General features: G+C 39.7%; 1 protein-coding gene across 1 annotated transcript; it reads left to right on the top strand.

The window, feature by feature from the left end:
* The first annotated feature begins 46043 nt into the window (after positions 1-46043).
* Positions 46044-47621, top strand: atoh1a (atonal bHLH transcription factor 1a). The gene has a single exon (XM_039752769.1). It carries the CDS (start codon positions 46111-46113, stop codon positions 47002-47004), a length of 894 nt encoding a protein of 297 aa, XP_039608703.1. The 5' UTR covers positions 46044-46110; the 3' UTR covers positions 47005-47621.
* Positions 47622-72089: the final 24468 nt, after the last annotated feature.

The following is a 72089-nucleotide window of genomic DNA, read 5'->3' as shown; positions in this document are numbered from 1 at the left end:
ACCAATACCATGACGCGATCCCCGGTTGGAACTCCGGAGAGTCGTGCCACGGTCATACAGGCGGGCCTGTGCTGATTGTGCCTCCTCGATATGACTTTTTAGTATAGGTCTTATTACATCAAATCTATCGCGCAATGGGCGATATACTCCAAAATGTTAGTGGAGGGCTGTGCCTCCCCTTCCCAGCCCTCTTTTAAAATATCTAATAAGCCCGGGGCTGTCTTCCGTATAGTAATTCAAAGGAGAGAACCCGTAGAGGCTTGAGGACTTCCGTAGGCAAAGAGGACAAGGGGAGGAGTTGGTCCCAATTCCTCCCATCCTTGCTGACTACCTTACGTAGCATTTGCTTGAGAGTTTGATTGAATCTCTCCACTAGCCCATCGGTTTGAGGATGATACACGAGGTTTTAAATGCTTTATTTTCAGTAACTTGGCAGTCTCCTTGAGCGTTTCCGAGGTGAAAGGCGTTCCTTGGTCCGTCAGGACTTCTCTAGGAATGCCCACGCGTGAAAAGACTCCTACTAGTTCCGTGCAATATTTTTAGTGGTAGCCGCGCAATGGAGCGGCTTCAGGGAATCGGGTTGCATAATCCACGAGGGCGAGTATATATTTATATCCTCGGGCTGAGGGCTCCAGGGTCCTACTATATCCACCCCAATCCTGTCAAAGGGAGCGTCAATAAGGGGAAGGGGAATCAGAGGAGCACGGTCCTTCCTAGGAATTTGCCGCAGTTGACACTCCGGGCAGGAAATGCAAAAGCGGCGAACCTCCTCATTAATCCCGGCCAAAAAAAACGGAGCTTAATGCGCTCTAATGTTTTATCGGGCGAGATGGCCTCCAAGAAGGTGAGAGTGGGCTAACTTCGCAAACCTGCGCCGGTAGGTCAGCGGGACTAGCAACAACTTCGGACCTTCCCCTCATGTTCAGCAACCCGATACAATAATTCATTATCCATGACAAAGTGAGGTCCCTGTGGCATGGGCAAATGCGTCGTTGGCGTTAACGAGAACCACTGCATTCTTTATGTGCTTCAGAGAGTCGTCATTCCACTGTTCTCTCTTGAAAGAAGCGGTCGCTCTAAACTGAAAGTGCAACTCAGAGAGCGGGTCGGTCTGACCTCAAAGGCGGAGAATCCTCCTCGCTGCGGGCGCTAGTGGATGGCGTAGTAGCCCGCGACGGTCCGGGAGTATCTTCGTCACTCTCTTGGCCTACCGCCCCACTCCCTGTCGGCTGATTACACGGTGTGGAAGCAGCTTGAGATGAGTCTTTATCATCTATAACGAGGCCAAAAGCTTTTGGGAATGCTTTCTAAACTACGCGTTACTGTCAGACCAGTCCGCCCGAGGATTACGGAAGCGGAGGATCCGGGTGTACCGCTTCGGTAAGCGCGAAGGGTTCCTCCGAGACATACGTAACACCGGGCGGTATTGTATCGGCGGATATCTCCGTGTATACATTTTAGACTGGTCTTTTTTTAATCCACTGTTGCGGTAGAATAAAGCGGCGAGCAACGACAGACACGTTACTGCGGAATCAAACAGCGCTGTTATTTATGTCCATTAATAAGAAGCTCCCCGTATGTTTATCCGCCAGGGGATTGCTAAGGGCACACAAACAACCCGCCATTGTCCCCTACGGTCCGCCTTGTTCCCGACAGGTCGCAAGCCAGGCGGCCCGGCGACTTGGAACAGGCTCTGGATTGCGTGGAAGGGACTGCTTTAGTAGGACATAGCTCCGGGTAGTCCACAGAGCGGCTGTTCTGCCTCCCAGGTTTCACAGCCGGCCTCTGGGTTTGCAAGGTAGCAGCTCGTCCATAGAATGGAATTAGCCCCAGGCCGGCTGGGCAAATTCCTGGGGTAGCTTTTAGCAGCAAAAACAGGCCACTTGCTGCACTATTTGTAGGGGTCAAATCAAATGGCGTAGCCACTCACCCACCTGTTGCCAGAGAGCCATAGCCTGCTCTGACAGCCCTTTGTTGGGTTAAACTCCCAGTTTATTATTTCTTTCACCTGCCGCCTGGGGACAACCCATCGTTAACAGGGACCTTGGTCCCGATGGGCAGCTCGGCTTTCCTGCCAAGGAGCATACTGAGCCACTCGTGTGTGTTCCCCAGAAGCCAGCCCACGCCTGTGGGTCCCCTCTACCTTCTCCACGAGATGGGTGGTAGCCCGGGTTATGCTCATGGAGCAGAGCCTGCACCGCGTCCTTCCTGACCCTCCGGCACTCCCTGCCCTGAAACTTCGGCCCGGTACTCACCCACCTGGTTCCCTGAAGTTCGTGTCCCGGTTCATCGGGGACACCATCCTGCCGACTACGCCACTGTAAGAAGAGGAGACCAGAGGCGTGAAAGGTTTGGGGCAGCCACCCGTTTAATCGGTTTCCGGCTGCAAAAGTCTTGAGGCATATTTAAACAGTTGTTACACAACAGAGTCCAAAACAGAACTGCCTGCCTAAGCAAAGGCAGTGAGCTTTATAGCTCAGAGGGCGGAAATGATGTCGTCCTCTGGGCGGAACTGGAAGTGACATCACCCTTGGGGCGGAACCGAAGTGACCTCATTCTTGGGGCGGAACCGGAGGTGGTGTGTCCTTCCTGGAAATGGCGGCTCCTGGTGGGATTTCCGGGTAAGACCTGTAGAGAACTCAGAAAGAGCGTCAGCGTACCCTGCCCCCCCCTGGGCAGATGTATAAACAGTATTGCCTAAGCCCTTCAGCTGCTTCCCATGCACACGCGTGTGTGACAAGACTCCCCTCAGCCCAGACCCGTCGGGTGGCGACCTGCACCGAGAGGTCGTGGGCCGAGAGAGGGCATCGGCGTTGGCATGAAGGGACCCCTGTCGATGAGCGAGCGTATATTTGTACTGCTGCAGGTCAAGAAACCCACCTCGTGACCCGCGGATTCGACTCCCTGTGAAGGGCCATCCACTTTAAAGGCGCATGATCCGTCACCAGAGTGAACACGCGACCCAAGAGGTAGTACGCAGCTGCGTCACCGCCCATTTGATCGCCAAAGCCTCCTTCTCCACCGCCGCGTACCTGGTCTCCCGGTCCAACAGTTTCCGCTCAGGTACATAACTGGAGTGGTTTCAAGTAAGCTACATTTTAAAGACGGTATAACATAACAGGTAAGTATTACTAACAGCAGCTAAAATGTATATGGATCATCTCCTGGTAGTTGATCCCTTTTGAAAGGCACTACATGACGGCTGTGGTACAGAAATTACATTTTCTATGTGAACCTCCAAATTTCTGCCTGTGGTAATGTGCCTTACCGGCATTACCAGTAATTAAAGAAAATTAGTTTTGTGTCCTCTGCAGTGTTAATAGAGAAAGGCTTTGGTTTGGGATAAAAGGAAAAAAGGTGTAAAGAAAGAAAACTTGCCTTTTTCTTTTATATAGTGTAGAGAGACGTCTTTGCTGACGATATGAGCATCGCGGTGGGTCTCGTGAAGACTGGAGAGATGGCCCTGCCATTAACTGGCCGGGATGGCACTGTCGGTCCTCCACTCTTGTGCATGTCTTCATAATCCGACCTGATGACCTCATAATCGTATACGTGCAAAAGAAAGTGTGAAGCACCTTAATATTAGTTTGCTGTGGTCTAGAAATAGGATCCCTTGTTTGTAGTTGTCTGGGCTATAGCTCATGGGAAGGAGGAAAAAAATTAAGGCAGAAGCGCGGTCAGCGTCTTAAAGGCCAGCACAGCTACCTGCCCGACTTTTATAGTATTTTTGCAGTGCAAGAAACGCCACTTTTTGCAGACATGTTGACGTGATCAAAACGTCTCCGCGCTCTTTAGAGGTCTTGCTTGTTATCTGCTTACTGCGTTCATAGTCAGTTCACGTGAGCCGCTCGGAGTACATGCATTGAAGCTTCTGCGCTGTGCCTGTGCTATCTCGTGCAACCTCGCGATGTCCACAGCTTTATTTAATGTTAGCTAAGACCCGGCACTTAAAAGTTTCTCTCGCAGTTTCGCTGAGTTTGTGTCAAACAACACCCTGACCATCTCATCTTCGTCTGAATATTTAGTGGCAGAGTGTTTCTATTGGATTGCTGCTGAGGGATGGCCTTATATGGGCAGGCACTCAATTACGTGGGAGGCGTGATGATGCGAGACGCAAGATGCATGTCCGCTTCCCACGGCCATCGCGTTGCAGTCTATTGCATTATATGGACGAAAAAATAGGTTCCAGTAATGACCATTACGTGTAGAATTTCCAAATGAAACCTGCCTAACTTTTGTAAGTAAGCTGTAAGGAATGAGCCTGCCAAATTTCAGCCTTCTACCTACATGGGAAGTTGGAGAATTAGTGATGAGTCAGTGAGTGAGTGAGTCAGTGAGTGAGTGAGTCAGTGAGGGCTTTGCCTTTTATTAGTATAGATTTAGACTGAGCAGTCACACCTTATATTTACTTGCACACTTTTTAAAAGAGTGTAATCTCATTACAGGAACGTGTGTTTAAACAAGTCCTGAAAAGGTTACAGAATATCTGCACACCTCAGAAACGACAGGACTGTATGCCTCAAATAAATAAAGAGATGTCTCGGCATTACCACTGACAAGCCTGATGCTGCTGAAGTCGAGAATTCAGGCAAGGCCGATTCCACTGCATCTTCGGGGAATTATATTGCTTCAGCGATGCTTGTTAATGTGTCACCTTCTAGTCGTACCCAAGAAGTTACAGCAGAGAAAGAATGTGAACCATCTGGTCAGTGCACAATAGAGATGGTCATATCCCATCTTAGTTCAGACTGTTTAGAAAACACAACTTACTGGATTATTCATTTATATGACACAATAGTTGACAGCCACTAAATACAGGCCAGGGCACTACAAAACACTACAACACCTTTACAAGAAACCAAAGCCAAATAAATTTGCAGTTACCCAGCTCCTTGATCATGAATTTAATGCACTGGGGTCATTTTTAGATTACCCATGGGCTGAAATATTTTTGAAAATGGTTTCTTAAAACAAAATGTGTGCTGACTTAGAGTGTGTTTATTTTATAGGTAATGGATCAAATGCATTGTATTCTTATTTGGAATAATCTTAACCACGTCAAAGAAGTTAAGAACAGATGGACCAGTTTTTATGGAAAAGCACAGCTGTATGGTGTGGAATGGAAAAATACAGCTTGTCCCTGTGACATGTAGCAGTTACAAAATGTGTATGTGACATTTCTATGTATACCCTTGTATGAGGTACAGAGTGTACTGGGTGAGCAGGTCAAAGGAATCTGCCCAGCAACAAGTCTGTTATTATAGTTCCTGTTTGTCTCAGAATCTGCCCTGCAACCAGTTTTTTATTATAGTTCCTGTTTTTGAAGCTCCAAATAAGTTAACTTCTTCTTTTTATTTTTTCAGCAGTAAGAAATATGTACCGCCGCCTCTATTTTTGGTAATAATGATGTCATTTTGCTCGACTCTGTAAGCTATAAAAGAGCAAAGAATTTCCTATACGAGAGCTTCTCTAGTCTAGGTGCAATAAAGTGTGTTTTACTGATTAATTTTATCTGGTGTGAGACTCCTACTCTGTTCGGCAATAACTCAAGAGAGAAAACATCGTCCACAGTTTTTGGCTAGCGGGCGGGACGATCGGCTGACTCCTTGATCGGTACCGCCTTACGGATCTGTCTTCTTTGAAGCAGACTGCCTGTGAGCTCCGGCAGCAGTGAAAAGCAGTTCCGGCAAAAGTTAGGACTGCCCTGTCCTAGGACGGCTTCTGAGTGAGAAGTCCCCGGTCTCCTCCTGATTCCGAGTGGAGTACTCTGCATTGCGCACCAGATTAAATACCTAGACTAGGTAAGTACCGTCGGGGGTTTCCTTGGTGGTGGGTATGATAAGAGTGATAAGTAACTGACAGAAAACTGACACTAGCGGCCCAGAATAGTAATTACCTACTCGTGATTTATTAATTAACTGTTGGGAAGGGATGTAGGAGTCCGAACTGGGATAACAGTGGGATAGGCATTGGGACGGTTAAAAGGTGCGTGGCACACCTAAGGTAAAGAGCCCATTGCCCGTCAAAGGTCAGTCACGGACAACGACGGTTAACAGTTAGGTAATTTAAGAGAAAAGGAAATCGAGTAGGAAAACAACAGTGTACACTGAATATAGTTTCAGGAAAAGAAACTAGAAAATAACAGATATAGTTTCAGGGAAAGAAGAAACTAGGACAATAAAAGAAAATGGGTTCCGCTAGTAGTAAACAAGTTAAACAGGGGTCTGATGGGTCCAACTTTATACTGGAAGGACTGTTTTCGGAGGATCAACAGGCGTCGCGGAAAAATGGGTCACCTAGGAAACTAATTGAGAAAAAGACAGGCTTAGATTTTAAAAAGGCATGTAAGAAGTGGAATAAACAGAGTGGTGGGCGTTGGCCAGTACGGCACCGTGATCTGAGTGAGATACAGGAAATAAGGAAAATATTGTGTAGAAATACCCAAGGTTGTTGCAAGGGAGGTCCGTATCGCATGGATATGTTTGATAGATGGGAATTGGTTATAAAAGATCGAAATTTAGAGCGATCACTAGACAGAATGAGGTTCTGAGAGCCAATGAAGGTAAGGTCAAAAAAGAGAAAGATGACTTGCTTTTAGCTTTACAAACAGCCCAACCACCTGACAACCATTCTAAAAAGAAAAAGAAACGTCTATACCCTATATTATATGGTTCTGGGACTCATGTTCCCGAACCCCTACCCTATGACTTTCGGGAGGGTCCAAGAGGAGGAGGAGGTAGAGGAGGACCCACCAGAACAAAAACCCGAGCTCCCTATCGTACACCGAGGAGGAGTTACAACACGAAGAAGGGCCCAAATAGAAGCACCTTTCAATCCCCTACACGTTAAATCCTCTGTTTCAGTTTCCCCCACTGCCCCTGACCCTGATTTCCTTCCCTCTACTGCTTTCCCATTAATACAGATTCCTAATCCCCGGCATAATCCCAATCAACCTACTGGTGACCAGAATCCCTTGACAATTTCCATTTCCCATATTTGGGACTTAAGTGAATTAAAAGAGGTGGTCAACTTCTTAGTTGACCCTAAAAAGGAAGGGGGACTGAAATTTATTGAACAATTAGAACAGCATGTATGAACCAAACGCTGCCGAATGGACACAAGTCCTTCGTCGGAAATTGGGCCCAACTTGGGCTTCTGTTAATCATGGCACTGATAATAATGGACAGCCGTGGACTTGGCGTGAGATTTTACATCGAGGAGATGGTCAGTACGGAGAGGCAGATTTTCAAACTCAGTGGAGTCTATTGAAAGCGAACTTAGAGGAGAAGTACAAAAAGGGCACTGACTGGGCTTTGATTTCTGCTGCAAAACAGAAAAAAGATGAGACTGTGGATGAATGGGGACTTAGGATTCGAGATTTGATGGCTACCCATTCGGGCATAGAGCGGGCTGAGGACCAACGTCGTGCAGCCGTGCCTCCTTTTGTCTCCGGTCTCCGTTCAGACATCCAATCTAAAGTCCGTATCTCATGCATTGGCTGGGAATCGGCTACCTTTGAAGAGGTTAAGCGACATGCTGAACATGCTGAAAGGCAGACATTGCACAAGCAAGAACAGACCCAAGCTAAGTTGGTGGCTGCGCAACTAAATTACTACACTGATGGACGGGGAGGCGTCACCGGTCCACGCGGTGCCCGGGGAGGCTTCCGAGGGAGAGGGCGGCGGGGTCGAGGTGGTTTTACCTCTTTCCAAGATCCTTCTCAACAACAACAACAGCTCCCTACTCCTTACTATTGCTATAATTGTGGTCAGCCTGGCCATTATAAAAGAGACTGTCCAAATCGTCAGAATAAGCCTCTTTTGACTACCCCCGGAGATGAATTTACACCCGGTTTCCCCGGAAACCAAGGCTGGCCCTAGGAATTTTTAGGGACCTCTAGCCACTCCATGTTTCCTCTCTTGACTGCGGATCCTGAGGATGATCCTCTTTTATCTCTGCATGTTAATGGACAAGAGACTATTTTTCTAGTTGACACTGGCTCACGCTCTACTCTTTCTCTGGCTAAGGTCCCTGCCTCGAACGACACAATTACTGTTTTGACAGCCTCTGGACAACCCCATTGCCTTAAAGTCTCACTCCCACTTCCTGTCCAAAGTTCCCCTTCTGGTCCATCCATATTACACCGTTTCCTCCTTAATTCCCTTTGCCCAGTTAACCTCTTGGGACGTGACCTCATGACTAAACTTTCCCTATCGATTACTATGACCCCCAAAGGCTTTAACTGCTCCACCCCTATGATTCTTTTCAATCATCTCACCCAACACCTTCCTTTGCAGCTTGGACTCTTTCCATTTCCCCACACACCATTTTATTAAAGGCCCTTAGTACATTCCCTTCCTGTTTGTTCCCCCATCTTCAAGTCCCTGACACCCTTCACTGTACTGCTCAATACTTCCCCGCTGAAGTTGATGCCCCTTGGTTGGAATCTTTTCTTTCTTCGGCTCCCACACCAGAAACTGTACTTGTTCCTTGTCTATTCCTGTCCTCCACCAAAGCTGCTGCATCTGTTCATCTCACCCTTTCTCAGCAGATTTACTATTTGGGTGGCTCTGTCCCTCATATTTCTCTTGCCAAATCGCATGACACGCAGTGGGTGCAAATTGGACCTTGGGTTCAACACTGTCTTGACCGGACAGATTGGCATATATGTTGCCCCTGGTGTCTTGACACCTCTGACCATTTAGTTACAAAGGTTGTTCTCCAAACTAATTTTTTAGTCAATCGTAGTCTCTGCACCCCTTCCCGTCATGTTCTGTTTTTCCCTTACAGGTTTCTCTCCCTTCATTTCCTTGGCTCGCAGATATCCCATCCTGCCTATGGTCTCAGGATAAAAACGATTTTGGCAGAATAGCCCATTGTGAACCTCTGGTGATCTACCCAAAATCCTCCTTCCGTCCACATCGAGCTCAATATCCTCTGTCTCCTGAGGCAGAGGCCGGCATTCTGCCGTTCATTCTGATTTAGTGAAGCGAGGAGCTATAATTCCAATTACATACTCTCCGGTAAATTCTCCTATTTTGCCGGTAAGAAAAGCTGATGGTTCCTGGCGGTTTGTTCAGGACCTTCGCCAAGTCAATGCTGCTATTTTCCCAAGGGCCCCTATTGTTCCTAACCCTTCCACTATTCTCTCCGCGATTCCACCTTCCGCCCGATATTTTTCTGTAATTGACTTGGCGAACGCTTTCTTCTCTGTCCCTGTTCACCCAGACTCTCAGTTCTGGTTTGCTTTTACGTTTCAAAACCGCCGTTGGACTTGGACTGTTATGCCTCAGGGCTACACTGAGTCTCCTTGTGTGTATGGACAAGCGCTTGCTCAAAATCTTGAGGGTTTCTGGCCAGACCGTGGTTCCACATTAATTCAATATGTTGATGATATCATGCTTTGCAGTGATTCGCAGGAATCATGCGAAAAGGACACAAAGAAATTACTTATTTTCTTGGCTGAAAATGGCCATAAAGTGTCCAAAGCTAAATTACAATTGGTACAAACAACTGTCAAATATTTAGGTCATGACATTACCAATGGCACAAGAGCTCTCTCTACTAGTCGCATTACAACCATTCAGAATCTTCCTAGACCGGTCACTAAACAACAGGTTATGTCTGTCCTAGGCATTCTTGGATATTGTCGACAATGGATCCTTAACTTTTCGGCACGTGCTCAGCCTCTGCAAGATCTGGCCAACACTCCCGGCCTTCCCTTATCTGGCCACGTTCCTGGACTCCTGAAGCTGAGACTGCATTTTCTGACCTAAAGACTGCCCTCCTTTCTGCCCCCGCTCTCGGTTTACCTGATTACTCTCGTCCATTCACTTTGTTTGTGGACGAAAAGGGGGGATATATGAATGCCGTGTTGACTCAAAAACATGGAGACAAACAAAGGCCAGTTGCATATTTTTCGAAAAAATTAGACCCCGTTGCAGCTGCTCTTTCTCCTTGTCTAAGAGCAGTTGCTGCTGCCACAGAAGCAGTCTTAGCTAGCACCGATATAGTACTCATGAGTCCACTGACAGTTAAAGTTCCACATGCAGTTCATTCCATTTTAGTACAAGCAAAACTTCTCATCTAACTACAGCAAGAGCCATCCATTATCAGAACGTTCTTTGCACTCTCTCAAATGTCACAATTGAAAGGTGTTCTACCCTCAATCCAGCTACTCTACTCCCGGCAAATGAGGAGGGAGAACCGCATGATTGTCAGGAAGTGATTGCTCGAGAAGTTAAGCCGAGAATTGATTTGCAGGAAACTCCATTAGAAACAGGTGAAAGCGTATTTGTAGATGGCTGTTCGTTAAGATTAGAAAATGGAGCTCCGTCGACCAGTTATGCTGTGGTCCAAGGGGACCACCTACTGGAAGCTAACCGAATTACCTCTAGCCTCAGTGCACAAGCAGCTGAACTAATAGCGCTAACTCGAGCATGTCAGCTGTCAGAAGGAAAAGAAATTACTATATATACAGATTCTCGCTATGCTTTTGGAGTCTGTCATGATCATGGGGCATTATGGAAATTAAGGGGTTTTAAGACCAGTACTGGCAAGCCCATTCAACATCAGAAGTTAATTGAATCTTTGTTGGATGCCATAACTAAACCATCTAAATTGGCTATTGTGAAGTGCCAGGCACACACTGGCAAACAGGATCCTATTAGTAAAGGAAATGAATTGGCTGATTACTTTGCTAAACGAGCTGCTCGTAATAATGTTCCAGTTTCTCTTTTCCAACAGAGTTCGGAGTCGGTTCAAGATAACCAGATGATTTCTTTACAGAGCTCGGCAACGGATCTTGAGAAGAAGAAATGGTCCAAGGAAGGCTCCTTGATTGAAGGTGTTTGGACCCACCGTCAGACTAATAAGCCTTTTCTTCCGAAAGCTTCCTTTCCAGGAATGGCGAAAATAGCTCATGGACTGGACCATGCTGGAAGAGATGCTATGATTCAGGATGTTGAGAAGCATTGGGAAGCAGTAGGGTTTTCTAGTTATGCAGATCAATTCTGTAAGAGATGTGCGCTGTGCCAAAGGTTTAATGTGGGAAAAGGCAAGCAGGTAAGTCCCGCCGTTACCCCGAATCCGATGGGACCATTTGAGCATCTCCAAATGGATTTCATCGAATTAACGCCGTCAAGGGGATATCGGTACTGTTTAGTAATTGTCGATGTGTTCTCCCGATGGGTAGAAGCATTCCCTTCTAAGCATAATGATGCCAAAACTGTGGCTAAAGCGTTAATAAAAGAAATTATCCCACGATGGGGAATACCCCAGAAACTGCAGACTGATAATGGGACTCATTTTGTGAACTCAGTCATAAATGAACTAACCACATGGCTCCAAATTAATGTACACCACTACTGTAAGTATCACCCACAGAGTGGAGGTATAGTTGAAAGATGCAATGGCACTTTGAAGTCAAAATTAGCAAAAATTTGTGAGCAGACAAATCTTTCCTGGCCTGATGCCCTTCCACTGGCCCTGATGGGGCTACGAGGGCGGACACACCGACAATTGGGGCTATCGCCGTTTGAGATTCTTACCGGTAGACCCATGCCAGTTGGCATGGTCATAGGGAATGTGAACCTACATACTGTGGACAATGACCTTCTCTCTAGTCTTTCAGGTCTCCGAGCCTCTCTGAAGGAGATCCATGAACAAGTGAAACAAGCCTGGAGATCCACCCCTCCCTCTGAGGATTCGCCTATCCCATTAGGAACCTGGATCTTGGTTCGTGACACCCGCAGGAAACACTGGCACCAACCCAGGTGGCGAGGACCGTTTCAAGTTCTTCTGTCAACCCCTCACGCTGTGAAAGTTGAAGGATTACCTGCCTGGATCCACGCATCTCATTGTAAAAGATGGCACCATTCTTCTGTCTTTTGATCCGTTTCCTTTTCGTTCTATCTATCCCTGTTCGCACCAGAGAACCACAAGGATTCCGAGTTCCTCAGGGTACTACTCATTCTTTTACCCTGGACTTTTGTTCTGTTGCTTCCTGTACTGGTTCTCCACGTGATTGGACTTCCTCACAAAAATACGTTTGTGTCCCAGAATGTAGCTCATGGAGCGATGTGTTCGCTAACACCGGAAACCAGGACTGGGGGTATAACCCTACACAAGCTACGCAACATGGGTTAAAGACTCGTTTTTCAATTATAAAAGGACACCCGAATGCTGAAACCTGTACAGGCAATAATCCTATTTTATGCAATCTTTTAGTGGTTACTATTAAGAATGCTTCTTTACATGATTCCGGCATCTACATTCTTGGTGCCTATGTCTCTGGTACAGATCTGTTGGGAAAGTTCAAGATTGAGGTGTATTCCACTTCCCCTAACTCTTCCTCTTCATCTTCTTCTTTTTACGCTTCTTCTTCTTCCAATACTACTTCTCCATTCTCCTCTCTGTCCGTTCTTTCAATAGAATCCACCTTCGAGGTTGAAACTGGGTACGGTGATCGGAACCGTTGGCTGCAATGGGTCCTGTATTCAGCTCGTCAGCTCAATCAATCCGACTGCTATGTATGTGCCACTGCTCGTCCCCATCTCGCAACCACCCCCTTCCCTTTGTCCCATAACTCCTCCAACTCTCTTCCTTGCTTACTTTCCCTTTTTAATACTCCTTCCATTTCCCCGAATTCTTCCTGCTCCCCTCTCTTCTCTCTTTTCCCTCCTTCTCCAAGAATGACCCCTCCTGCTTTTGAATACATTCCTGGAAATTACACTTGCTTCTCCCAAAACAGTTCCCGTCACGTTGGTCATCTCCTTTCCTCCTCTTGCTCTGACATCTACAATTCCACTTCCTTCCTCAATTTCTCTGTGTTCCTTAACAATCACACCACTCCTCGTTCTGATATTTGGTGGATGTGTAAGCCCACCCAACTCCGCGATACCCTTCCTGTTAATTGGTCAGGTACTTGTGCCCCGGTCCAACTTATTATGCCATTCCGTATTCTTCCTTCTCCCGCTCCCTTCTCTTCCCCCTCTTTAACTTCTTCTATCTTTCTTCGTCGCCGTCCCCGCTCCAGCCCTCAATCTGAGGACTCCTACACTGGCCCTCACTCTGAGGACTCTTACACTCTTCATGGCCCTGGTGTTTACATAGATTCCATAGGAGTCCCCAGAGGGGTTCCAAATCAATACAAAGCTCGTGATCAGGTTGCCGCTGGTTTTGAATCCATTATTTTCTGGTGGTCAACAGTTAATAAAAATGTTGACTGGATTAATTATTTATACTACAATCAGCAGCGATTCTTAAATTTTACTAAAGATGCCATTAGAGGTATCCACGAACAATTGGATAAAACTTCTTTGATAACATGGCAAAATAGATTAGCTCTTGATATGCTCCTGGCTGAGAAAGGGGGTGTCTGTGCAATGTTCGGTGACACTTGCTGCACTTACATTCCTAACAATAGGAATGATGGTTCCATTACTCGTGCTTTAGCTGGCCTCACCTCTCTCTCTAATGAGTTAACCACAAACTCTGGTCTAGACTCTCCTTGGGATTCTTGGTTCACCTCTATGTTCGGCTCCTGGGGGCAATGGTTCAAATCTATTTTTGTCTCCCTTGCTGTTGGAGTTCTTCTGCTCCTTCTTGCCTCTTGCTGCTTACTTCCTCTTGTCCGCTGTCTCATTGCTCGTGTGTTCCGTTCTGCTCTATCTAAAGCTTACCTCCTACGTCAAGAACAAGTTTTTCTTCTGGCCCCTGAAAGTGATTCCGAAGTGTGACCTGCCAGATTCCTTTTTCTGCTCAAAGGGGTCGAGTGTGGAATGGAAAAATACAGCTTGTCCCTGTGACATGTAGCAGTTACAAAATGTGTATGTGACATTTCTATGTATACCCTTGTATGAGGTAAGGAGTGTACTGGGTGTGCAGGTCAAAGGAATCTGCCCAGCAACAAGTCTGTTATTATAGTTCCTGTTTGTCTCAGAATCTGCCCTGCAACCAGTTTTTTATTATAGTTCCTGTTTTTGAAGCTCCAAATAAGTTAACTTCTTCTTTTTATTTTTTCAGCAGTAAGAAATATGTACCGCCGCCTCTATTTTTGGTAATAATGATATCATTTTGCTCGACTCTGTAAGCTATAAAAGAGCAAAGAATTTCCTATACGAGAGCTTCTCTAGTCTAGGTGCAATAAAGTGTGTTTTACTGATTAATTTTATCTGGTGTGAGACTCCTACTCTGTTCGGCAATAACTCAAGAGAGAAAACATCGTCCACAATGGAGTAATGAAGATCCTGAAGCCTCCACATACTGTATGCACGATGATGGTTACATTTGTCATGCATATTTTATTCAATTCATTTTACAGTTAGTTACTGTAGATTCCGGAATATAAACTGAGAATTTCATCCTAGATTTTTGGCTTGGAGTTTGGGGGTCGGCTTATACAACAAGTATCATTTCAGATTCAAGATTTCCAGCGCGGGCGGCACGGTGGCGCAGTGGCAGCGCTGCTGCCTCGCAGTTAGGAGACCCGGGTTCACTTCCCGGGTCCTCCCTGCGTGGAGTTTGCATGTTCTCCCCGTGTCTGCGTGGGTTTCCTCCAGGCGCTCCGGTTTCCTCCCACAATCCAAAGACATGTGGATTGGTGATTCTAAATTGGCCCTAGTGTGTGCTTGGTGTGTGGGTGTGTTTGTGTGTGTCCTGCGGTGGGTTGGCACCCTGCCCAGGATTGGTTCCTGCCTTGTGTCCTGTGTTGGCTGGGATTGGCTCCAGCAGACCCCCGTGACCCTGTATTCGGATTCAGCGGGTTAGAAAATGGATGGATGGATGGATGGATTTCCAGCGCAATGCCGGTTTTGCCGATGAATACGGAAGTAATTAATGATGAAACCACTTTGCATGCCGGTACTTTAAATTAAATAAAGAATTTATTCAAAAAAGTGTTTTAGTTGTTGATTTATTAAGAAAATGTATTATAACTTATCGGGAAGTTTAGAATAAAAATTTTTGTTTTGATTTACGACCAACATCTTGCGTTACGACCCGAATGCGGTCACGTGTATCCGCTTGTGCAATTGTAAACAAACAACCGAGAGCATTAGTAAGTGTCAGTCGAAGCCCAGATACATGTGTTTGCGGATGTAATTTCGGTCATTGCAGTAATTTACCTATATATATATAATTCACTAAGACCATGCAAGCAAGACACATAATTGCTAAGGAAGGAAGAGAAGGTAAAGAAAGCGATCACAATCGAAACGAAGATGGAAATTGTGTGCTGTTCATGTGACCGATCTCGCTAATATGTACAGCATGTCGAAATCCACCATCTCGACAATTTTACAAAGAAAAGATTTACATAAGGAGGCTCCTTCTAAACAATAACCACCTTCCATTTCATTCTCCTCCTCCTCCCTTCCTGCAGCCCAATGATGTCAAATTAAATAGTGAATACAGTATGAAATTGTTGTTTCTAGAATAGAATAGAATGCCCTTTATTGTCACTATACACATGTACAATTAGATTAAAAACAGCTTCTTCAGTGCAGACATATGTGTTGAACACAACAAGTAAATAAACAAATAAACAAATGGTGCGAAAAGAGTTGCAAAAAAAAAGTTATGTATAGGGCTTGTATGGTTGTTTTTTTAGCCTTAGCATAATGCCAGATCTGCGGCCCCGCTTCTGCTTTTTTTCCCTCCTCCGTCTGCGTCGTCTCCTAGACCCAACAACAATCCACGGAGAGCCCGCTGGTCTCACTATGTTGTCTGGGATGTTGTGCGTGTGATGAAAAACACTCGAAACAGATGTTTGGCTCTGGACACCGATGTGTATAAGGTTCTGATGGGTGTAGTGGATGTTCGCCGAACCGATCGTGCACAAATAAGCTAAAAAAAAAAAAAAGTACAAAAACAACAAAAAAGTGCACTGAAAAGGAGAGCCCTGAGCCGCTGCAACCATGCGCGCAACATAGCTTAATCTAGCCTACTTCTGGTAGGCTAGGTACTTTTTATAACTTTTTGGTTAGTACATTATAAAAATTATTGGTGTTTTGGTAAATTATGCACATTATACATCCCTTTTTTATTATGAAAAGGTTAAGTGTTGCAGTGGGAGGTTCGGAACGCATTATGGGTCAGCCTTCGCGAATGAATTAAGTTCTTAAGTCAAGGGTCCACTGTATTGCATATTTAAGTTAATCAAATTTATAAAGAGTCTCCGGAAATCCACCCGCCGATGTACCGTATTTGCGTATATAGTTCACTTAATCACTTTCTGGTTTCCATCAAAAATGCCGGTAGTCTTAAATTCTCGCTGATAAACATGATAAATATACCTGAAGAGACACTTTTAAGGAAATTTTGAAAATTTTGCTTGGAGAAGAGGGTCGGCTTAAATACCGGTCATCGGCAAATACATGTAATTTAGTAGGTAGAGAGGGGGGTCGGCTAATTTACCGAGTCGGCTTATATTCCGGGATCTACGATATGCACTTTACTCAGTGCTGCAGCATGATAGGCCTTAGGGCTCATTTATACTTCACGCGATGCAACGCATGCTGCAGCGGACGCTCCTGCTACGCAAGCGTTGAAGTGTTTATACTTGCGCGCGTACTTTACGTAAATCTGGAGGAGTCCACCAGGTGGCAGTGTGAGATATTATCACGGTGAGAACATGTTTGGCTTCTCTGTGTTGTGAATTGCCTAAAACAACTATTAAATTCCGATAACACCTTACCGCAATATCTGTGAAAAGGATGTTTATTGATTAAATCCATCAATCCAGGGATGTGTCCATTCCAACAAGCATTGGGCACGACTGAGAAACAATCCCTGGACGAGGTCTCCGCTCATCCCAAGGTGAATACAAGCACATATACACTAGCGTCATTTTAGCGGCACCAAATCCCCAAATCTGCTTATCTTTGGAAGGAAACTGGAGCACAGTGTGGAATACAAGCAGGAAATACCAGCAATGTAACTCCCTGCGAGACAGCAGTGCTATTGCTCCGCCACCGTGTCACCCCCATGTGTGTAATTATTAACAGTATTCATTATTTAAATGAAATTATATGTAAAATGTAACATACACACTTTAATGCATTTCATCATGAAAGTGATATCAAGTATGAATCTAAAGATTCTAAATATGCAGAGAGTTGGAATATCATACATTTAATTTGTTCTGTGTGGTGATCTTTTCCTCCTTGCCGCAGCTGTCAGGTCCAAGAAGCTCGTAGCGATTAAAAACTGGGATGACGCGTTTACTGACGGTCTGCTTTAATGATAAAGTAAACTACGAGGTTAAAGTGGACAATTCGAGATTAAAGCCGAAATTTCCACTTTAATCACAAAATACACGTTTTCACCGTGTCCTTTATTTTTTTCTCAGTGGTTCAAATATAACGCTATATATACATTATGTTGCTGTTGTTAAGTTGCAAAAAAAATTAAAAAAGATGACACAAAAGATGGTATGTGAGACTTTTAAAATGTATCGTGTCATTACGATCGGGAATATGCAACGCTTGAATATAAAAACACCACGAATGCATCTGTATGTCGGCATTTTGCTTCAACACTTTGAACCATTCATCAAACAGCAAAGCGCGCACATCGATCCCCGAAGGATCTCCACAGAGGCTTGCTGTCACATGTAGATAGTAAACAGAGACTCTGAAGTCACGTTCTGACTTTTAGCACACTGCGCCCCCCGACTTTTTGCTGGTACTGCAACTCGCGCACGCGCCGCGCTAATTTCTGAGGACCTGCTCAGAGGACGCGTGAAATGAACGCTGGGAACGCGTGGCAGCAATGATGCGGACGCGTACGCGTTCTGAGCGTGAAGTATAAATGAGCCCTAAATGAAAGTCAAATTAAAGTTGTTTAAAGTTATGATATTTTGCAGTTGATGCTCAAAGGGTTGCACTTTTTTATGCCATTTTTTCCATAAAGACCAAGTCTATATTATAGTAAGCCAAACTTTGAGAAATTTTCATACAAAATACTATTACTGCTCTCTTTGCCTGTAACTATTGATTTGTGAATTCCAGGTTCCCTTTTCTTCATTGTATTAGAAAGTTGTACTGTGTTATACTGAAATAAATTTTTCCCTTTAAATTATGTTTTTAAAAAGCCATTTACTGTATTAGCATTGTAAATAGCTTTGTCTAGCATCTTTTTAAGACACAACAGAATAATAAACTGACTGACACTATCCTTTATTAGATATAAATAATGAAGGAATACTTTAAAGAATACTTAAAACTTTGAATATGATCTATGTAAGGTTCATTTCAATTGTTCGTTCATGTTCTAGCATATTAGTAGGTAAAATTAATACCAGGCATTATATCATTTTTGTTATAAATCAGTCTTAATTTAAAGCTTGTTGTATGTTGTTGTTTTCATTAAAAGGAGAATGTTTGAGTTATATTAGAACATAATGCGAAAGATATTTAATAAGATTTTTTTTTTTTTTTTCATTAGTGAAAAAAGCCATCGCCATGTTTAGAGCTCTGCCATCCATGTTTCCTTCACTTTCTCTACCACTAAAAAAGCTGGGAAACAAATCATGAGGCATTAGTTCATGGCCTTAAGGTAAAACTTTGCATTTTTACATTGCTTAAAGGAAAAATAAAGACAGTCACTGCAATTTTATCCATCTGTGACTGGCAGCAATTTTCAGGGTTGTTTTTAATGTTAGCCACAGGAATGACATTAAACGGTTTGATTAAAAGGGCTCAACAGAATATAACAATCTTCAGTTTTTAGAGATATCTTTGCTATTTCAATTACAAGCTGTGTATAACTGCTTTTGTTATAATTAGCACATTAATTCAGTATTATAAATATGTAAATGTATAATAAATCTGTATAGGACTACAGAGCATAAAGTAAATTCAGCCTATTTTCTTTGTTGGTTTTTGTTTGTCTTGAAGACCTCCAAGAATCCTGATGCCTTTCTACAGCAAAGACTGACTGCTGTCTAGCGCTGCCCTTATTGTGGACCAAGATAACTGCATGCTGGCTAATGGAAGTTGTAGCAGGGCTACATAGTAGTAAGAGTGTTGTTTGTGTTCGTACCAGGTGCGTCTTGTTTCCATCGTCCCGTTTACTGTTTGTGTGTGTCAGTGAATGCCGTTCCCATAAAGAGGGACGGATGATGGAAGGAGATCACAGCCCCAAATCTGGAAAACACCGGTTTTCAATTAATCAATTACATTGGTCACAGGACTATAAAAACAATCAAGAGGAAACAAGGAAAAAGGAAAGGAGGAGAGAGAGAAGGAGACATTCATTTTACGACCACGAACCACTTGTACCTGCTGTATTCCACATCGCGCATTTCAATCCAGTTTGTCTTTCATTACGCCGGACTCACTCCAAAACCCTCATCACGAGAGACCCCGGGGTTGGATCATTTTCCACCATCGCCGAGGATACACGATGAGGCTGTTCCATTTTGTTCCGGGAATTACAAACACCCCAATTATCAGTTAACCAGTCATCTGCATTCAGGACAATTGTTACTCGGACTCAAGTTCATGACCATTCATTTCCATGCTTCATTCATTCTTTAGTGATATTTGTGTTGTTTGTTATATGTTACAAGGTCAAGGGAGGGATTGTTATATTCATATAGGGATTTGTCACAGTGTTGCTTTGGTGGAGGGATATTTATAATTTGTTTAGCTTGTCTGTTTCATTTAATACAATTTATCAGTTTAAGTTTACATATCTGCTTTTCTTTTGTGCTTTTTTACACCGTCGATTGTGGGGGAAAGGTTTAATTTGTTAAAGGTATGGCTTGATTAAGATTTAACCTCTGCAATTAATCCAGGCCACAGGTCTTGGAGGTGTAGCTGCCGGGTAAGGGGTCAGCCATTACAAAGTGACCATTTGACAACTTTCCCTCAAGAAATGGTGCAGGAAGGTATCATGTACCATATGGCATACTATTATACACTACATCTAACTTGTCCTAAGTGCATTGCCGCTGTCCTCTCTGCAATTCAAACTGAAATATTACTGGACACAATTTGATGGGAAAGTACAAATATGCTAGAAGAAAAATTGTGTGACCCTAATGTTGAACAGGAAATGCATGTCTATGATGTACTGTATATAATTACCATAATTGAAAATCAATTAGATAAATTGTAAATAATTTGATATTTTGTGGATTTAACATGTTGGGTTGTATTTTCTTTGTCCTGTTTTTTGGCAAAGTTACCACTGTTAAAATTTTGTTTATGTAATTAAGTTTGTTTTGCATTTCTGACTGTGACAAGATGAGACAGTCCTGAAGTACAATGTACAATATTGGTATGGATATGACATTGTGTTATATACAAGGTAATCTTCCTGTGTCAAATTATCATGTGCTTATGTTTTTCTCTGGTTCTTTATTGTAAACACAGCAGTAGTGCTGTTGGATACTGATGTAATACTTAAGTAAAGAGCAATGCTAATGATTATGTCTTTATTGTAAGTTATTTTATCTATTCAGGAAGCCAACATATATCAGGAAATTATATCTTAATTATGTGTCTTGAATGTAGGAATGAATTCCTAATTCAAACCTCTGCTAAAATATTTGGTTTTAATTTGAAATGAAGACCATCCTAAAATGAGAGCACTGTGCTACTTTTACCTTATTCTTTTGTAGGTGGACTGAAATTTGTTGTATATATAATTCAAATATAGCTTAGTATGTGTTGAAATTAACTACTTTCAGGATTTTTTAAAAATCCAAGTCAATATATCTCACCCCATTGGCATATAATTTTGCTTATTTCAAGCATTTATTTCTTAATAATCGTATTTTTTTTTTCTTATTCTGTGATTTTTATAAAATTTTCCTGTTTTAAGATATATGCTCTGAGATTAAATATAGGACTTCCTATTTCAAGATGAGTTAACTTGTTTCAAGTAACAAGACTTTCTTTCTCCACTGGTATTAAGACTTTTCCACTTATATTAGTGATTTATTCGCTTGTTCCTTGGCCTTCATTTTTCAGTGTGCTAAAATTAAGAATGCAAAACAACTGAATAAAAATTATTTTCTAATATTCAATGTATTTCCACTGTAGAAAGTCTAATCTCAAGTAATTTGTTCTGAAAAAGAGTTTTCTACTTATTTCAAACCTTTGAACACCTATCAGAGCATTCTTATTTCTAGACTGGAACTAACTTATTTTAAAATTTCTTGTCAAGTAAAATTATCTTGCTGCATGGACAGATAATTTCACTAATATTAAGTCATTTTCTCCTGAAATTCAGTGTTTATCTTATTTCTAGGCTAAGTTTTTTTGCAGTGTATGGACCACAAACGCCTGAAGAGAGTGGTGAAGACTGCTGAGGAGATCACCAGGACCCCATTGACCTCTCTGCAGAGCACCTACAACTGTAGAGTCGACAGGAGAACTGCCTCAAACCTCAGGGACCCCACCCACCCCCAACATGAACCGTTTACACTTTTACCCTCATGCAAGGGGTATAAAAATATGAATTGCAGGACTTCCAGGCCAAAGAACTCTTTCTTTCCCAAGGCCATTAGACTCCTAAATAACTGACTGGAGTTTATAACCATGGTTCGCCTCATTCTATCTACCTCACATAACTGTGTTTGACTTGTCCAGCACACACCTACCTGCACAATTACACTTTATACTTCTATTCTGTTTTTATACTTTATGCTGCCTCTGTTACTTATTATCTATCTGCTACTTATTATTTATGTTTCCCTTTATACGTTGGTTTTGTCATTTGGTGTGGACAGCAAAGAAAGAATTTAATTGTATAGTGAAACGTGTTTCCTTACCGTGCACATGACAATAAACTTTCAATTTGAACTAAACAGTGATCAAAATGCTAGGAAATCCAAATATCAAAACAGTTGTATATACAAAAACAGGAAACAAAACAAATGTGACTGGAGCTTCTTCTTAAATAATTGCTGTGTTGTGTAATCCACATGCATGATCAGGTTGCCCTCCCTCCTTGGCTTATCATACAGGTTAAAGTCTCTTCCTCTCAAAGACCCCAGAGTATATTGAGGAAAGGATCTGTCACTCAATTTTTCAGAAAAAGGACTGGAAAGCAGCCATGCACAGAATACACCCGAGCTCCTTATGTGCAAAGCATTCAGTCATTCAACTTAAAATCTTTTATTGAGCACATTTATCTCATTTAAAATTGTCCAAAATGTTTCCAGCTCAAGGTTCAAACTGCGAACGTTGCAATTAAGTTCCAGCCTCATTGGGCCACATGTTCTAGATGTGCACCAAATTAACAACATTTTGGACAAAAATCTTTGCATGCCTATTAGACAACATTGGTGTCACAATCACTCCTAACACATTAACAGCTGGATTTGGTGTACTCCCAGACAGCTTTAAAGTGGAGAAGGACAAACAAACTATAATTTCCTTTACTGCACTACTAGCATGTAGACTTATCTTGCTCAACTGGAAGTACCCCACCCCACCACTCTTAAGTCAATGGGGTAACTGATGTTCTGTACTACTTGAAATTCGAAAAAATCTAATTCTCACTTAGAAGATTTGTTTAAAACTTTTTAAAAACCTGGCAGGATCTAATCAATAACATTTTAGAATAAGCTACCATTCCAGGAAAAAGGATGCCCTTCTTTTTTTGCTCCTTTTATGGAGTAGGTTCAGTTGACTGGCTCCTGTTTCTTTCTCTTGGGTGGGGATGATTGAATTTTGCACTGATTTGTTAAATTTGTCTTGACTGTATAAAACATTATCTGTTTCTGATTAAACTCGATAAAAATATTTTAAAAAAGGGCAGACAACAACTAAAATTGCTATCCATAACATTAACATAATACAAAATGGCAAAGTGATTAATATACTTACCCTTATTACATACTGTATGTTTAACATAGAACACACTCACAAACAGAATTTGTTACAAAATCTACAAAATAATGTTCAAAACACAATAAAAGCTTTAAAAAAAACCAAAACATACTTGATCATATTTAATTCCTTTGTAACCTATGTTCTCACTGACCCTCTTGTTTATCTGCAAGTGTTTGTTAAATTGGCTAAATCTTTCACCATCCTTAGTGACAAATTAGTTGCCAGACAAACACATTAAATAAAAATCGAAACCAACAATATCTTTCCATTAATTAATTGATGAACTATAGCCAGTTGACAATGGTGGAGATTAAAATTGTAAAAGAGAAAGTAGAAAATAAAGTCATAGTCTGGGATACCTTGTCCAACTGGCCATCTACCTGTTTCTGGGTTCTCCCAGTCGGCAAACACTTCAGAGCCTTTCCTGCACGAACCTCGCGATTCAGAAAGAGTTTCATCCCAAGAGTTATAAACGCACTCACTCAGTCCATCAAGTGCTCCCAGTAGAACTGTTTGTACTTATGAGTACAATTACCTCACTGTAAACTTGCAATACCGTTGTAATATTGCACAACCTTATGCTTTCATATTGTATATTTTTCATTGCTTTTTTATTGTAGTATTATTATTATTTTATAGGAAATTAAGTTTATGGAAGATTTGCATATTGAATCTCATTAACAATAACAATAAAGGAATTCAATTCAATTCAACAGAAGAGAGCGTGTATTTACACAGCATGATGACTGGCTTAGATTTCCAGGAGCTATCTTCTTGGGTCTCTTGATATAATTTTTAAGATGAAATGCAGTAAAGTATATATATTACATTATACAGATACATTTTAACTTAATTTAAATAATGCAGACTGCTATTAATTAAACATCTGAACACAGTGGACAGCACTAGAGATGAACTGGCGCCCCATTCAGGGATCGTTCCTGCCTCACTCTGTATGTTTGCTGGGACTAGCATGACCCTAGATGGATAGAATGATTAAACATGTACTGCGAAGATATTTCAGTATTTTGAAGTATTGGCTTTCTAAGCTTACAAATGGCTTGACTTTTATTAAAGAGCTGATTGTGTGGAGATTGGTTACTTGGAAAAAGAAAAGGATGGACAGGAATCATGGGTAAGTACATTTGAAATACACAGTACTGCTGCAATAAATTATTTAATTGACAGCACAGCAAGCATCTTGCGGGAGGCAGGAACAATCTCTGGACAGGGCAAAAGCGCATCACTACCGCTGCACCACTGTGGTCCTATGTTTAATACATGCTTTAATTAATTTCATCATGAAAATGATATCAAGCATACATCTTAGTATTTACATTGTTCAGAGAGATGTAATATCATGAATGTAATGTATTCTGTGTCCTGTCGGTGGAAGAGAAAGCCCATTTAATAAGAAGGAAATGGTGATTCACACAGATAGAGTACATAGAAAAACACATAGAATACGAAGCATTTAACATGCTACTTTAATTACGATGGAATTTGAAAAACTAGTAAATCAAAACATTTTAAAATAAAGTTTGTGACGTTCTACTTTAATGACAAAATAAACTATGTGATTAAAGTGGAAATTTCAAAATTTTTCAAGGTTTTTTTTCCAACTATCTTCCTATTTTTTTTTTCTCTGTACCCTAAAAAGCTTCCATATGACACTCAGATGATAGGCTATGACCTGCCTTTTCACAGCGACTTTGATATCTGACAACTTCTTTTTTATCTCAGGCATTGGGTGACTTTCTGAACTTTCGATCAGATTCCTTTTGTTACTTATACAACTGCTTAAACAAACAAATAGTGCATTTTTCATTACATCCACTTGGCATTTGCTGAAATTATTTTTTCCCTGTGCTTTTGCCATTGTCTTTTCACAGAATGCTGTACATAAGGGAATATTTATGTTGATTTCCATATTCAAAGAGGTGTAATTCTGGGAGGAGACAGGATGGGGCAGCAGGCGCGTGCATGAGTATTACATTTCATGCTAACTGGGATTTATGTAGCGGAAATGCGTAGAAGTTGGCTTACACACAGTTTTGTGCATCTGAATTTTTTTGTGCATCCACACATTTTGACTTTTGCCTGTATGCCAAGTTTTATTGTGAATTCTACACATGACGTTATGCATGAGGCTCCAGATCGGTAACTCGCAGTGAAGAGAACATAATCTACTATAAATTACATTCCCTATATATACAGTATAATCTTAGAAATTTTGAGATTTTCTTTTTGATTTGAAGCATAGAGAGTTGAAGTTTCCCTTTGATACCTCAAATTGCTGTAAATAAATATTGTTAGTACCAACATGCAGCAATAAGGTAGATACTTTATCATCTGCAAGAAGTTCCAACTTAGCCTTAATATAGATACCTTCACCTCTGGTATGTATTTAACGTTATCTGCTAAATTAACATTGTTTGGAATTCTAACATTTTCACTATGGAGTCGCTAGTTATGAGCACTTTATTTTTCTCAGCCTACACAGGTTTGCTGCAGAATGCTGACAATCTGTTCTGATTCTGAATCAGTGATATGCGTCCTGAGGAACTAAGTTGTGACTTCTTGGACCCACTTGCCCTATTGCTGAATTGGTGCTTCTAATTTTGGCTGCTCACTGATTAAAGTGGGAACTGGAAATATTGGAGATATCCTACAAATCACATATTTTCCCAAACAACATAATAATTATTTAAAGTTCTTGGCGCAAGTGCTCTAATAACTAAGGAATCATGGCCTTAAAAGGAATTGAGGTCCTCTGATTCCCCAGTGTTCTAAAATGTAACACATTCAGGAACTACAGATTTAATACACAGAAATTACTTCTGAGCTTCAGGAAATTTGAAATAGAGATGTCATCCTGAAAAGGAGCTACTGTGGGGATGCTTATAGATTAAACAGCAAGATGCAAATGTCAACCTCTGCCACAAAGCTACATGGCAATATATTTTTCTGCATATTTTCATATTTACCAGCAATGCACATGAAATACAACTGAAAGAGTAATTAGCATCTTGATGCTTCTCCAAAAAGTAGATTAATGGAAGCCAAAGCATGGAATGCAAGCAGAGTTTAAAGGTGTAAGAAGAGTAAAAACAAAATAGCAAATTACTCTAAAAATGATATGTCAAGATTCCCTTCACAGTATATTGTTTTGACAAGTTGGAGCCCAGGTGTGGGATGCTTTCATTTAGGAGTCTAAATACAATTATCAGTTCTGTCTTCTGCATAGAGAATCACCATTATAGCTAGCAGAGTCAAAGGAAATGGCTCTTCAGATAAATGAAAATTTCGGCTTTTGACTAGAGTACCTGTTTTCTAATAATAACCCTCTTTTGTGACCAGATTCATTCTTTCATGCTTCCTCTGTGTTCGGGTAGCTTCCCTCATTGCTGATATGATAAATTTTGTTTATGACACTAAAGTAATTCAGATTGTTTTCAATGTCAACAAATATTTCCACAGGACACTCTTATTCTAGGGAAGGGGCCCAAGTGTAGGCCTTTGAGCTTAAAAAGAGTCTCATCTCCCTAAATGACCTTTCTGGATTTGGAAGGTGCTTACATTGTCACAGACTCACTTTACTCAGTGTGCTACAAGGAAGTTTTAAAGCAAGTGTTATTTGGCCAGGATGTGTTTATTGTGAAAGGACCAATGGAGAGAGTGAGCTCAGAGTATCATCTCAGCCGGGTTGGGTGCTGTGGCACTCAAATTTCTGCAGGGTATGCTGGAAGTTGGAGTTTGCTGGAGGCATGTTGGATTCTGTAGCAGCCACCAGTAGGAACTGCAGAGCCCTGCTTTGGGCTTCGGCACACCTGGGAGTGTTTCCAGACCTCCCTAAAAAACCACCTGGAATATTCCTGGATGTGGCTTAAAAAGAGCCAGCTACCACTAGTCCGAGAGTCAGAGTTGGGAGGAAGAGAGAAAAAGCTAGCTGGTGGAGGAATGGAAGACGAGAGAAGGAGAAAAGAGAGAGAGAGAGAGAAAGCCAAAAAGAAGAAAAGAAAGGACTGAGTATTTTGTGCTTTGTACTGTGCTGTTGTGGCAAGTGAGGGAAAGTGCTTCGAAACTAAATAAAATTCAATGCTGTGCTTAAACTTGTGCTTGGTGCCTGCATGTGTCAGGTTTGGGAGGCTAGAATGCACCTGTTAGGTCGCAGTGTCAATGTCTGGAATGTAACAGTCCACAACATGGAAATAATATAAACAATTGTTTTACTAGTATACACATGAAACATATGAATAAAAAATAGGCATCCATTTGACTGGAAATTCTGCAACTTAGTATTGCATCATTTATTAATAAAGTGTTTATTTTTTTGGACTACAAATTTGTTTAAATAAACGTTATTTATCTTAAAAACAATCTTAATCTTGGGTCACCTCACTCTGCAACAAGACTCTTACTTTCCTGATCAGTCATGCTTTACAGTGCAGTCTGTTGCGCAGCGTACGCCTAGCTTGTTCTTGCATATTTAAGATTTGAAGCTTGGTGGCAGGGGTGAAGGGGTATGAGGTGGATTGGGTAAGCAAGCCGACCACACATACTACACATACACATATTTGTACAAAAACAATCTTCAAAAAACTGTTACAGAGGATCAGTATCCAAATTCACAAACAGTATTAAATAAAAAGGCAAAAGATCAAAGACATGAATCAAAAGTAGATGCAAAAGCAAACTGAAAAAATGGAAGACATATATCAAAAGGTCACAAATCAGGGGAGCTCTAGGTGGGCTGTTACAAAGGTATGGAACACAATGCCAAACCAAAGCACCTTCTGAGTTACCCAAGGATTTGTCCCCTGCCCATATCAAAAGACTGCTGTGTCTACCAACCAGCAAGGGTGAGAAAGGCAAAGGGTTACAGACAGGTATAGCTAAGAACTGGGGAAGAACTAAGCCTAATACTTCCTGAAGATTAATCTGACATGAAGGCATATTGTTGTTTTTTTTTTTATTTAATTTTGAAATGACACATTTAATTTTTTTGCCATATTCTGACATTTTGGAAGGGCATCCAGTGTAAAATTTTACCAAATCAATATATGGACAGTAATATAAATTTCCATACTGGATTGATCGAGCCCAGGGTTAACAATGACTGTCACCATTACTCTTAGCCAACATGGTGCTGGTGGAAATTCGTCTACTGTTGGCCAAAGAAGGAGAAGAAGAGGAGGGAGACATGTCCTGAGGCAGGAGGACAGGAGGAAAGTAAAAAGAGTGGAACAAACGGTAGGAATTTTGAATGTTGGCAGTATGACTGGTAAGGGGAGAGAGTTAGCAGATATGATGGAGAGAAGCAAGGTTAATATATTGTGCATGCAAGAGACTAAATGGAAGGGGAGTAAGGCCAGGTGGTTTGGAAGTGGATTCAAATTGTTCTATCATTGTGTGGGTGGGAGGAGAAATGGGGTAGGGGTTATTCTGAAGGAACAATATGTCAAGAGTGTTTTGGAGGTGAAAAGAGTGTCAGACAGAGTAATGATTATGAATCTGGAAATCGGAGGTGTAATGATGAATGTTGTTAGTGCATATGCCCCGCAAGATGGGTTGGCGATGGGTGAGATAGAAGATTTTTGTGGTGAGTTAGATGAAGTGATGAACAGTGTACCCAAGGGACAGAAAGTGGTGATTGGAGCGGATTTCAATGAACATGTTGATGAAGGGAACAGAGGAGACGAGGAGGTGATGGGTAGGTATGGTGTCAAGAAGAGGAATGAAGAAGGTCAGATGATAGTGGATTTTGCCAAAAGGATGGACATGGCTGTGGTGAATACGTATTTTAAGAAGAGGGAGGAACATAGGTTTACATACAAGAGCGGAGGAAAATGCACACAGGTAAATTACATCCTATGGAGAAGAGTCAATATGAAGGAGATTGAAGACTGCAAAGTGGTGGCAGGAGAAAGTGTGGTTAAGCAGCAAAGGATAGTGGTCTGTAGGATGACGTTGGAGATCAAGAAGAGGAAGAGAGTGAGGGCAGAGCCAAGGATCAAATGATGGAAGTTGAAAAATTAAGACTGCAAGGTTGAATTTAAGGAGGAGGTGAGACAGGCATGCGGTGGCAGTGATGTGTTACTGGACAGTCGGTCAAATACAGCAGAGGTAGTAAGGTTGACAGCAAGAAGGGTGCTTGGCGTGACATCTGGACAGAGGAAGGAGGAAAAGGAAACCTTGTGATGGAATGGGGAAATACAGGAGTGTATACAAAGCAAGAGGATGGCAAAGAAGAAGTGGGATAGTCAGAGAGATGCAGAAAGTAGACAAGAGTACAAGGAGATAAAGCGCAAGGTGAAGAAAGAGGCGGCAAAAGCTAAAGAAAAGCATATGATGAGTTGAATGAAAGGTTGGACACTAAGGAAGGAGAAAAGGACCTGTACCAATTGGCTAGACAGAAGGGCCAAGGTGAGAAAGATGTGCAGCAGATTAGGTTGATAAAGGATAAAGGTGGACATGTACTCATGAGTGAGGAGAGTGTGTTGAGCAGATGGAAAGAGTAGTATGAGAGGCTGATGAATGAAGAAAATGAGAAAGGTTGGCTGATGTGGAGATAGTGAACCAGGAAGTGCACTGGATTAGCAAGGAGGAAATAAGGACAGCTATGAAGAGGATGAAGAATGGAAAGTCTGTTGGTCCAAATGACATACCTGTGGAAGCATGGAGGTGTTTAGAAGAGATGGCAGCTGAGTTTTTAACCAGATTGTTTATTGGAATCTTGGAAAGTGGGAGGATGCCTGGGAAATGAAGAAGTAGTGTACTGGTGCAGATATTTAAGAATAAGGGGGATGTGCAGGACTGTAGTAACTACAGGGGGATAAAATTGATGAGCCACAGCATGAGGTTATGGGAAAGAGTAGTAGAAGCTAGGTGAAGTAGTGAGGTGATGATTAGTGAGCAGCAGTATGGTTTCATGCCAAGAAAGTGCACCACAAATGTGATGTTTGCTCTGAGTATGTTGATGGAGAAGTATAGAGAAGGCCAGAAGGAGTTGCATTGCGTATTTGTGGGCCTGGAGAAAACATATGACAGGGTGCCTCGAGAGGAGCTGTGGTATTGTATGAAGAAGTCGGAAGTGGTAGAGAAGTACGTAAGAGTTGTACAGGATATGTACGAGGGAAGTGTGACAGTGGTGAGGTCTGCGGTAGGAGTAAACAAATGCATTCAAAGTGGAGGTGGGATTACATCAAGGATCGGCTATGAGCCCTATCTTACTTGAAATGGTGATGGACAGGTTGACTGACGAGATTAGACAGGAGTCCCCATGGACTATGATGTTTGCTGATGACATTATGATGTATAGCGATAGTAGGGAGCAGGTTGAGGAAACCCTGGAGAGGTGGAGATATGCTCTTTAGAGGAGAATGAAAGTCAGTAGGAACAAGACAGAATACATGTGTGTAAGTGAGAGGGAGGTCAGTGGAATGGTGATGATTCAGGAAGTACAGTTGGCAAAGGTCGATGAATTTAAACACTTGGGATCAACAGAGTAATGGGGACTTTGGAAGAGAGGTGAAAAGAGAGAGCAGGCAGGGTGGAATGGGTGGAGAAGGATGTCAGGAGTGATTTGTGACAGACGGGTATCAGCAAGAGTGAAAGGGAATGTCTACAGGACGATAGTGAAACCAGCTATGCTATATGGGATGGAGACGGTGGCACTGACAGAAAGCAGGAGACAGAACTTGAGGTAGCAGAGATAAAATGCTAAGATTTGCACTGGTTGTGACGAGTATGGATAAGATTAGAAATGAGTACACTAGAGCTCAATTTGAACATTTGGGAGACGAAGTCAGAGAGGGGAGATTGCATTGGTTTTGACATATTCAGAGGATAGATGCTGAGTATATTGGGAGAAGGATATTAAGGATAGAGCTGCCAGGTAAGAGGAAAACAGGAAGGCCTAAGAGGAGATTTATGGATGTGGTGAGAGAGGACATGCAGGTGATGAGTGTAACAGAGGAAGATGTACAGGACAGGAAGATATGGAAAAAGTTGATCTGCTGTGGCAACCCCTAACAAGAGCAGCCGAAGGAAGAAGAGGATATTCTGCCATTTTGTGTTATTGTAATGGGCAAAGCCATATTGTTTACATTTGCAAGTTTGGTGTCATGTTGTACATATGGTAAGAGACATCATTGACAGCCAGTGCTATTTAAGAGGGTGAGATGAAGTTTTCTAGTCCCAGTATTGGGATATTAATCAAAACAATCATTTGATTTTTTTTTCTTCACACAGAGAACTACAGACACATGGAATAAGTTACCAAGTAATGTGGTGGACAGTAGAACTTTACGGCATTCAAAACTAGATTTGATTTTGTTTTGGTGGAATTAGGTGGACTGGTGAGCTTTGTTTAAATGGCCTCCAATTGTCAAAAAGTTTTACGATGTTCTAGTGTTCTAAATATTGCCTGTAGCTTTTGACCATCTCTTTGTCCAATGTCTAAAATTAAACCATGTGTCTCCTTGTTGTACAAATAAAAAAAGTAGTATATTTACTAGCCATTTACTGTATACATGTTGGCATTACAGAAGCACTATTTTTTCATTTTTAGACTACGGTCCATTGTTTAATCCAAATATACCATATTTCATGAAGAAAAGAGAATAAGTGAATGCACATGACAACCTACCTTTATTCTATTTTCAGACACACAGACACTATCTAGACAGTCTGGAGGAAATGTTTGTTTATATACTTAAATTACATAACCCTTTATTTCCCTTTCCTTTTTCTTTTTCCTGTTTCAATCAATAACAATATAATCCTCCAAATGTCTTACTGTATGGATCTTTACATCGGGGCCGGCTGTACGCTGGGGCAAGAGGGGGCAATGCCCCCTTAAACAAACGTCCTGCCCCCTTAAATCAAACTTTTAGAAGATGAGAAAGAAAATAATAGATTGCCCACAAACTGAATATGGACAAGATTTACTACAGTAGCTGAAAAATCCACTGGAAAAGGCACAAATGAGATGATAGGTTTCACCTCTTGTTCGCTCTTTCCCTCCGTGCACTGTTTGTCCGCAGCTCACACAGTACTCCGTAGAGATCCCCCACTCACCCTCCCCCCAGCTAAACATTCAATCACTGTTAGTATGCAAATGACCCGGTGTCAGGTTTCTAAGTAGGCAGGGCAGAGCAAAATGAGTTGCGCAACAGCTGGAGGCTTTGAAGAGGCAGCAAATTTCTGTCGTCAACATCATAGCGACTCGTGATATAATTAACAACAACTAAAAAATACATCTATATTTGTACAGTTAATGGGGGACTAGTCCATTGTTCTCACAGTTTCAGTCTGGTAGAGAAGTGTTTCTTTCTCTTTTCCTGAAGCACCACTGTGTCTGCTGCATAGAGCCGACTGGAGGACCCGTGTCTGTCTTTCAGACCCAACACAAAGCCCCGCCTCAGCTTCAACTCTGCACTCAACAGTTTTCTCGTTTCATATACTGATGTAATCCCAGCGATTTTAGTAAAGATTATTCACTTTCCACCCAGCTTCCAGCAGCTCACAAAGGGAAAGTTAATGCTGTGAGATGCATCCTTTTTTCCAAGCTTTTAAAAAGTGTGGCGCTGCCCCTGCCAGTACCAAAAGCAGTAGCAATGATGCTGCTGCTGGTACATCAGATACATCAGTTGGCATGTCTACTCCTGTGGCATCAACAGGCACTGGTTCTCCTGTACCTCTTCCAACAGTTGCTGCCCCAAAGCAACCCGCTCAGCTACCCAGTGACTTAAATGGCAATACGCCATCCCAGGCAATACTGGGTAGTTTTTGTGTATTTGGTGGTACAACATTAAGATCATTCAATCCTGCCTGGTACAGCTCACGACCATGGCTGGAGTACTCTGTTGTGCAGGACTCATGCTTCTGTTTCCCCTGTCGGAAATATGGCAGCACTGTTAATGAGAGGGGTGTAGTTTTTACCTTAACTGGTTTTAACAACTGGAAATCAGCACTTGATTGAGACAAGGGGCTACAGACGCATGTGTCCAGCCACAACCATGTGCATGCTTCAACCTTCTGGACTGAGAATAAAAGCAAAGAGGCCACAGTGGGGACTGTGGATTCAATGTTGGCTGGTAAAACACAACTTGAAAAAAACCATTACTATGTCAAGAGTATCGGTAGTGCTGTAAGGGTTCTCTGTGTAAATGAGTTGGGGCTCCTTGGGACGGCAGAAACCTTGAGACATGATGCAGCGGGTAATGATGATGACATTGCTTCAGGTATTTTTCTAAAACTGATGGAATATACCTTAGAGAAGGACAAGAAGCTAGCAAGCATTGCTAAGGGTATCCCATGAAATGCAAAATAAGGATATCCAAAATACAATTATCCAAACACTGGCTGACATGGTGCTTGGAGAAGTCAGGAAAAAATATGAAAGTGCTGATTCTGTAGGGTTTTGCCTCAAAAGTGATGGGACCAGGGATAGGTGCAATGTGGAAAATGCGTCTGTGATAATACGGTTTGTCAGAAATTCCATGCCAGAGGAGCATCTTATTGGGTTGCTTGACTTGTAACAACTTGATGCAGAGTACATCTCCTCTGAGATGCTGTTACACCTTTCTGATGCTGGCTACAGTGCTGACAGTATACTTAACCAGTGTTATAATGGGGCTTCTGTGATGAGTGGGGTTAGAGATGGGGTACAAGCTCTGCTCCAAAAGAAGTTTGACAGATATGTCCTATATATCCACTGCTACAACCACCAACTGCACTTAGTGGCTGTGCATGCCATGCAGAATGAGCCGTGTGCAAAATATTTTTTAGCCTATCTAGTTCACTCTACAACTTTTTTCACCACCACTATGTGCTCAATAAACATGATGCACCTTGTCTAAAAAGGCTGCTTGAGATCAGATGGAAAAGCCACTATGAAGTGACAAGGTGCACTGTGGACAATCAAGAACAAATCCTTAGTATCCTGTCTGAGATGACAGAGGATGATGATGCTGCAGTTGACCTGTGCACCGAGGCATCAGGCCTGCTATGCCAAATTAAGAGGCATCACTTCTTTGAGATTGGAAAGTTCCCAGTGCGGGTGCTTGGTGTCTTGAAACCAGCAAATACTATTCTACAGTCTCAGTCAGTTGATCTGTGCAGTGCTTCTGAGGTTGTTAGTGCAGCACTGGACTCCTTAAAAACAATCCTTGAGGATGACTGTTGGGGAGTGTCATCTCCTGATGAGGAAAAGTCACATCCAACAAAGAGAAGGAGAACAATGAGCAAACACCTGGGTCAAAGTGTTGTGCTCTCAACCTTGGGCCATACAGACTCTGGTGACCCTACCATTTCCCCCATCAGTTTCTGAAAAGATCCCTGCTCAACATCCTTGACAGGGCCATTTCAGAAATGGAAACTAGATTTTCACACAAGAATATTGACCTGATGAGAGTCATATCTAGTCTTGCACACAAATCTAGCGCATTTCTAGATCCCACCCTGTTGCACCCTCTGGCTGTGATGGCTGGCGCTGTAGCAGATGTTGTAAGTCTGAAAAATGAAGTTCTTGTGGCAAAACAGATGCTGCTCAAAAAATGTTTAAAGGAAACAGACCTGTCCACTGTGTGTAAACTCCTGCAGGAGTACAAGAAAGCCTTTTCTGAGTTGCAGAAATTGTGTGCAACAGCCCTGGTAATTGGTGTGTCTTCAGCATCGTGTGAGAGTTCCTTCTCCACTTAGTCACGGGTCCTAACCCCTATAGTCGCACCATGTTACATAAAAGAAAGAGGAATTTGGTGATCTTGGCCTATGAAAAGTCCATAATAAATAACTTGGATATGATGAATTTGGAAGAGTTTTTGCAAAGGGAAAAAGGAGACTGTTGTTGTAGAGTGGATTGAGGAGAAAGGAGAGCGGAGCTGTTTAGTTGCAAACAGAGAGTTCAGTTGATGCAAAACAAACAAGACAAAATGTTCTGTTCAAATGTTCAGTTCTAAATCTGTTGTGTTCTACAAATTAGTTTGAGAATTGTAGGAAAAGACATGGTGAATTGTTTTTTTTTTAATTACTATGCCAACCCTTTTTAGTATTGTAAATATTGGATATATTGAGAGGTCTTATTTTACTCTTACTTTATTTTGCAAATTTATTTGAGAATTAGGCCATCCAATTAAAATAAAATTTATATTGTTGGTTGTAAAGATCTGGATGGATATTTTATTTTATTCATTATTTATTTATTTTTTTATTCTATTTTTCAGTTTTATTTTTCAAGACTTTTTATATATTTTTTTTTATAACTTGGCCTACCCTTTTTAGTTTTGTTAATATTGGCAATAATGAGAAGTGTTATTGTTGGGTTTGAATATATTTGATATAGTCAATTCAATTAAGGTAAATGTCATGTTTTTAGTTGTTATAATCTGATGAGGAATATTTTATTTTATTTTTTGTTGTTTTATTTTTCAGTTTTCCTCTTGAGGGATTGCCACCTTATCGTAGTCAGGAGGTTTGCGTGCCTCAGTGACCCTAAGAGCTACACCAGCAGAAGCTTAGCCTTCAGGTGGGACACCCAAGTTGGACAGGTCTTAGGGTAGAGGCCTGACAAAGTGCAATCCAAAGACATGACAAAAACAGTTATCCAGAGCACCCCCACCACCACCCCACTCCTTTCCTACCTCCGTCTCCACCATGTGCCCCCTTCACATTTCTGTCTGCCCCCTTAAATATGCCTGTCTAGAACCGGCCCAGCTTTACATATAAAAATGTGCTAAAAGTGCTTCATCATTATACTCAGAATATAAATATGGTATTCCACAAGGTAGTGGGACCTTTACTGTTTTTACTTCACATGTTTCCATTAGGAACTATCATTAGAAAACACAACATTAATTTTCACTGATATGCAGACAACACCTAATTATATCTTTCTTTTAGGTCAAATGATATTTCTCCAATGCTATCCTTAATTAGTTGTGTTAGTGAGCTAAAGGAGTGGATGGAGAAGAACTGTTTGTCTCTGAATACAGAAAAAACAGAAATGTTTGTTATTGGAGGGAATGATGTTGATAACAACAACATTTTGTCCCTCTTTAATTGGAATCACCATTAGTTTTACTAAATCAGTATGCAATTTAGGTGTTATTTTTGACACTATCATATCATTTAAAACACACATAACAAAAACATCCAGAACATTAAAATGGTTGAAAATTTAAGACATTCTCTAAATATACAAGGTACAGTGAAAACCATTCATATAGTAGTATTGACTACTGCAACATGTTATTCTCTGGCTGCTCAAATTGTTTTTTATGTAAGAATCATTACATGAACCAGAAAATATAAACACATACTGTAACTCCAGTTCTCACGTCCTTACATTGGCTCCTAGTTAAGCTTAGGGCTAATTTCAGAATTATCTTTTTAACTTATAAAGTGTTAAAGGGCCAATGCCTGCTACTATAAGAAGTGCCCCTTCAGTCTCAGCTTTTAAATCCAGGCAGAAGACTCACTGCTTCAGTTTAGAAAGCCCTGAGTAGAGCTGCTGATTAGCTGTGCAAACTGCATCTTTTGCTGTTATATATTAGTACTAAAATGTAAGTGCAGTAAAACCTTGATTATCCATCACTCAATTCATTGTCAGTCTCTGTTAACCATCAGGGCCAAAGGCAAAAAAGATTGTTACTATACTACTACTGCCATGTGGTACACTCCCTTGTGCTGGCACGTAATGTTCTTCCCCGGTACTACATGTCGTGATTCATTTTGAAATCACAGTGTCAGTTACGTTTCTTTAATAGCATTTTGTAGCTTTACTCTCCTGTTATAATTAATCTACTATACATTGTTATCCATATATTTAAAAGTCAATGTATGTGTGCTTGTACTGTATGTATCTTCCAGCATCACTTCCAAATGGCTGGAGAGATTTTCATAAAACTTGGTACACATGTTTCTCATTGGTCAACTAAAAATATTGTAAGGGGGAATCAACCCTTACCCACCCCCTTCTGGGTAGAGTAGGGGGTGGTCTTGCAGTCTTCTATGCATGTTATCTTCCAGTTAACACTTAGAACAACCACCAGTGGGCAAACTGGAGGTGACTGCCAGCATTCTTTATGTTTGAGCACCACCCCGCCCCTGTTACTTTTGAAATTAAATAGAGTTGGCCGGTTCCAAGCGTCAACTTTATGATGACATACACAAAAGACTGCAAGATAAGCACATTATTGAGTCTTCATTGTTCGTTAATTTATTTTTATTTTTAAATTTGTATTTTTTTAAATTATATTTTTCTCAAACAATTAAAAAAAAAACCACTTTATGTTCCTCTTGGGGAACGCTGGGTATTTCAGCTAGTAACCGATAAACGTAAGTGAGTTATATTGGAAATGTCACAAAAAAATTAAGTTATCAAATGTTTTATGAAACAGCAAAAGTGTTTCAAGTATTGCTTCAATTTACAGAGTAGGAAGAACCACAGTGAAAACCGTGTCAAAAATGGACAGTAATGTTATTCTGTATTATTGTTAATATGTTAATGTTAAAGTTCTTCTGTACTGTAATTTTTTTCTTAAATTCTGTTATGTTATGTTTTGTTAATGTATTGTGATGTACAGGAAGCTTGAGATGCATTGTGGGGGAGCAGAAAGTGTGAAATGATGTGTAAGTGATGAGACTGGGTAAAGGGCTTCTGTTCTGTAAAGGGCCCACACACCTGTTAGAAGATAAATGACAGAACAAGTTAGGAGAGAAAGGAAGGTGTGGTGGAAGAAGTTTTGAGTAGGGATTCAGGAAAGAATATGCAGAAGTATTTGCGATAAAGAAAAAGACAGAACGTGAGTGGCCGGAGAAAAACTGATTGTTAGGGAAAGCTTTTTTTTTTATTGTTTTGGAGGTGTGCTCCTTAACCTAGATAAAGGAGTATAAGGCAGGGCACCAATTGTTACAGTAAAACATAGAAAACTCCAGTACTGGTCAGTTGTCTTTACTTATTATGCTGGTCGTTACAATATTATATGAGTTCATTTTGTTAATACTATATTATATTTTACTATACATATATACATATATTATGTATATATATATATATATTATTATATATTATACTATTAATATAGTTTTATTTTAAAAAAAAAAAGACTATTTGCTAAACTAATCTACTGTATATTACTTTTTAAGTAGCTGTTCTGTTATCCGTCTTTTCTCTTATCTGCTATGGCCTCGGTCCTGACCCCTGACAGATAATTGAGGTTTTAAAATAATATGATATTTATAAACTGTTATTAAGCTTTGCTTATTCTGTTTGTCTTCTCAGTATTCTCATGTGGCACATGGCACTACTGTCCTAATGCCAAGTTGTTTGCCTCTCTATGGAATAGTCATCTTAGAGAAAGGAGCACTGGAATCATGGGGTTGAAGGTAGCTTTCATCAGACTAGTCGACCTAGGACTGACACAGCTGTAGAATGGCCAGCAGAGGAAAGTGGCTAGATGGCTGAGGTCCCCAGGACTCTGACTGTGTCTAGCTTGTCTGACTCCTTTTCTACAGTCTGGCAGTGGTTCTACAATTATCTGATGGGCAGTTATTGTTTTTTTTTCTTCATTTATTTTAATTAGTTTCTACTTTGTTGTTGATGTATTTTAACAAATCGGTATCATCATATGTGATAGATCTGTATTTAGTAAATGGTATAATCTATACTTCCATTTTTCTTGTAGTTTGTATTTTTGTATTGTATTTCTGAGGTGGCATTGATAGATTGTTCATGTAGCATGAAGAGAATTACTTGTGTTCTGTTTTGTGTATTGTATTTACCCCATTTTTGATGCCCATTGCATGCCCAACCTACCTGGAAAAGGGTCCCTCTCTGAATTGCCTTTCCCTTGATTTATTTCATTTTTTCCCTACAAGGATTTTTTAAATCAGTTTTTTCTTGTCTTCTTAGGTCACCAAGGCTGGGGGGCTGTAATAATGTTGTGTGCTATACTTGTGCCACTAGGTGGGGACAGAAATAGGAAAAAGAAAAGAAAATGAACAAAGAAAGAGAGAGAAACAGAAATGTAAAGTATTTGTATTGCTAATTGCTTCCAATTTTCATTTTACTATTACCTAAACACAAATATAAGGTCTGTTAAAGCCCGTTGATGCATTTCTTTTGTGATTTTGGACTATATAAGAAATAAATTCTTGCTGTTGTTGTTTAAAAGCCTACCAAGGTCCTATCCATTTGTAGATGTATCTATAAATATTCAAAAACATATAAAGTTTGTATCTTAATATGTTTCTTTTTACATATACTGTAGGTATATAGACAGTGGAACGGGTTGTTCAGACACCTCCCTTAAGCAGAGCCCTGGTTGTGAATCTCATGCCATATTATTGTTCATGCGGAATTCAAAAGTTCTCCCCATGTCTGTTTTCCTCAATGGAATGTTATAATTTAAGTTATATAAACTGTACATTTTATATATACACACCAGTCAGCCACAACATTAATAACAACATTAATAATATTGTGCAGTTCCCCCTTCTGACACCAAAACAGCTCTGATCTACAGTTCTTCCCTTTCAAAGATCCAAGGGGACAGTGGGAAAAGGATCTCTCACTCAGTATCTCACAAAAGGATTGGAAGGTAGCAATGCAGAGAATTCACTCAAGCTCAATACTGTATGTGCAAAGCATACAATTATCCAACCCACCATATACTAACTACAGGGTCACAGGGGTCTGCTGGAGCCAATCCTAGCCAACACAGGGTGCAGGGCAGGAAACAAACCCCAGGCAGGGCACCAGCCCACCACAGAGAGCACACACACACACACACACACTAGGGACAATTTAGAATCGCCAATGCACCTAACCTGCATGTCTTTGGACTGTGGGGGGAAACACACGCAGACATGGGGAGAACATGCATACTCCACACAGGGAGGACCAGGGAAACGAACCCGGGTCTCCTAACTGCGAGGCAGCAGCGCTACCCACTGCGCCACCAACATACAATTATTGAACTCAAAATTATATATCGAGCCCATCTGCTTCGTTTATAATTGTTCAAAATATTTCCAGGGCAAGATCCAACCTGTGAACGCTGCAATCAAGTTCCATCCTCATTAGGCCACATGTTTTGGGCCTGCACCAAATTAACATCATTCTGGACCAAAATTTTTAAATGCCTATAAGACAGCCTTACTGTCACAATCCCTCCTAACCCATTAACAGCTGTGTTTCGTATACTCCCAGATGGGCTTAAAGTGGAGAAGGACAAACAAACTGTATTTTGCCTTTACTACACTATTGGCACATAAACTTACCTTGCTCAACTGGAAGATTCCTAACTCTCCTCTTTTAAGTCAGTGGGTAACTGATGTTATATATTATTTGAAATTGGGAAAAATCAGATTCTCACTTAGAGGATCTGTGCAGAACTTTTTCAAAACCTGACAGGATCTAATCAATAACATTTTAGAATAAGCTTTTAAAGCACTGAGGAATTCTCTCCCCTTTTCTTTTTCTTCTCCATTTATTTTATTCACTTATTAATTCATCTATTAACTTATTTTTACTAGCTTTAAGTTTTACTCTGCTGGCCTAGCTCTCTTTCTCTCTAATTTTGTAAAAATTTATATATTTGTATGGAATGTTGTGTGATTTCAATAAAATCAATTAAATAAGAAAAAAGAAAAAACGCTCTGATCTTTTGAGGCATGGACTGCATAAGTCTTCTAAAGGTGTCCTGTGCTATCTGGTACCAAGATGTTAGCAGCAAATCTTGCTCCATTGGGATCTTGAGCAAAGCCTTTAACCTGCAATTGCTTCATCCTGGACATTATGTTAATCTGCATCCAGACCTGCAAGTAGGCCCCCCTTCTTACAGGGTTAACTTGGGGGTTGGTGGCAGGACTGGCACTCCAGCCACTGTAAAAAAAAACTCACGCTGTTGCTGTGTGGTACTTAGGTATAATTTATATATACTGTATATATATATATATATAAATTGTTTTCACTCAGCAGTTCTTCATGTTGGGAAACTTTATATAGTGACTGCACCTGACATTTATTAGGTAAGTGCCCTAAGGAGGCATTTTTGGGAATTGGCACATGTATACAAATTGGCATTGTGGGTTTAGTCCAAAAAATTGTGATTTGGGGACAAACATTTTCTCCTTGGGGAATTAATTTAGAAACTGTCAGTATGTTTAAAAATGATATATACTGATTTACTGTATATATTGTAGAATTAAACATTAACATTCCATAGTTTTGTGCACTTCCCCTGACTGATTATTGCAAAAATGTTTAGTGAATATTAGGGATTATATCTTGTTGTCCATTGAATATATATTTTTCATGTACAGTGGGAACATGCATACATTTTTAAATCATTACTTTTAGAAGGATGGATGAGTATTTTTTAAAATATTCATTTTCAAACCTAGTTTAAAAGATTAATTAATGTAAAACTGTACTGGTCTCAAATCAAACATATTTGCACATTTTTCTTATTTTTTTAAATCTGTACAGCACTTTGTGAGTTTACTTGAGAAGAATTCAGAGGACAGATCGGATAGAAATTGTTTTAAATTGCATTGTTTCAGAGTTGTCTTTTCTATTTGCTGCACTTGAGGGCGCTGCATCACTTTTTTTAAGAAATAAAAACATTCCGATAAACCAGCACAGGTAAAAGTAAATATTTTTAAACTTGTAAGTACACAGTCATATCGTCATGTGTGGGAAAGTGACCTAGGTTGTAATGCTTGTAAATGTGCAATTTTAAACAACTAATTTCTATTTGCAATTTCAGATCTGTACTGTTCTACAACGGAATAATCCACAAGTAAATAAAAAATTTTCCTATTAAATGACAGATTAAAAAATGCACTGTTTTATTTTACCATTCGTGTAAATTACACGGAAAAGAAATCCCTGAATACTGAAATATACACAGTAAATTACGAGAAAGAAGTATTTCTTGTCCAAATTTTATAATAAAAAAATCACGTCAGCAAAGCTTTATTGTAAAGCAGTAATGTTGAAGGTTTGCTGTATTTTATCATTTTCCGACAGTATATTTCGTGGATGTAAAAGGCATGTTCAGGATATTCAGATTGTGCAAGTTTTCAATCGCCAATGCACAAAAACTACTACTTTCAGTATTAGGTCAGGGACTTGAAGAAAGCTCATAATATTTAGCTGCGTGTTCCTAAAAGTATTTGTTCTCTTTTTTGTTTCTTTTTTTGCCACATTGCAAACATACAAAATAATATATATGCACTGTTACATGCGTTTATATTGACTATACACACACTAAAAGTATTTCTTTTAAAATGAGGTAGGAAATATACTATGTTATGCTGTTTGACAACATGTCAGTCATATTAATCACCGAAATTTCGCAATGTATGTTGAGAACCATGTAATAACTTTACTAAGTACTTTTTATCGAGAATCTCGTTTATCATATAAGCAGTCATTTTTTATCCTGACGTATTGCTATAAGCCGTCCTCTAAGCAACTGACAGAGATATTTTCTGAAACATATTTCATTAAAAGCCGTATAGTCCAACTGCGTATGCCATATACTGTATACTTTATCCATCTAGGGAAAACAAATGTTCTACTTACTTAACCTTTTTCTCCGATTTCCTTGTATTGTCCGTTGCGTACTGTAAAAATGCAGAACAGACGAACAGAAGTACAACCTACGAACTGACATTTTTATAAAGATTGACTTATTTAATCGTGCCGTGCGTTGGCTTTGTACGTATATCAAGTTGATCTGAAAGAACTGTCTCAATGAAAAAAGCACCATGAAAGTTGATTAATCCAAGCACACCATAGCAACACGTTATGCGACGCACATTCACCTAGGTTTAAAACTTTTCTTGGAAGTATTTAACGACAGATAGCTAGTGTTGGGCTTGAACTCGGATCATATTAACATGCAGTTCCTGATAGTCCTGGCTAGCCACTATTCAGCTTTTCTGCGGTGTACTATTTCCATAGAGACAGGACTAGGTTTGTTGGCATGTAGACTGAATAATGTTAGTAGCCAACATCGTGCCACATTTTGCGCACGTTTTCCAAAGAGGAGCCCAAGCGTTTCAAATGGAACACAGACTCGCATTGTCCTCGGAGCAGTTTAATAACCCTCACCTACAATATTCAACCTGTTGTTTGAGCAAGCGATTCCCCTTAAACAAAAATGACAGAACACCATCAAAAAAGGAATACAGACGTAGGCGCCAAATGTATCAGTTATACATATGGAATTTTAAATAAATCACGTAAATACGTAACTTTTCAGTAGTTAAAATAAGAAAATAGCCTTCTCCAGACACCTGACAGCAACACTTTTTTTTCTATAGGAAAACAATGGTGTAGATTTAACATTTTAAAAGAGAAAAAATTGACCCCAGCAAGAGCGATGTTCCGTAAATGTATGTTAATTAATTAAATTAATTAATTAATTACTTAATTAATTAATTAGTGCATTTGGGAGAATCTCTGGTTCTTTATAACCCAGTAATGGAAACAAGGTTTGATGGATCTAGGATTTAACAATAGCCCCCTAATTATAGTAAAGCACTGCATTACCTAAATAAACATAGACGTTTATATTTTGGCGTAATAATGCAATCGTGACTGTTATCACACACGAAATATTCTGAAAAATACTGTGGATAATTTGGTAAAATTATGAAATATTGAATATATCTGATGTCTGATATTACTCCACCTCTATTTAAGATGTTTTAACAAATATACCAATAGTAAGGTGTTCCAGGTTTCAACAATGTTGTTCAAAGTATTTCAGTTGTTAATTGAAAGGCTATACCCCTGAAGAAGAAGAAGAAATGCCACCTCTCTAATGCACACTTTAAAAGTTACTTTTTCGGGATTCCACAATTCAAAAGCCAGGCAGGCGCTTACGGGGAAGCAGTTGTCAGTTGACTTGTTCCGATGCGTAGTTTGCATATCTGGTACTTTGATGAAATGAGGATTTTTTTTTTCAGAAAAACCTTATGTGTATAAATGGATTCTAAAAATACTTAGATGAAGCATAAAATTAAAAATTAACATAGTATGGCACAAAATAAAAGTTGCAGTAACCTTTTTATCAGAAAGCACCACTGGAACAGTAAACTGTAAAGGACTTTATTATCATGTTCTGGGTGTGCCTAAAAGTGAATCAAAAGGTTTGAAATTGTACAAAAGAAAATGAAACTTAAGAAGGCTTGAACTTGCAAAAAAGAAAGAGGCTGCGCTGAATACAGAATGAGCGCTGAAAACCCCAGGGGTCTGCAGTTACTTTACACTGATTTTCTTCAGCACCAGAATCTGTGTATTAGAAAACTTCTTTATAAATGTTTCCTTTTGCCAGCTACTTTGGTAGTTATGTTATGCTAACAAGATAAAAACGGAAAATGTTATTGCAGTTAAACGAATGTGTATTACAAAATACTAATGGCGTAATAATAACCGGATTGAATTCGATTAAGAAAATGGTGCTGTATATCTGCTTTGTGTAGTAAAAAAAACTTTATTGATAGAGTAGAAAGACAGATAGATTACACTTTATTGGTGTCTGATAACTTCACTAATAACTAATCGTTGGCGTTGGTTAGTGTTGCTGCCTTACGTATTCATTGTCTTGGTTTCCATTTTTGCATCCGGCTGTTGCCCTGTGAAGCTTTCATCTTAAATGCGGTTGTGCTAATTGGCGATGTTAAACCTGCTAAATCTGAGTACTGGTCGCCACAGTCTCCAACCGAATTAAGGCATTTTAAGAATATTTTATATGCTACCATGTTTCAAAACAGGCAATATTTTAATATTTAATACGTATCACAAAATGTATATATAGTGTTCATTTTAACAGTAATAATTTGTAGATGAGAAACTTCTTTGTATTAATATCTACCGAAGATCTAGAGTGATAAAGTGTAAAATATTTGTCCCGTTTACTTGCATATGCTTCTTTTTATAACCTTATTAAAAATAGTAAAAGATATTTACGAGTCACTAATTTGATATTCTCTGCCTCCGTAAATTGAAAAGGACGACGCACTGTCTCCATCCAAGCAATTAAGCGATTCGTCCGTTTTCTAAAGGTTTTCACCCATTTAGGTTGGGGATGGCAGAAAGGTTGATATCTTCATGTATCGATATGTAAATAGATTAAACAAATAACTTTCATTGACTGAAACGTGCATGGTGCTTGTACTGAAGACAACTCCTAAACATTAATCCAGAAAAGCTGTGCGCACCTATAAACATACACGATTAACTATACCAATGAATAGGTGCAAGCCGTAGAAACATAAAAGCGGCCATTAATCAACACGTGCGTTGGACTTAACGTTTTATATTGTCCATTGCATGTGCACCTGCACGCAAATGGGGTGTCCTAAATACATCAAGAATATCTTAAGAAGTAGGCGACTTACACAACTGGTTACATTTATTTTGGCTGTCCGATTGGATAACAGGCAGGTCAAGTGACACAGTGTCTCTATCGGGACTTAAACCCACAACGTCAGGGTTTGAAGTCGAAAGCCTTAACCATTACGCCACACTGGCTGCCTAACTGCAATTAATCTTTGCAGCGCTTCAAAAAAATGACGTGTGTGTTCTTTGCCGTTAACTTTTTTTTGTTGTTGTTGTTTGTAAAGTGTCAATGTACCGGTAATCGGAACTAAGAAGACCTGCTGAAGTGCAGTCAGCTAAAGTGGCTGTCCATCTTCCTGAATGGTTTTACCTATTACAACCTCCATGGCGAATAGCGATGAACTTTAAATAGGAGCCAACTCACGTAAACGTCTTGCAAATAATGTCCAAAGACGCACAGCACTAGTTCCACTTAACGACCCGTAAATACTTTGACGCTCGAATGCTATTGAACAGCTCCTGAAGTTGTGAGATGATACACCGGTTTTATGCGTGTTGAGTTTCACAAAAAGCCATTAAGACTCTAGCAAATTATTCTCACCCAGATTAAACTTTAAGAAAATCCACCCACTATTTCTTGAAATCTCTACAGTCGCACCCTCATAATTGTATATGATAATAAAGTTTCTTATTGGCTGGCTGCACGCGCCTGCCCGAGCGTGCTCATTGGTTAAATCGACACGCGACCAACGCGAGAAAGGGGGGCTCTGGCGCGTGCCGGTTTTTAAACGGGCGCAGCGCCGAAAGTTACTAAAGAAGCGGTGTTGCACGCGACCAGAGCGGGGAGGAAAATAAAGTGGGCATTTAGGAAAGTGCCTCTGCAGTATACTATCAGCGATGGCTAGATTGAATATGGAAGAATGGGCGACGGTGAAAGAGGTCCCCGAAGATGAGCAGTCAAGCTTAATGAGGGGCGAGCCCAGAGGTTATCTCCAAGGTTTAGCCCTTCTCGATAGCAGCGATCCACGCGCCTGGCTGGCTCCCACTCTGCAAGGCACTTGCACGGCACACGCCGAGTACCTGCTGCACTCTCCCGGAACATCTGCAGAAGCAATCCAGCATGATCTCCAGCACAGAGAAGCGTCCAATAAAAGGGGAAAGAATCCGGCCAAAGTCAGGGAGCTCTGTAAACTCAAAGGAGTCGCACTGGACGATACAAATTGCAGGCAAAGAGCCCCATCAAGCAAATTGGTCAATGGGGTCCAAAAGCAAAGGAGGATTGCTGCAAATGCCCGTGAGAGAAGACGAATGCACGGTCTGAATCATGCTTTCGATGAACTGCGCAGCGTCATTCCTGCATTTGACAACGATAAAAAACTTTCAAAATACGAGACTTTACAAATGGCCCAGATATACATTAACGCCCTTTCGGAGCTTCTGCAGGGACCGACTGATCAGCCAAATATAGACCATCGATCAGCTTACGAAGGCGCAAGTACGCGGTCTTCAACAAACTGCAGAAGATATGCATCAGCCGGTTATTCTGTGCAAATTAATCCTCTTCAATTTCCCTACGAAGAAGGATCCTTCTCCACAATGATAGTTCAGGATACACTTTCGCCAGCTGCTAAATCAAGCTCAGACGACAGTAAAGCTTCTCCAAGATCCAACAGGAGTGATGGAGAGTTTTCTCCTCACTCCCATTTCAGTGATTCAGATGAGGCCACTTTGGAGTTACAAAGTGAAGATGAACTGTCAGAACTCAAACTGGAGAGCCCACATAAATTCTAAAGCAAAGAAAATGTGTTCATATTTTGTATATTTTAATTCATTGTAGGAGTGCGCATTTTGTAGTTGCATTTTAAAATGGCTTTTTAAATGTTTGACAGTAGTGTCTTATATTGTCTCGCTTTTCTGCAGGGGGAAACAAAGAATAATAATAACTGCCAATATATTGCCTGTATTTTGTCCCGGTGGCCTATGAATTATTATTATTATGATTTTTTGCCATTTGTACCCTACATATGCGCTTTGTGCTATAGGCTCTCGGTGTCAGATTTTATTGTCTTCCAATACTGAGCCTTCAGCCCTCAAATACATTAAACGTAAATGTGTATTTGCCTTATAATGTACATATTAATAAATATAGAATTTTGTAATTCCCCATGTCAATGTGATCAACTTCTAAAGTTATTGCACGCACTTTAAACCTTTTTTGGCTTAAGAAATTGCAAAGCTTCATGCTGCAAAAATACAAAGGGAAAATGCCAATTAAAAAGTCTTAGCGACTATTCATTTTGAGTACAATTTTATAACGCATTTGTAAAAATTGATAAAGTTGTTTGATTTGTTGCTATTTTTATTGCAGTTTGGGGCTATATTATTTATTTCTGAGTGGTTGCTTCTGTTCACATTTTATTAATTTTTTACGTGAATTCTTTTATTGTTATTTAGCAAATATATTGACATTGTTTATGTACTTTGTTTTGTATATACATTTCGGTTTTCTATATAAATAAAATTGCAATGTACAATATGGTGTAGTTAATTAAATACTTAAATGACTTAAAATATTTTACATGAAAAAACTGTATAAGATACCAATACTTAAAACGCATACATATACATACATACATACATACATACATACATACATACATACATAAATAAAACAAAACTATCACTTATTTTGGTGATCTATTACCCAGTATCACTTAGGTTTAAAAATCAGCAGATGACGAGTTGCCTTGCCATATTCAAAAGTAAACCTAAAATATTGATTTATATGAATACATGAATATGCAATACATGCAGTTATGTATCTGCAACAAATGATCAAAACATTAATTGTTATTAAAAGATCATCTGAATCATCTGTTATTGATAGTTCTAAAATTGACATTCACCTGACGGAAAACATTACACTTCCTAAACTCTTTTAAAATTTTTGGAATAATGTGCCAGATATCCTATATACAGTATTTACATATTCACATGCAAAATTAAACAAACAGTTTTTCTTGAGCAAGCACTGCAAACTTAACCCCATATAGAAAGCCTTGCTCTTTCACAAAAGGCAGGTGTCCCTGCGTTGGACACTCTACTGCATTTGTTCTGCAGATAGGCTCAGGTGATTAATCAAATCAAATAAACAATAAAAACGAACACTAAAGAGGTCGGATTAGACCCCCACAGAGCACCAATCACAGATTATGAAAGGTGCATTCTAAAATGAGCTCTTTCCGTGTGTATAGTTAAAAAAATCTTATAGTTTATAATTTTATGCAGATTAAACTTTTATTCATATTCTTCAGTTATATTAAAGTTTATCGTTTTAATGAGGTATTTGTTTAAATTGTAATGATTAACTCCGCTGATAAGACGCGCCAAAATAATATAAATGTAAACGTTTCAGTCAACCTTGTAACCTAAGCAAAGACTAACCTCATTTAGAAAACGAATGTCTCAATAAATATTATTTAAACCACGATAATCTATTGTCTATTAATATAACGTACTATAAAACGATTACATTAATGTGAACATTTTCTATTTTAAATTGTGGAATCCTTAAACTTAACCCTTTGGGGGGAAACGTTTTATGTAAAAAGAAAATGGAATTAAAAAAGTGAAGAGCTATGTCGCATTCTTTGTTTGCTGACACCGAAAGTCATTGGCATAACAAATTCTTTCACTCCATCAACAGTCTGTAACCTATAGCCGCAGGTTTCTATAATCTCATTAATATTTTGGAGCGTCTGAAGTTGTGTACTGCATGAAGCACATTTTCCATATGTCAGTCCACTCCCTGCATGCTGACTGCTTCTATTCTTTTCATTATTAGTAATTAGCATCCAGCTTTCCAAGTGTGTCCCAAGTATCTGAAGATTTTCGCTACGCGATGAATAAAACAATACTAAGAAACTGTTAAGCTAAATTTAGTTAACTTCTTTCAAACCTCTCACAACAGTTGTTGTAATAAAAGAAAGCGATATCATTTTAAACTCGCAACGTGCTTTCGGTGTGGTATGAAAACCCAGTTGTGCACTGGCTGACTCTAGCTAATCTTGCCGATTATTTCAGAATGCCTTTTTTTTTAAAAAAATATTCATCTCTCGCTTTTTGTTTAAATTCGTCATGTGAAAGATCTTCTTGTATTTATTAGTGCAATTGTGCGTTACTTCACTAAATTAAGAGTGGATATTATCCAGGCGGGCACCGAAAGGTTAATATGGCAAAGTTATGAGTTTCTGAAGGAAGCGAAGCCGTAATGTGAGTGTTTATTAATTAGCTGAGGTTGACAATAGAAAGTTGGCGCTGACCTCTTTCGGGGTGTCGAGTGTCTTTACTAAAGCACGCGCTGTCAGCTGGTGAGCGCGCTGTCCTGCTAACCGAAGTCCCACTGGACTCCTCGCTCACAACACAGACCAGCCTCTGCCAAAATTGCACTGCTCTAAACAATAATAACTTTCAGCGTGACTCCTACACCATTTTTGACCCGTCGCATGCATCGTCGCTCATAAAAGGAGATTTTGTCCCATAAAACCAAAGGCGTTATACACCTTATAGGCACACGTGCTGGTAAGCGACTTAAGCGAGACAAACTTTCAAAGAGATTTAGTGTTACGGAAACTTATAAAAGTGTTTCATTTATCTTCAGTGATGTTGTTTCATTTATCTTCAGTGATGTTAACCTTCCCGGAACGTGTTAAAATATAGCTGCAGTGTAAAAGAACACATCCAATATAAAAAAATGGAAATAAAGGAAATAGGATGATTGGAATCCCTCACTAAAATTAATAGCCAAATGATATTCATATAAAGAAAGAAAGAAAGAAAGAAAGAACTTTTACGATGGCCTTTTAATATATATATCTTAGCCTTAAAGCTCGAAAAGGATTCAACAGCGTTCTTCTCTTCCACTTTTGTCACAATTAGACGCTGGCTCCCTGACACGAACAGAAACAAAATTTCGTTTTCTTGGCTCGGTTACCCCAAATGTATGGTTTATTTATTTATTTACCGCCCATGCAGTTTGCGTGTTTTAAAATGATATCTTTCCACGCTTGGGGTTATAAATCTCTTTAATTATTTATAATCCTGTTCTTTAACCTGCATGATTTGCTAGCACCTGCTTACCTGTACCTCAAATTACATTTGTGTACACGCCTTACCATACATTAACAATGTACGTCATCTTTTACCGTTATTTTAGCCCAGACTTGTTTCACATTGTTTAGCTTCGCTGCTTATTGAACATCCACACTATTTGTGGGTGTTCCTCGCACAATTCAAGATTATTCTGGGACTCAAAGGCAAAAAAGTGATGTTTTTAGAGAGCTGTGCCACTTTCCCTTTTGACGAGCACCAATCAGTGAAATTCATAACACGGTATTTCGAACAGTTCACTCAATTAATTTTCGCAAGTTTTGTTCCTTGAGTTCAGGTTTTTCTCCGTGTTTTTCCGGGTTCGAAAGACTTGCCTGTTACGTTAACCGGAGACTCAAAACTGTGTGTGTAAGCGAGCAAATGGGCACAGGTATGAACTTCTCCCACCCTCTCCCTAGGAGGGTGGTTCCTGCCTTAGACTTCGCAGTACCACAAATCGGCGGAGATGAACACTGACGTCATTCCATTATTATATTCACTGTCGTATATTTGAATGTCACGTAAAGTTCACAGTGTGCTATAGAAGCTTATTGTTTTAATGCAAAGCTTGCAAGCTACTTTTCGTCTTATAATTATTTGAAACCGATGATACTTTTGTTTAACAGACCTTCATTAATAATTAAAGATGTCGTTTATATTTTATTAGGTTTATTTATATTTCATGAACGCTCCAACTTTCACATACCCAATTCTTTCTTTGCTGAACTGAGTAAATAATGTCTTTGGCTGGATCAATCCAAAAAGGCACTTTCAGCTGCTTATTATTTGCATGTTATTATTATTATTATTATTATACATTTTATTTATATAGCGCCTTTCCCATTCTCAATAATCAAATCCGTTATTCAATCGTCAAAATATAAACATTTCAAAACATATAACATTCAATAATAATTCAGAATGTTATTATTGTGTTTTATAGTCACTTTTAATTTCTGGTTAACTTAAAATATGTTTATGACATGTTTTGAGTCCTGTTTACTGCTAGAATTAGTACTTGACAATCTTCTTCTTTCGGCTGCTTCCATTAGGGGCTGCCACAGCGGATCATCTTCTTCCATATCTTGTTCTGTTACGCCCATCATCTGCATGTCCTCCCTCACCACATCCATAAACCTTCGCTTAGGCCTTCAACTTTTAAGAAAAGTCGTTTTTTCTCGACGTATTACACGTGCGAAACTGTAAAAGTTTTGAAATGCGTTTGTTTGCATATTATAGAGAATGTACTTAAAATCCTCGAGATATTTGTTTTTCAATGCTTTTAATAATACTTTTTGTCATTCACGTTTCTGGGCCAATTTTCCGTATTTCTGAGTTTCAGGGAGTAAGAGTATAAGCTGCTAACATGTGATGCAAGACAGAAACAAATACTACAGTAGATGGGACTGGTGAATTTTACTGATAGTATAGGATAAATAGCCATCACATTTAAGGGAAAAACGGTATATTATGATTAAGACTTCATTATAGAGAATGATGCCAAAATTTAAAATCTAATTTGTAGTAGACATTAATTTTATCATTTCCTGAAAAAGGTTAGTTCAACAAAAATAACATGCAGACTTTGAATGTCAGAAAAATGCTGTAAATCTTAATATTATATGCTGTTATTTTTTGCAAAACACATGCATGCTCTTTAGTAATTTAAGAGCAAAATGTATTTTTATAAGCTGTTTAGAAATTATCCTGCATATATAAAAAATACTTTTACCAAAAACAGCATGCCCTTAAAACTGTTACTGTAAAATAATGAAATACACAGTTTAGGAAAAACAAGTGCACTTAATAATCTAGTTATATTCACAAGAGAATAAAGTGAAGAATGTTTTGAAGGAAAAGGTCATTCATATTACAGCTTATGTTATATTTAGCAAATAATCATATGTAGAATTCTACAACAGTCAAATAATAGAAAATTTACTTATTCTATGAAAAATAAATCTATAGATGTAAAAAGTGCATTATTAATAATATTCTGTAATTAAACAGAAAATGCTTTACATTATATATAGTATACACAGATTGTGCAATATACATTTTCAGTAAATTCTGATATTGATTGAATTGTAACATTTTCCATCCATCCTCCTTTGATAATTAGGTTTTCAAATGTTGGAGATTATCCTGTCGACTGGTTGCACGAAAGGTCAAGAACAGTTCTTATGGCCTGCACTCTCAAACACACTCCTAAAGTCACTTATACTAGATCTGTGCAGCAGCAGCACCCATTGTAATCTATAAAAAGTAAAATCTGCTTGTCCCTGTGCAAATACAGGATGCAATATGGTAAATCTTAAAGATGTTTTTTCCATTATGAAAAATCTCATAGATTTTTATAACAGCTATCATAAGAAAGTCTTAATTTTGATAATTTCATTCTGAACTATTTAGACTTAGATTCTCCACAATGATGTACTGCAACCAAGATTGAGGGAAGACCCTTTTTTTCCTCACCTAATGTGTTCTCATTTTTTCCTTAAAAAATACACTATATTGCATCAGAAGCACAACAGCTGTCAGTAGTCATTTATACTTATATTTCAAAATTCTTTACTCATGCTTTTGTCCCTTTTATCAGGTTCCTTCTCAGTATCAGCTCTGTGTTAATTGTCAATTGACTCTACTAAGTTCCACTCTTTGCCAAAATTTTCATTGATTGAAACTTAAATTTGTTTAGGCCAAAGCTAAGCAGCTGTCTTCAGTGTATGCTGGTTGTTTTCCAAAAGGTCATTTTTATGTCTGTTATATCTGTATATTTATTAATCAATGAAAGAGATGTGCATTAAGGATACCTAAGTTTCACATTCTTGAATATAAAAATACTATTTGAATTTGGAGGGGCACAATGGTGCAATGGATACACTGCTGCCTTGCAGTTAGGAGACTGGAGTTCACATACTGGGATCTCCCTGCTTGGAGTTGGCATGTTATCTCTTTGTCAGTGCGGGTTTCCTCTTGGTGCTCTTTTCCTCCCACAGTTCAAAGACATGCAGGTAAGGTGGATTGATGATGCCATATTGGCCGTGGTGTGAATGTTTTCACTGTTCAATGGACTAGCACCCTGCCTTCATTTTGTCCTGTCATGCACAATGCTGGAGCCTACAGGAGTGGTTTTCAACATGTGGGGCAGGCCCCCCTAGGGGGGCATGAAGTAACAAAAAGGGGGGCACGAAGATGTGAAAAAAAGAAAACAAGAATCAAAAATATGAAAAAAACATCTGTTGAAACCAAAACAAATTAACTTAAACTACATTCTGATACTAGAACAATAAATATAGAGTTAGATAAATGTTGATAAAAGTTAAGTAGGTATGATAAAATATGTATCTAAATTTCAAAAAAATGTTAGGGGGTGCGATTAAAACTGTTATGAAAACTCGGGTCACAAATACTTAAAGGTTGAGAAACGCTGGCCTACAGTACAGTCTTTCAGTATGTGAGGGGAGAAAGAACAAGCCATATTTATATGAGGTCACCAGTTCATGAAAGGCTCATGAACATAGCCACTGAAGGCCAGTTGTTTATTAGAAATTAGTCTGACAGTATGCATTCCCAGAAGATAAGCACAGTTGAATATAAATCAAGGAACAGAATGCTCACACTATATAATATACTACTAAGATGGCATCTGGAGTATTGCGTGCAGCTCTGGTCACCATGCTACAAGAGAGATGTAACTGCTGTCACACACGAGCGCATAGGGAGCAGCTGAAAGACCCAACGAGCAGTGGAAAATCACATGTTAGGGGACAACGGCAGTGTTCCCTCTCTTTGTTCTTTCAGGAAAGACGAAAATCCACTGCCGTGAGTTGACCCGAGCAAAGTAAACAAAGATGCCCGCCACTTCTGGGTTCCTTCCCTCTGGACCCCATCTGATGTCATCACAAATACCCTTCCCAGCATCCTGTATCAATTTCTGTCCCCACCTCATAATACTCCGGCTGTCATTGCTTTGGTTGTCTGTTGTTATGTTTGCAATTTTGACCGTACTTGTGAAAAGAGGAACTTCACAGTATGCGGGAATGGATTCCCCAAAACTTTATAATCTCTGGTGTCTGTTTATTTTGCACTGCACTTGAAGCTGAGTGAAAGAGAGCAACCAGGTGCATCCCAGAAATGAAGGAAATGTTGTACTCTGATCGATTCAGAGAATTAAACATGTTTAGTCTTGAACAGAGGATACTGCCTTGGGACTTAACCTAGTTCTTCAAAATTCTCAAAGGCATTTATAAACTTGATCTGGCAGAAATGAAGTGCTTACATTTATGAAGGGAATTAGTACAGTGGATCAAGACTGTTACTTTAAGTTGGAAATTTGTTAAAGGTAAATTTCGCATAAACATTAGCAAGTTTTTCTTTACATAGAGAACCATAGACACAAGGAATAAGCTACAAAGTAGTGTGGTAGAAAGTAGGACTCTAAGGAACATTCAAAACTAGACACAACATTATTTTGGAGAAATTAAGTGGATAGGACTAGTTAGCTTTGTTGGGTTGAATGGGGTGTTCTTACTTATTTTTTTTCTAATGTTTAAAGTCCTAAAGTGAAAAAGGTATGTAGATAAATAGTTTTGAATGTTGAGCTGGTAAATGATTTTGGATGGTGAACAAGGTACAGTGGTAGTTGATGAAAACTACACATAAACAAATATACAAGGTGTTTGGAAGCCAGCATGCACTAATATAATTGTCTCTTTTAATGACTTATTTCATTATTAATGATTGATCATTTCCATTTCTTGTGTTATTGTGTATATACATATTTAATGTTATCCTGTGGGGCAAAATAGACTACTCTGTTTCATCTTTTACCTTATTTAAATAAACAATTCTTTGCTATTTCAGTAGTCTTCTGTAATAATTAAACAATGCACCTCACTTTCAGGCTGTGTTCACAGGCAATAGTTTTCAAATTACCATTTGTGACAACACATTTTTTCATCTTGTTCTCTTCATATAAATTTATGGTCAAAGTTCTTGGAAAAGTAGTATCAGTTAATTTTCTGCTTAAACTACACATAAAACACTAAAAGAAATTATCTGTAATTTTTTTTTTATAATAAAAAGCAATGGAAATACATTAAGCAGGTATTGCACTACTTAAAATATAGCTGTGTAACTACTTGGTGCATCTATTTATAAAATTATCTTCAAATTCTTCCCATTGGAGTTACCACTTATATAGATACTCACATCAAAGGTCATATAGAATTCATCCATCATACCTCATTAAACGTTAAAGACGCATACAGCGCCACCCCGCTGCCTGCGCTTGGGAAAGCAGATCATAACCTGGCTCTGCTTCAGCCTCACTACAAACCAAGAGGGAGAGAGCTACCTACAACCACACGCTCATTCAGGAAGCGGTCCCCTGAGGCAGAGCAGGCTCTGAGAGACTGCTTTGAAACTACGGACTGGGATATCCTGCAGGGATGCCCTGTAGTTAGGATATAGCGGGCTGGATAATAGATGGATGGATCTTATATTGAGAACATTGAGGAGGTTGTTGACTGCATTACTGACTACAACAACTTCTGTATGGACATTGTAGTTCCAATAAGAACAGTAAGAACAGTATGCTGCTATGCTGTATCTTGTAAGCCATGGATTACACGTGACGTCAAGGGCCTTTTGAACCAGAACAAAAAGGGCTTTTAAAGGCAGTGATCAGCATGAGCTCAAGCGCGTGCAGAAGGAACTCTGAGTCCAGGTCAGGGCGGCAAAGGAGCAGTACAAGAGAAAGCTGGAGCAGAAGTTGCAGAATATCAGCATGAAGGAAGTGTGGGATGGGATGAAGATCATCACTGGCTGCAGCTTGAAGCGGGGTGCCACCATCGAGAGAGACGTGGAGAGAGCAAACCAGATGAACAACTTATTTAATAGGTTTGACCACCCTAACCCACTCTCACCTCAGAGTACTGCACCCTCCACCCATCCTTCTGCTGATACCAGCATAGGAAAGAGTTTCCCCCCACACACAATTACAACAGCCCAGGTAAGAAGAGAGCTGAAGAGACTTCGTGCTAGCAAAGCAGTGGGTCCAGATGGAGTATCGCTACGACTGCTGAAGGCCTGTGCGTTGTAGCTGGGGAGTCCTCTACAGCACATCTTCAACCTGATCCTAGAACAGGGGAGAGTCCTGAGGCTTTGGAAAACATCTTTCATTACCCCAGTCACAAAGGTATCAGGTCCTAGTGGGCTGAATGACTTCCGGCCTGTCGCTCTAACGTCACATGTGATGAAGACCATGGAGAGGCCGTTCTTCACCACCTGAAGCCACAGGTCCGCCATGCCCTCGACCCTCTGCAGTTTGCATACCAGGAGAAGGTGGGAGCGGAGGATGCCATCATGTACAGTATATGCTACACTGATCCCTCTCCCACTTGGACAGAGGCAGTGGTGCTGTAAGAATTATGTTTCTGGACTTCTGTAGTGCCTTCAACACCATCCAACCTCTGCTCCTTAGGGACAAGGTGATAGAGATGGGAGTAGATTCATACCTGGTGGCATGGATCGTGGACTATCTTACAGACAGACCTCAATATGTGCGTCTCAGGAACTGCAGGTCTGACATTATGGTCAGCAACACAGGAGCGCCACAGGGGACTGTACTTTCTCTGGTCCTGTTCAGCCTATATACATCGGACTTCCAATACAACTCGTAGTCCTGCCATGTGCAAAAGTTCACTGACGACACTGCTATCGTGGGCTGCATCAGGAGTGAGCAGGAGGAGGAGTATAGGAACCTAATCAAGGATTTTGTTAAATGGTGTAACCACCTACACCTGAACATCAGCAAAACCAAGGAGCTGGTGGTGAATTTTAGGAGGACCAGGCCCATCATGGGCCCCGTGATCATCAGAGGTGACTGAGTGTAGAGGGTGAAGACCTATAAATACCTGGGAGTGCAGCTGGATGATAAATTGGACTGGACTGCCAATACTGATGTTCTGTGTAAGAAAGGACAAAGCATACTATACTTCCTTAGAAGGCGGTTGTGTCTTTCAACATCTGCAATACGATGCGTCAGATGTTCTATCAGACGCTTGTGGCAAGCGCCATCTTCTACGCAGTGGTGTGCTGGGGAGGCAGAATTAAGAAGAGGGACGCCACACACCTGGACAAACTGGTGAGTAAGGCAGGCTCTATTGCAGGCACGGAGCTAGACAGTTTGACATCCGTGGCAGAGCGATGGGTGCTGAGCAGGCTCCTTTCAATCATGGAAAATCCACTGCATCCATTGAACAAGATCATGTCCAGACAGAAGAGCAGCTTCAGCGACAGACTGCCGTCACTGTCCTGCTCTACTGACAGACTGAGGAGATCGTTCCTCCCACACACTGTTTGACTCTTCAATTCCTCCCGGGAGATAAACGTTAACATTTTACAAAGTTATTGTCTGTTTTACCTGCATTTTTATTACTCTTTAATTTAATATTGCTTTTATTGTTTTTTATCAGTGTGCTACTGCTGGAGTATGTTAATTTCCCCTTGGGATTAATAAAGTATCTATCTATTGTCACACACGCGCAAATAGGAGACCGCGGACGGACCTTAAACCGCGTCGGAAGACGTTCACCGGCAGGGAGTGGCGGCGTACTAACCTATCTCCTTTAATTTCTTCCAGGAAAAGAGACACTCCGCCATCATAAGCCTTCCCGCAGTACATCTACTTCCGCCCTTCTTCCGCCATCTTTCCTGACATCATCAGTTATCAGTCATACACCGATCGGGTATTTCACAAACATCACAGAGTCATTCCATGCCAGCTGTATGGGTTGGTGTTATTCGCTTGTCATTCAGCTATATAAGATTTCCTTACTCTGTTGTTGAACAAGTAAACATCACAGTGCATTTCACAGCAGTGTCTGGTTTTCCTCATGTAATGAGAGCAGTCAACTGCATCCACATTGGTATAAAGGTGCCTTCATAGAATGAATTTGCTTCGCCTACACATGTATTGGGGAGGTGTATGTGTAGGCTAGTCGAGGATTGTTTAAACTAGGAAATGGGGGGGCAGGGAGTTTAGGACAGGCCAGATTTAGATCTATATATGGAAGAACAAACAATGGTGTAGAAATAAAAATGCATAGTAATGTAAATTCTAAGCAAACACGTAAATGTAGAAGGGTTAACACATTAAAAATAACTTGCCTTAATGCTAGAAGTATCAAAAATAAGGTAAGTGAGTTGGAGTTGTATGTAGCAGAGCATAATTATGATATTATAGCAATAACGGAAACCTGGCTAAATAACAAAGATGGGGATGAGTGTAACATAGAGGGATACACATTTTTTAGGAAGGATAGACAGAACAGAAAAGGAGGTGGGGTTGCTGTTTATGCCAAACAGGGTTTAAATGTAAGTCATCTTCAGTTGGATGATGAGCCCCATCTTAGTGAGGACATGTGGCTTCGCCTGGAAAATATTAGGGAAAAAGGTCTTATTTTAGGAGTGTGTTATAGACCACCCAATTCAGAAAGTAATTTCAACACACATCTTTTTAGTAATATCAAAAAGGCAAATTTACAGGGGATATTATAGTCATGGGGGACTTTAATTATCCAAATATTAACTGGGATAACCTTACAGATGGAGGAGCACAAGAGCAGGAGTTTTTAGAAGTAATCAGTGACTGTTTTTTAACACAGCATGTTAAAGCACCAACACGGGGTGAAGCCTGTCTGGATTTAGTATTCTGTAATAATCAGGATAGAATTGAGGGTGTAGAGGTGATTGAACCACTAGGGTAAGGTGACCATAATATAATACAATTCTCAGTATTTTGTAAGAGTACAGATGCAAAGACTAAAATTGTTAAGTTGAACTTTGGTTGGGCTAATTTTGAGCAGATGCGACAAAGTCTAAGTAGGATAGACTGGGATAAGCTTTTAAATGTGGACACAGTCGAGGAGCAGTGGAACAGGTTTAAAAATGTTTTACATGTAATGCAGGACAGATACATACCTAAGTTTGGAATTAATAGGAAACAAAAAAAAACTCCACGATGGATTAAAAAAGATTTAAAAAAGAAGTTGCAAAGGAAAAAACTGCTGTATAAGGCATATAAGACTAATGACTGCAAAGAGAATCGTAGCGCGTATGACAACATGAGGGCAACCATTAAGAAAGATATCAGAGAGGCTAAAAGACAGTTGGAGAGGAATATAGCAGATAAGGGGAAAGAGGACCCCAAAAGATTCTTTAAGTATTTTAGTAGTAAAAGAACAGTTAAGGAGGAGGTCAAGTTCATCAGGAATAGTAAAGGGGAATTAAAAGATACAGACAATGAAATAGCAGATGCCCTAAACTTACATTTTTCTGAGGTGTTTACAAGTGAGCAAGTGGATAACCTCCCAGAGGTAAACACGACTACTAAGGAGATACTGAGGGATTTGGAAATTGTAGAGGGAGAAGTGCTGCTAAGATGAAATCAAACAAATCACCAAGCCCAGATAATATTTATCCTCGTGTTCTTAAGGAGGCTAGTGAGTACATAAACCCTTGACACATATTTTTAGGAAGTCACTGTGCACAGGAGAGATTCCAAAGGACTGGAAAATGGCAAATATCATCCCATTATATAAAAAGGGTGACAGGGCAGATCCAAGCAACTATAGGCCAGTAAGCTTAACAAGCATCACAGGAAAATTAATGGAAGGAATTATTAAGGATAAGATTGAGCAACACATGGCAAGGACAGGAGTTATTCTGAACAGTCAGCATGGGTTCAGAAGAGGGAGGTCGTGTTTTACTAACATGTTGGAATTCCATGAGGTTGCAACAAAAGCATACGATCAAAGTGGAGCTTATGATATTATTTATCTGGACTTTCAGAAAGCATTTGATAAGGTGCCACATGAGAGTGTGGGCATCAAGTTAAAAGAAGTGGGAGTTCAGGGCGATGTTTTTAGATGGGTGCAGAATTGGCTGACACAGGAAGCAGAGGATGATGGTACAAGGAACCTCATCAGAACTGGCCGATGTTAAGAGTGGTGTTGCACAGGGGTCAGTGCTAGAGACATTGCTATTTTTAATATATATAAATGATTTAGATAGGAATATAAGGAACAAGCTGGTTAAGTTTGCAGATGATACCAAGATAGGTGGATTAGCAGATAATTTGGAATCCGTTATATCATTACAGAAGGACTTGGATAGCATACAGGCTTGGACAGATTTATGGCAGATGAAATTTAATGTCAGTAAATGTAAAGTATTACACATAGGAAGTAAAAATATTAGGTTTGAATACACAATGGGCGGTCGGAAAAATCGAGAGTACACCTTATGAGAAGGATTTAGGAGTCATAGTGGACTCTAAGCTATCAACTTCCCAACAGTGTTCAGAAGCCATTAAGAAGGCTAACAGAATGTTAGGTTATATAGCACGATCTGTGGAGTACAAGTCCAAGGAGGTTATGCTCAACCTTTATAATGCACTGGTGAGGCCTCATCTTGAGTACTGTGTGCAGTTTTGGTCTCCAGGCTACAAAAAGGACATAGCAGCACTAGAAAAGGTCAAGAGAAGAGCGACTAGGCTGATTCCAGGTCTACAGGGGTTGAATTATGAGGAAAGATTAAAAGAGCTGAGCCTTTACAGTGAGCCTTTACAGTTTAAGCAAAAGAAGATTAAGAGGTAACATGATTGAAGTGTTTAAAATTATGAAGGGAATTAGTACCATGGATCGAGACTTGTATTTTAAAATGAGTTCATCAAGAACACGGGGACACAGTTGGAAACTTGTTAAGGGTAAATTTCGCACAAACATTAGGAAGTTTTTCTTTACACAAAGAACGATAGACACTTGGAATAAGCTACCAAGTAGTGTGGTAGACAGTAAGACATTAGGGACTTTCAAAACTCGACTTGATGTTTTCTTGGAGGAAACAAGTGGATAGGACTGGCGAGCTTTGTTGGGCTGAATGGCCTGTTCCCGTCTAGATTGTTCTAATGTTCTAATGTAAATAGAGAGCATTTCCACTCTATTACTATGCTGCTCTAAAGTTCATAGAATGTTTTGCATTGTGTAAGCATGCAGTGTTTTGCATCATGTGACACACAATCAGTTGCCTATACCTGAAGGGATGAGGTATGATGAAACTGACCCTGACCCACCAATTGATTAGCCAAGCCAGACAATGTTACAATTTCATTTGAATGTAATTGGGAGAATGTAAAATAGATAATCAGATGAAGCATTTATATTATAACCAATTCATTTAATTTGTGGTCAATATCACTGTTTGTTTTGTTGTCCTTTCTGTTTGTTTTGTTCTTCAGATATTTATTGCCATTATTTGCTTGCGTTATGTCAGTGGCGGTGTTTCTCTCTGGTGGTGGTGTTTATACTTACAAGTAGCTAGTTCAAATATTAAGGTGCCCCAATTACATGGTAGGAGGAATGCTAATAATAATAAAGCATTTCAATTAAGATTGACGGAGAGTTGCCACTAGTCCCCTGCACACACAGAAATTTATTCTGAAAGGAATTAAGTCAGCTAAGAGCAATATCTGACAATCTAAAAATCTACAGTCTCTTTAATAGAATGTCAGTACTGCCTCTTGTTTTCCTTATTCGGTTGTATTTAAATTAGTTTTCTTCATTATTTCATTAACTACATTTTTAGATCATTTTTCATTACTTTTTTCTCTTAATTTTTTTTAATCCTTTTTTAAATTATCTGTGCTAAGTAATTTTATTTTTTCCTTTAAATAATTTTCTTGGTATTTCTTTATTTGACTAAATTAATAAATAAACTTAGTAAAGATTACATGAATCACAGCCAGGGCTTTTTCTATGTTATGAGTGACAAGCCTAATCTCCCTGTTGTGTTGAAGATAATTGAACAAAACAGGTGAAACCTTCAGTTAACCAGAGTAAGTAAGTAAGTGGTGAGAGGAGACAATAATATAAGACCAACAAAAAGGCTGGAAGGTCACACTATAACTTCACGCCTACAGTGTTTTATTTTTGATAAATTTACAGAAAAACACTAGTTTGAAATCAATCTTTAATGCTTAATAACAGGATGCTAAATGCGATTTTTTATTAAAGAGCTGACAGTCACCACTTCAAAGGAATTGTTAGAATAATTTATTATTATTAATAATCTACTGTCTGATCTATTCGTTTTAAAATACGGGTTTTTTATCAGCATATATTCTCATATATTCTTATTATTACATAGTATTACTAGGGCGCTCTATGTTTATGTTTTATTGTGCTTAATTACGTTTTCCTCCTTTTTTTTTTTTCTAATTATTTCATGTGTACCCTAAATGAGACTGTTCAATATCATACCCTTGGTTTACTGTTATTGCTATTACTGCATTAAGACTTGTTATGCTTATTTTGGACACATCTTTAACACCATCACCTGGGTTTATTATCTGGGGGTATCATCTTAATGCACTAAAATTGCTGAAGATTATATATATATATATTAAGTGCAAAATTCTTTTTTTTTTTTCCTCTTTTAAAGACTATATTGGTAACAGATATCTCTATCTTTTAACCCTAAAGCGCCACTGCATGGGGGCTTGATGTGCTTTGGACGTGCTCTGTCTCTGGGTATGTCAGAGGACTGGGACTGCGTGAAGTGGGTTTTAGCCTCACTGGGGAGGCAAAAGGGAGGGTGGGGGTTAAGGGGAAGAGAAAGAGAGCAGGCTTGATCTATACCTAATCTATCATCTCAATCTTTATAATTATAACTATCAACGTAATAATAAGCTGCATGGCAACAACTCTTGGGGAAATAGGAAATTAAGACCTAAACTATTTCACTTCCAGTTAAGACTATAAAATGACATCAAAAACTCAGAATCAGTGTCTCCATGATGGGACAGTTAACTTCGTAAGCTGGAATGTTAAAGGCCTGAATCACAATTAAAGAGAAAGAAAGTACTTTCTCACCTAACAGGTCTAAATGCTAAAATAGTATTTTTACAGGAAACCCACTTACTAAGCAAGGATCAGTTCCGCTGCAAAAGACTGGACTGGCCAAATGTTCCATTCTAGTTTTACAAAGAAAACTAAAGTGGTGGGAATTCTCATACATAGAACAGTACCATTTGTAGCATCAGATGTAGTATTGGATCCTGAAGGGAGATATGTAATGGTCATGGGAGACTTATCTAACTGTAAAATGATTTTGATAAATGTTTATGCACCTAATGTTGATGATAAGGAATTTATACAAAATTTATTTGCATCCATTCCCAATCTGAACACTCATAAACTTATAATGGCTGGGGACTTTAATTGTGTTTTAAATCCACTTTTAGATAAGACTTCCTCCACAGGGGGAACGGCAACTAACACCGCAAAGATAATTACAAAGTTTATAACTGATCACAACTTATCAGATCCCTGGAGGTTTTTAAACCCAAATTCAAGAACATATTCTTTCTACTCACCAGTACATCATTGCTACTCAAGGATTGATTACTTCTTTATAGATAATAACTTCTTGCCTAAGATTAAATCTTGTAAATACGATGCTATTGTTATTTCAGACCATGCTCCTATGATCTTGGAGCTGAAATTACTAAGCCCCATACACTCACCCCGAGATGCGCCTCAACCGCTTCTATTAGCTGACGAGAATTGTACTGAATTTATATCCAAACAAATCAAATTCTTTCTAGAGACAAATACATCCCCTGAGATCTCTGCAGGAATACTCTGGGAAACTCTTAAGGCCTTCTTAAGAGGACAGATTATCTCATATCTTTCCCACAGAAATAAATCCGAAGCAAGAAAGTAGCAGAGATAAAAAGCGAAATTACTAAAATAGATGAAGAACATGCCAGACTACCAAGCGAGACTCTACATAAGAGGAGGCAGGCTCTACATTCAGAATTAAACCTCTTGACAACTAAAGAAACTGAACAACTAATTTACAAATCCAGACATCATTATTATGAACATGGAGAGAAAGCTAATAAGCTTTTAGCGCAACAAATTCACAAGCAAGAATGCAACGCAATCTCGTAATCACTAACACGAATGGAGATAAAATCATCGAACACAAAAATATAATGTACACTTTTAGAGACTACTATAAATCCCTATATACTACTGAGTTTAAAGAAGACAATATACAATCTAATGCATTTCTGGATACATTACAGATACCACAAATTGACGCTTTTAGTGTGGAGGAACTTGATAAACCTCTGCATTATCAGAATTACTGGATGCTATAAAGTCACTCCAAGGTGGAAAAGCAGCAGGCCCTGATGGCTACCCTGCAGAGTTTTACAAGAAATTCTCCGCTCAGCTAGCCCCCCTCCTATTAGCAACATTTACAGAAGCCAGAGATAACCAATCTCTTCCACAAACCTTTCGCCAAGCACTAATCACTGTCTTTCCAAAACAAAATAAGGACTTATTACAATGTGCATCATACAGACCAATTTCACTTCTGAATAACGACGTTAAAATACTCTCTAAAATCATAGCTAGAAGGATGGAGAAAGTGCTCCCTCGTAATATCACAAGACCAAACTGGATTTATTAGGGGCCGACACTTATCTTCAAATCTTCGACGCCTGTTTAATGTAATATACTCACCAACTAAATCAAACACCCCAGAAATATTATTATCATTGGATGCAGAAAAGCATTCGACATGATTGAATGGAAATACCTTTTACTATTTTGGAGAAGTTTGGGTTTGGCCCAACATTTGTGCATGGATTAAATTACTGTATACTAACCCAGAAGCTTCAGTTTGCATCAATAACATTTGCTCAGACTACTTTAAACTAGAACGTGGCACAAGACAAGGATGCCCTTTGTCACCACTGCTGTTTGCAATTGCCATTGAACCACTGGCAATACATTGTCGAAATACTGATCAGATAAAGGGGATTAGCAGAGAAGGACTGGAACAGAAAATCTCATTATATGCAGATGACATGGTACTGTATATATCGGACCCAGAAAATTCTGTGCCTGCAGTCTTAGCAGCACTCACAGAATTTCAAAAGCTCTCTGGTCTCAGAATTAATCTGAATAAAAGTGTACTCTTTCCAGTGAATTCTCAAGCATATAATATTAGATTAGACACCCTACCTTTTATCATTGCAGAACAGTTTAAATACCTCGGGGTAAACATCACAAGTAAACATAAAGCTCTTTATCAACAAAATTTCGTGCCTGCATGGAAAAAATTAAACAAGACTTGCATAGATGGTCAACCCTTCATCTCACACTAGCTGGAAGAATTAACACTGTTAAGATGAATATTCTTCCTAAGCTCCTTTTTATTTCAAAACATACCAATATACATTAATAAATCATTCTTTAAGCAATTAGATTCAACAATAACCTCATTTATTTGGAATTCAAAACATCCACGCATCAAAAGAGCGACCCTACAAAGACAAAAGGCAGAAGGCGGCATGGCTCTACCTAACTTCCAGTTTTATTACTGGGCAAATATACAGGCGATAAGAACCTGGACACAAATAGAAGAACATACACAGGCATGGACCGCAATAGAAGTAAAATCCTGCAGTACTTCTTTGTATTCCTTGCTCTGTGCTCCAATAAACACACGTTATCGGCAATACACTAATAACCCAATTGTGCTCCACTCACTTAGAATCTGGAACCAATGTAGAAAGCATTTTAAGACGGAGAAGCTTCTTCTGTGGCACCCTGCAAGAGAACCACCTCTTTCAACCTTCACAAACATATGCAGTTTTAATATCTGGAAAAATTTGGAATTAACTTGCTTAGAGATCTTTATATAGACAACGTCTTTGCATCCTATGAACAATTACATTCCAAATTTAACATTCCAGCTACACATTTCTTTCACTATCTTCAAATCAGGAACTTTGTTAAACAGAACCTTCCAGATTTTCCTCATCTTGCACCCTCATCCACGCTGGAAAAATATTGCTCAATTTCAAGGATTAGACTCCATCTCTACAATATATAAAATCATTTTACAATCCCTTCCTTTCAAAGATCCAAGAGGACACTGGGAAAAAGACCTCTCAATTAATATATCAGAAAAGGAGTGGAAAGTAGCAATGCAGAGAATTCACTCAAGCTCCATATGCGCAAAGCATACAATTATACAACTCAAAATTATATATCGAGCACATCTGTCTCGACTAAAACTCTCAAAATGTTTCCAGGGCATGATCCAACCTGAACGTTGCAACCAAGCCCCAGCCTCACTGGGTCACATGTTCTGGGCCTGCACCAAATTAACATTATTCTGGACAAAAATTTTTAATTACCTCTCAGACAGCCTTGGACTCACAATCCCTCCTAACCCATTAACAGCTGTGTTTGGGGTTCTTCCAGAGGGGCTTAAAGTGGAAAAGACAAACAAATTGTGATTGCATTCACTACACTGTTGGCATGCAGACTTATTCTGATAAACTGAAAGAACCCAAACTCTCCTCTTTTAAGTCAGTGGGAAACTGATGTGTTATATTATTTAAAATTGGAAAAATCAAATACTCAGTTAGAGGATCTGTACAGACTTTTTCAAAACATGGCAGGATCTAATCAGTAATATTTTAAAATAAGTTTATAAAGCACAGAGAATTTATTAATTTAGGTATTTTACAAGCCTTAAATTTTACGCCGTTCGGCTTGTTCTCTCTCTCAGGGGTGGGGATCGATCTGTTCTTAACTCAATTCTATTCCATCCCCCACCATCGCAGAACATGCACGAACTTCTCCTAGCTCATGCCTTGATTGATTATCTGGGAGTGGAGTGGAGTTTTAGAGTGGAAATAATAGATTGTTTTTGGAACACACACATTTCATGTGTGTTCGGTTTCTACAGTAATCTGTGTAAACACATTGTTAAAATAGAAACTTTTTCATATTTTAGTAATAAATGTTACAAAATGTAGGCATAAACTATAGAATATGTGAGGGCTGATTTCCAACGATCAAATAAACACTTTCACAAAAGGTTCAAGGACAACACAGCAGCTCCCGTGGCATAGCGCTAAGATTTGCTGTCGTAGCACATCTACATTGTCTCAATGACTTCCCCGTTGGGAAGGCACATGTACTGAAAGAAAAAAAAGAGCAACATGTGCGTTGTTCCCTCCGCACTGAATAGGCTCACATGCTCTAACCCCTCCCCCTCTCACCCGATCTGACTCGAAGTAAAGCTCGCGCTGTTACTTTGAGTCAGATCAGAAGAGGCACGCAAACAGGCAGGCAGGCGGGGGGTGTGGTTAGAGTGTACAAGAACCGTCTTTCCTACATTACGACGTGTGCACCTGTTGCAATGGAAAAACGTTTCTATATGCTGTGGTTTCTATTACATTGAAAGGGCACTTGACACTGACACAGTTTACTTTCCTGGGGAAGCGGCTGTCTTGGAACAGAAGCTTGTCGATGTTGCATCCTCTTTTTTTGAGTTTTATTTTCTCAGTGACGATCACCATCTAACCCCCTGCCCGTCCCGCCTATTTTTCATTTAGTAGTGCTTTTTCTGTCTGACTATTATACTATGAACTCCATCTATCTATATAGTAATAACAGTAATTTTATTATTATATAGCAGCTTCCCTGTCTGCCTATCATATACTGCCTTTCCTTCCTATCTATCTATATAACTATTCCCTTAGTTGTTTTTTGATATATCTATTATACAGTACTTTCCCTGTTTATTTAGTGACTTCTCTGCCTGTCTGTCTCTCTATTATGCAGTGCTCTGTCTGTCTGTGTGTTATGGATCTAATAACAGTTATAAGGACACTTGTTCATGTTAATTGCAGTCTCAGTTGTTAAAAAATATTGTAAAAGGAGCATCCCACATGAAAATATAAAAATCTCATTAATTGACAGTGCATACCAATTTATAAATTTTATGTCTGTTTGAGGTAAAAAAAAAACAAAAAAAAAACAACTCCTTCTCCTCAGCTGAGAATCGAACTCAAGTCTATGAGGCACGGCAGGAATGCTGTGACAGCATATCTTACCGCTACTCACAGGAGATGTTGTATCATTCTTGAACCTTTTGTGAAAGTGTTTATTTGATCTTTGGAAATCAGGCTTCATATATTCTATAGTAGTTTATGCCTACATTTTGTAACATTTATTACTAAAATATGAAAATGTTTCTGTTTTAACAGTGTGTTTATACAGATTAATGTAGAAATGGAACACACATGAAATCCGTGTGTTCCAAAAACGATCCATTATTTCCACTTTAAAACTCCACTTCACTCCCAGATAATCAGTCAAGGCATGAGCTGGGAGAAGTTCGTGTATGTTCTGCGACGGTGGGGGATGGAATAGCCGGCTGCTTGCTGCTCTTAATCTGCACATTAACAGGACAAAAGACGCTGGCGGAGAGGTGAAGACGGATTTAAGAAGTGATTTAAGGTGGGACGGATCTACGAGTTTTTTCGTAGGCTCTGGTAATTCTAGTGTTAACTACACTTTCTCCTGCCACTACTTTGCAGTCTTCAATCTCCTTCTGATTGACTCTTCTGCACAGGATAATCTACCTGTGTGCATCATCCTCCACTCTTGTATGTAACCCTGTTCCTCCCTCTTCTTAAAATACATATTCACCACAGCCATGCCCATTTTTTGGCAAAGTCCACTATCATCTGACCTTCTTCATTCCTGTCTTTGACACCATACCTACCCATCACCTCTTTGTCTCTTCTGTTCCCTTCACCAACATGTCCATTGAAATCCACTCCAATCACCATTTTCTGTCCCTTGGGTACACTGTTCATCACTTCATCCAGCTCACTCCAAAAATCTTTTTTCTCATCCATCGCACACCCGTCTTGCGGGGCACATGCAATAACAACATTCATCATCACACCTTCAATTTCCAGCTCTGTCTAACACTCTTTTCACCTCCAAAGCACTCTTGACATATTGTTCCTTCCAGAATAACCCCTACCCCATTTCTCCTTTCATCCATACCATGATAGAACAAGTTGGATCCACCTACAATCCCCCTGGCCTTACTCGCCTTCCATTTAGTCTCTTGCATGCACAATATATCAACCTTCCTTCTCACCTTCATATCTGCTAACTCTTTCCCCATACTAGTCATACTGCCAACATTCAAAGTTCCTACCCTCAGTTCCACTTTCTTTACCTTCCTCCTCTCCTCTTGCCTCTGAACAGTTCTCCCCCCTCTTCTTCTCCTTTCTCTGCCAACAGCAGCCCAATTTCTGCCATCACCTTGTTGGCTAACAGTACTGGTTCCGGTCGTTGTTAACCCGGGGCTCAACCGATCTGGTATGGAAATGATGTTTCTCTCTTGGTGTCATTCCATAATTGTGTCAGTGAGTTAAATGATTGAATAAATGAGACCTACTTGTTTCTGAATGCAGAAAAAAAAAAAAAATTTTATTTATTTGGGGTAATAAGGCATATTGCAAGAATATTCTGTCATTGTTTAACAGTTCAAATTCCATTAGTTTTATTGAATCAGCACACAATTGAGAAGTTATCTTTGACATTAGCATGTGTTTTAAAACACACTTTACAAAAGGGTCGAAACTTTTTTTTCCCCCACTTAAACATTTGGGAAAATTAAGTGTTGAGACTACATTTTTGCAGATGTCTTGAGACATGGAGGTACCAAGTGAACGCCCAAATTTGAACAGTGAGCTATAATTCAAAGAGTGGCAACTCTGTTAGACAAAATAATGTGCCTATGAGCACGCACTGGTTTTGTAACCAGAAGTGACTTTAATCCAATCGCATGAGGTTACACATACTTTAAAAACTGGTTGCACTCATCGCTTTAATTTGTTGTGCTCTCTGGAACCTATGGCTTTTTGAAACCTATAACCTCATAAGCTCTTCCATTCTTGGCGAGCTGAGAACTTAGTCAGCCAAGTTTTGTGTTAATGACTGAACCTTGTCTGAGAAAACTGAGAAGCAGACTTCAGCATTTAAACTTTTAAGTCAGAGTAATGCTTTTCCCAATGAAGTTGCAAAGGACAGATAAAAAAAAACCTTACTGTGAAAAGCACAACCTAGTAAGACCAAAAAAATCACATAGCTAAAAAAAAACAGTGCACTCCAACCCAAGAAAAAAATTCCACTTGAACCCAGAGCAACAACAACAGCAACAACTCTGCACAAAATTGGACATCATTCTTAAAGATTTAGTATCATAAAACTGTTACATAAAATATGTGCCAAAATAAATTAGAACTACAAACAGCAAGTAAACATCCAGCCTATTCTACTGTATGTTACGTGTATGTTTGTCTCATCCTTCTTGCATCCTGTCTTCCATGTTTATATATATATATATATATATATATATATATGCCGTTATCATATTTCTAGAATCCTTGTGTTTATCAATAAATTTTATTATTTTGTTTCTTAAAATGACACAAGGTACTTATTATGTATTGTCAAGATATCTCAAAACGCAAATTTAGTAGCAGACAGCTGTTTCTTGATGTGCTGTCCAAGCTGTTTTGCAGAAACACAAACAAACAGGCAAAGCTGGAATCACACTGGTCGGCCACAGAAACAGAATGCAACAAACGAGAAATACATCAAGCTTACTTACCTTTGAAATCAGAGGATGTTCATCACTGCTATCATTTCAGAACTAGCAGATTCTTAGTAATTATGACATCTCATCTGCACCAATTTCATTGATTAGCATGGCACGACTTCAACAAATAGCTAAAAGCATAAAAAAAACCTGTCTTCAGCAAATAGAGGAACACAGAATCCTACAACAGATGGTAAAGCCCTCACATAGCCTTAGTCTAAACACCACAAGTCAATCTGATGTTACTTGAAGAGGCAGAATAAAGCAAGACATCCAAAGGCTACAGTGGAACTATGGCATGTTCCTGAAGAGGCCTGGAACAACCTACCCCATGATTAAGCTCAGAAGCTGCAAGTGAGTGTACATAAAAACTTTCTATGAAGTTTAATGATTATTAAAAACTAGATAGATAGATAGATAGATAGATAGATAGATAGATAGATAGATAGATAGATAGATAGATAGATAGATAGATAGATAGATATTTGTCTCATGGGGAACAATTTTAAAGGGGCACCAGGGTAAATATTTGAGAATGACAAAGTGACTTACAGTACATGTATTTTAGTCCTTAATCTAGGAAAATTACATCATAGAAGAAGATAAGTGATTCTGCTTCATACACACCTTCTTCTGGTTCATCCACATGAAAAACCTTCAGAGCACAGTTGCTAGAATGAGCTGTTTCACACCATCCATCCATCCATCCATCCTCTTCCGCTTATCCGAGGTCGGGTCGCGGGGGTAGCAGCTTAAGCAGAGAGGCCCAGACTTCCCTCTCCCTGGCCACTTCTTCCAGCTCTTCGGGAGAATCCCAAATGCGTTCCCAGGCCAGCCGGGAGACATAGTCCCTCCAGCGTGTCCTGGGTCTTCCCCGGGGCCTCCTCCCGGTTGGACGTGCCCGGAACACCTCACCAGGGAGGCGTCCAGGAGGCATCCTGATCAGATGCCCGAGCCACCTCATCTGACTCCTCTCGATGCGGAGGAGCAGCGGCTCTACTCTGAGCCCCTCCCGGATGACTGAGCTTCTCACCCTATCTTTAAGGGAAAGCCCAGACACCCTGCGGAGGAAACTCATTTCAGCCGCTTGTATTCGCTGATCTCGTTCTTTGGTCACTACCCATAGCTCATGACCATAGGTGAGGGTAGGAGCGTAGATCGAC

This window comes from Polypterus senegalus, chromosome 4 (genome assembly GCF_016835505.1).
Source record: "Polypterus senegalus isolate Bchr_013 chromosome 4, ASM1683550v1, whole genome shotgun sequence".
Lineage (NCBI taxonomy): Eukaryota > Metazoa > Chordata > Cladistia > Polypteriformes > Polypteridae > Polypterus > Polypterus senegalus.
This window is presented reverse-complemented; position numbering and strand designations above follow the sequence as displayed.

Excerpts from the sequence above, each read along its gene's own strand:
- atoh1a (XM_039752769.1), top strand. The coding sequence starts at position 46,111 with ATGGCTAGATTGAATATGGAAGAATGGGCGACGGTGAAAGAGGTCCCC.